At 52.0% G+C, this 71078-nt stretch overlaps 1 long non-coding RNA gene across 1 annotated transcript; it reads left to right on the forward strand.

Annotated features, from left to right (window-relative positions):
* The first annotated feature begins 12374 nt into the window (after positions 1-12374).
* Positions 12375-18549, forward strand: LOC143782927 (uncharacterized). Its single transcript, XR_013217067.1, has 2 exons — positions 12375-13466; positions 13499-18549. It is a non-coding gene; the product is annotated as an uncharacterized LOC143782927 (long non-coding RNA).
* The last annotated feature ends 52529 nt before the right edge of the window (positions 18550-71078 follow it).

Consider the following 71078-nt stretch of genomic DNA (forward strand, 5'->3'; position numbering starts at 1 on the left):
ATATTGTCCAGTCACATAGTATACTGCATATCCCTGTTAAAAAAAAAAAAAGAATTAAAATAAAAAAGTTACATACTCACCTCCTGGAGCGGCCGGTATCTGATGGTTGTTGCACCTCCTAGAGCGGCCGGTACACGATGCTTGTTGCACCTGGAGTGGCCGGTACCCGATGCTTGTTGCGCGCTCCGGTCCCAAGAGTGCATTGCGGTCTCACGAGATGATGACGTAGCGGTGTTGTGAGACAGAAAGAAGGAAGTGCCCTTAGACAATTAGATAGTAGATTACCCCGCTCACCAATTCGGAACCCGAGAGGCCCGGCCCACCAAATCGGACCCCGAGGGGCCCGGCCCACCAAATCGGACCCAGAGTGACCCCGCCCCCTAAATCAGACCCAGAGTGACCCCGCCCACCAAATCGGACCCAGAGTGGCTCCGCCCACCAAATCGGACCCAGAGTGACCCCTTCCACCAAATCAGACCCAGAGTGACCCCTTCCACCAAATCGGACCCAGAGTGACCCCTTCCACCAAATCGGGCCCAGAGTGACCCCGCCCACCAAATCGGACCCAGAGTGACCCCACCCACCAAATCGGACCCTGAGGTTCCCAGCCCACCAAATCAGACCCTGAGGTGCCCAGCCCACCAAATCGGACCGAGTGACCCCACCCACCAAATTGGTCCCTAAGGTGCCCCGCCCACCAAATCGGACCCAGAGTGGCTCCGCCCACCGAATCGGACCCAGAGTGGCCGCGCCCACAGAATCGGACCAAAAGTGACCCCGCCCACCGAATCGGACCTAGATTTACCCCGCCCACAAAATCAGACCCAGATTGACCCAACCCACCAAATCGGACCGCCTGAGGGGCACCCAAGTGTCAAAGTCTTGCAGGGGCAGCCCGGGCACCATTCCAAAGCACTATCTGTAGTTCCTTCAGGAAATACCCATCTAGTATTTTATTATTATAGTGCTTTGGAACAAAGCACTATGCTGTTATTCCATCGTGGTAAACTTTTTATAGTGCTTTGGAACAAAGCACTATACTGTTATTCCACCGTGGTAAACGTCTTCTTATTATAGTGCTTTGGAACAAAGCACTATACTGTTATTCCACCGTGGTAAACTTCTTATTCTTCTTATTATTATTCAGTCCGCACGTAATGCGGCCCGAACCGCTAAACTCACAGACTCCAGTGAGGTGTCATTTCGAAGCCAGCGTTCCTGAGAGGTGTGCTAAGTATTTTTCGTGTCGATCGGATTTGTAGTTTTGGCGCAATTTGCGTTTGAAAAAAGTGTCTCAATGCATTTCAATAGGGAAATTTTCCAATACGTTTATAATGGGCCTGGTTTCTGAGGCAATTTCTAAAAATAACTGCCACCTGGCTGATTACCTCATTGATATGTGCAGTGAGACCCAGTTACTATGCCAACGCCTACGAGCCCACTAGGAAACAGGTTTTGTCAGTTAGATAATATCAGCTCCTCTCTGTTATCAGCCATTCCCCTGTCCTGCTGTCAGTCTATTTCTCTCTGTTATCAGCCATTCCCCGTGCTGCTGTCAGTCTATTTCTCTCTGTTATCAGCCATTCTCCGTCCTGTTGTCAGTCTATTCTCTCTGTTATCAGCCATTCCCCCATCCTGCTGTCAGTCTATTTCTCTCTGTTATCAGCCATTCCCTTATCCTGCTGTCAGTCAGAGTGACCCGGCCCACCAAATCGGACCCAGAGTGACCCGGCCAACCAAATCGGACCCAGAGTGACCCGGCCCACCAAATCGGACCCAGAGTGACCCGGCCCACCAAATCGGACCCAGAGTGACCCAGGCCACCAAATCGGACCCAGAGTGACCCGGCCCACCAAATCGGACCCAGAGTGACCCGGGCCACCAAATCGGACCCAGAGTGACCCGGCCCACCAAATCGGACCCAGAGTGACCCGGCCCACCAAATCGGACCCAGAGTGGCCCGGCCCACCAAATCGGACCCAGAGTGGCCCGGCCCACCAAATCGGACCCAGAGTGACCCGGGCCACCAAATCGGACCCAGAGTGGCCCGGGCCACCAAATCGGACCCAGAGTGGCGCCGCCCGCCAAATCGGACCCAGACTGGCGCCGCCCGCCAAATCGGACCCAGAGTGGCGCCGCCCGCCAAATCGGACCCAGAGTGGGGCCGCCCGCCAAATTGGACCCAGAGTGGCGCCGCCCGCCAAATCGGACCCAGAGTGGGGCCGCCCGCCACATCGGACCCAGAGTGGCACCGCCCGCCAAATCGGACCCAGAGTGGCGTCGCCGGCCACATCGGACCCAGAGCGGCGCCGCCCGCCAAATCGGACCCAGAGCGGCGCCGCCCGCCAAATCGGACCCAGAGCGGCGCCGCCCGCCAAATCGGACCCAGAGCGGCGCCGCCCGCCAAATCGGACCCAGAGCGGCGCCGCCCGCCAAATCGGACCCAGAGTGGCGCCGCCCGCCAAATCGGACCCAGAGTGGCGCCGCCCGCCAAATCGGACCCAGAGTGGCGCCGCCCGCCAAATCGGACCCAGAGTGGCGCCGCCCGCCAAATCGGACCCAGAGTGGCGCCGCCCGCCAAATCGGACCCAGAGTAGCGCCGCCCGCCAAATCGGACCCAGAGTGGCGCCGCCCGCCAAATCGGACCCAGAGTGACCCGGCCCGTCAAATCGGACCCAGAGTGACCCGGCCCGCCAAATCGGACCCAGAGTGACCCGGCCCGCCAAATCGGACCCAGAGTGACCCGGCCCGCCAAATCGGACCCAGAGTGACCCGGCCCGCCAAATCGGACCCAGAGTGGCGCCGCCCGCCAAATCGGACCCAGAGTTGCGCCGCCCGCCAAATCGGACCCAGAGAGGTGCCGCCCGCCAAATCGGACCCAGAGTGGCGCCGCCCGCAAAATCGGACCCAGAGCGGCGCCGCCCGCCAAATCGGACCCAGAGCGGCGCCGCCCGCCAAATCGGACCCAGAGTGGCGCCGCCCGCCAAATCGGACCCAGAGCGGCGCCGCCCGCCAAATCGGACCCAGAGTGGCGCCGCCCGCCAAATCGGACCCAGAGTGGCGCCGCCCGCCAAATCGGACCCAGAGTGGCGCCGCCCGCCAAATCGGACCCAGAGTAGCGCCGCCCGCCAAATCGGACCCAGAGTGGCGCCGCCCGCCAAATCGGACCCAGAGTGACCCGGCCCGTCAAATCGGACCCAGAGTGACCCGGCCCGCCAAATCGGACCCAGAGTGACCCGGCCCGCCAAATCGGACCCAGAGTGACCCGGCCCGCCAAATCGGACCCAGAGTGACCCGGCCCGCCAAATCGGACCCAGAGTGGCGCCGCCCGCCAAATCGGACCCAGAGTTGCGCCGCCCGCCAAATCGGACCCAGAGAGGTGCCGCCCGCCAAATCGGACCCAGAGTGGCGCCGCCCGCAAAATCGGACCCAGAGTGGCGCCGCCCGCCAAATCGGACGCAGAGTGACCCGGGCCACCAAATCGGACCCAGAGTGACCCGGGCCGCCAAATCGGACCCAGAGTGACCCGGGCCGCCAAATCGGACCCAGAGTGGCGCCGCCCGCCAAATCGGACCCAGAGTGGCGCCGCCCGCCAAATCGGACCCAGAGTGGCGCCGCCCGCCAAATCGGACCCAGAGTGGCGCGCCCGCCAAATCGGACCCAGAGTGGCGCCGCCCGCCAAATCGGACCCAGAGTGGCGCCGCCCGCCAAATCGGACCCAGAATGACCCGGGCCGCCAAATCGGACCCAGAGTGGCGCCGCCCGCCAAATCGGACCCAGAGTGGCGCCGCCCGCCAAATCGGACCCAGAGTGGCGCCGCCCACCAAATCGGACCCAGAGTTACCCGGCCCGCCAAATCGGACCCAGAGTGACCCGGCCCGCCAAATCGGACCCAGAGTGACCCGGCCCGCCAAATCGGACCCAGAGTAACCCGGCCCGCCAAATCGGACCCAGAGTGACCCGGCCCGCCAAATCGGACCCAGAGTGACCCGGCCCGCCAAATCGGACCCAGAGTGACCCGGCCCGCCAAATCGGACCCAGAGTGACCCGGCCCGCCAAATCGGACCCAGAGTGACCCGGCCCGCCAAATCGGACCCAGAGTGACCCAGCCCGCCAAATCGGACCCAGAGTGGCGCCGCCCGCCAAGTCGGACCCAGAGTGGCGCCGCCCGCCAAGTCGGACCCAGAGTGGCGCCGCCCGCCAAGTCGGACCCAGAGTGGCGCCGCCCGCCAAGTGGGACCCAGAGTGGCGCCGCCCGCCAAGTCGGACCCAGAGTGGCGCCGCCCGCCAAGTCGGACCCAGAGTGGCGCCGCTCGCCAAGTCAGACCCAGAGTGGCGCCGCCCGTCAAATCGGACCCAGAGTGGCGCCGCCCGTCAAATCGGACCCAGAGTGACCCGGGCCACCAAATCGGACCCAGAGTGACCCGGGCCACCAAATCGGACCCAGAGTGACCCGGGCCACCAAATCGGACCCAGAGTGACCCGGGCCACCAAATCGGACCCAGAGTGACCCGGGCCACCAAATCGGACCCAGAGTGACCCGGGCCACCAAATCGGACCCAGAGTGACCCGGGCCACCAAATCGGACCCAGAGTGACCCGGGCCACCAAATCGGACCCAGAGTGACCCGGGCCACCAAATCGGACCCAGAGTGACCCGGGCCACCAAATCGGCCCCAGAGTGACCCGGGCCACCAAATCGGGCCCAGAGTGACCCGGGCCACCAAATCGGGCCCAGAGTGACCCGGGCCACCAAATCGGGCCCAGAGTGACCCGGGTTGACCAAATCGGGCCCAGAGTGACCCGGCCTACCAAGCCTCAACCCTGAGGGGCTACAACTACCAAACCAGCGCCTGAGGGGCACCCAAGTGTGAAAGTCTTGCAGGGGCAGCCCTGGCACCATTCCAAAGCACTATCTGTAGTTCCTTCAGGAAATACCCATCTAGTTTATTATTATTATTCTTCTCCGCGTTTTCCGCAATTAATGCGGCCCGAACCGCTCGGCGCAGAGACCCCGTTCAGGCGGCGTTTCGAAGGCCTCGGTGGGGACAGGTGTGCTATGACTTTTATAGTCGATCCGATATGTAGATTTTATTTAAATCGCATTTAAAAAAAAAAATTTCCCATAGGAAATAATGGCGAACTTTCCATTACCCCCAGCTTGACCTTCCAAAGATGGCAGCTATGCAAATGTACGGTGTCCATTTTAGGACATGATCATTTATCACAGTCAAACATCAGAATAAAGTCAATATGACACCCTCTCGTCCCGTGTGTGAAAAGTAAGTGCTCCCCCGGCCCCGTGTGTGAAAAGTAAGTGCCCCCCGGCCCCGTGTGTCAAAAGTAAGTGCCCCCCGGCCCCGTGTGTGAAAAGTAAGTGCCCCCCCGGCCCCGTGTGTGAAAAGTAAGTGCCCCCCAGCCCCGTGTGTGAAAAGTAAGTGCCCCCCCGGCCCCGTGTGTGAAAAGTAAGTGCCCCCCCGGCCCCGCCCACCGAATCGGAGGCCGAGGGACCCCGGCCACCGAATCGGAGGCCGAGGGTCCCCGGCCACCGAATCGGAGGCCGAGGGTCCCCGGCCACCGAATCGGAGGCCGAGGGTCCCCGGCCACCGAATCGGAGGCCGAGGGTCCCCGGCCACCGAATCGGAGGCCGAGGGTCCCCGGCCTCCAAATCGGAGGCCGAGGGTCCCCGGGCACCAAATCGGAGGCCGAGGGTCCCCGGCCTCCAAATCGGAGGCCGAGGGTCCCCGGCCTCCAAATCGGAGGCCGAGGGTCCGCGGCCACCAAATCGGAGGCCGAGGGTCCCCGGCCTCCAAATCGGAGGCCGAGGGTCCCCGGCCTCCAAATCGGAGGCCGAGGGTCCCCGGCCTCCAAATCGGAGGCCGAGGGTCCCCGGCCACCAAATCGGAGGCCGTGGGTCCCCGGCCTCCAAATCGGAGGCCGAGGGTCCCCGGCCACCAAATCGGAGGCCGAGGGTCCCCGGCCTCCAAATCGGAGGCCGAGGGTCCCCGGCTTCCAAATCGGAGGCCGAGGGTCCCCGGCCTCCAAATCGGAGGCCGAGGGTCCCCGGCCTCCAAATCGGAGGCCGAGGGTCCCCGGCCACCAAATCGGAGGCCGAGGGTCCCCGGCCACCAAATCGGAGGCCGAGGGTCCCCGGCCTCCAAATCGGAGGCCGAGGGTCCCCGGCCTCCAAATCGGAGGCCGAGGGTCCCCGGCCTCCAAATCGGAGGCTGAGGGTCCCCGGCCACCAAATCGGAGGCCGAGGGTACCCGGCCTCCAAATCGGAGGCCGAGGGTCCCCGGCCACCAAATCGGAGGCCGAGGGTCCCCGGCCTCCAAATCGGAGGCCGAGGGTCCCCGGCCTCCAAATCGGAGGCCGAGGGTCCCCGGCCTCCAAATCGGAGGCCGAGGGTCCCCGGCCTCCAAATCGGAGGCCGATGGTCACCGGCCACCAAATCGGAGGCCGAGGGTCCCCGGCCTCCAAATCGGGGGCCGAGGGTCCCCGGCCTCCAAATCGGAGGCCGAGGGTCCCGGCCACCAAATCGGAGGCCGAGGGTCCCCGGCCTCCAAATCGGAGGCCGAGGGTCCCCGGCCTCCAAATCGGAAGCCGAGGGTCCCCGGCCTCCAAATCGGAGGCCGAGGGTCCCCGGCCTCCAAATCGGAGGCCGAGGGTCCCCGGCCACCAAATCGGAGGCCGAGGTCCCCGGCCTCCAAATCGGAGGCCGAGGGTCCCCGGCCTCCAAATCGGAGGCCGAGGTCCCCGGCCTCCAAATCGGAGGCCGAGGGTCCCCGGCCTCCAAATCGGAGGCCGAGGGTCCCCGGCCTCCAAATCGGAGGCCGAGGGTCCCCGGCCTCCAAATCGGAGGCCGATGGTCCCCGGCCACCAAATCGGAGGCCGAGGGTCCCCGGCCTCCAAATCGGAGCCCGAGGGTCCCCGGCCTCCAAATCGGAGGCCGAGGGTCCCCGGCCTCCAAATCGGAGGCCGAGGGTCCCCGGCCTCCAAATCGGAGGCCGAGGGTCCCCGGCCACCAAATCGGAGGCCGAGGGTCCCCGGCCTCCAAATTGGAGGCCGAGGGTCCCCGGCCACCAAATCGGAGGCCGAGGGTCCCCGGCCTCCAAATCGGAGGCCGAGGGTCCCCGGCCTCCAAATCGGAGGCCGAGGGTCCCCGGCCTCCAAATCGGAGGCCGAGGGTCCCCGGCCTCCAAATCGGAGGCCGAGGGTCCCCGGCCTCCAAATCGGAGGCCGAGGGTCCCCGGCCTCCAAATCGGAGGCCGAGGGTCCCCGGCCTCCAAATCGGAGGCCGAGGGTCCCCGGCCACCAAATCGGAGGCCGAGGGTCCCCGGCCTCCGATTAAAGTGGCTACCGAGGATTCCTAAATGCCAAAATGGCTACCAAGGATTCCTGCATGCCAAAATGGCTACCAAGGGGCCAAAGTTGCTAACAAGGGGCCCCGCACATCAAAGTTTCTACCAAGGGGCCAAAGTTGCTAACAAGGGGCCCCGCACATCAAAGTGGCTACCAAGGGGCCAAATTGGATACCCAGGGGCAGGGCCCTGCATGCCAGACTTGCTCCTGAGGTTCATTGGCAGCTGGCAGTGCTGTTCAAGCACCATGTATTTCCTTCAGGAAATGCCCATCTAGTTATGGTGCTTGAACCTCCTAGGTTCAAGCAACATATTGTAATCCGATTTCTTATATTTATGGTGCTTGAACCTCCTAGGTTCAAGCAACATATTGTAATCCGATTTCTTATATTTTCTTATTATTATTATTATTATGGTGCTTGAACCTCCTAGGTTCAAGCAACATATTGTAATCCGATTTCTTATATTTTATTATTATTATTATTATTATTCTTCTTCTTCTCCGCGTTTTCCGCAATTAATGCGGCCCGAACCGCTCGGCGCAGAGACCCCGTTCAGGCGGCGTTTCGAAGGCCTCGGTGGGGACAGGTGTGCTATGACTTTTATAGTCGATCCGATATGTAGATTTTATTTAAATCGCATTTAAAAAAAAAAATTTCCCATAGGAAATAATGGCGAACTTTCCATTACCCCAAACTTGACCTTCCAAAGATGGCAGCTATGCAAATGTACGGTATCCATTTTAGGACATGATCATTTATCACACGGCCCCGTGTGCAAAAGTAAGTGCGCCCCCGGCCCCGTGTGCAAAAGTAAGTGCGCCCCCGGCCCCGTGTGCAAAAGTAAGTGCGCCCCCGGCCCCGTGTGCAAAAGTAAGTGCGCCCCCGGCCCCGTGTGCAAAAGTAAGTGCGCCCCCGGCCCCGTGTGCAAAAGTAAGTGCGCCCCCGGCCCCGTGTGCAAAAATAAGTGCGCCCCCGGCCCCGTGTGCAAAAGTAAGTGCGCCTCCGGCCCTGGGTGCAAAAGTAAGTGCGCCCCCGGCCCCGTGTGCAAAACTAAGTGCGCCCCCGGCCCCGTGTGCAAAAGTAAGTGCGCCCCCGGCCCCGTGTGCAAAAGTAAGTGCGCCCCCGGCCCCGTGTGCAAAAGTAAGTGCGCCCCCGGCCCCGTGTGCAAAAGTAAGTGCGCCCCCTGCCCCGTGTGCAAAAGTAAGAGCGCCCCTGGCCCCGTGTGCAAAACTAAGTGCGCCCCCGGCCCCGTGTGCAAAAGTAAGTGCGCCCCCGGCCCCGTGTGCAAAAGTAAGTGCGCCCCCGGCCCCGTGTGCAAAAGTAAGTGCGCCCCCGGCCCCGTGTGCAAAAGTAAGTGCGCCCCCTGCCCCGTGTGCAAAAGTAAGAGCGCCCCTGGCCCCGTGTGCAAAAGTAAGTGCGCCCCCGGCCCCGTGTGCAAAAGTAAGTGCGCCCCCGGCCCCGTGTGCAAAAGTAAGTGCGCCCCCGGCCCCGTGTGCAAAACTAAGTGCGCCCCCGGCCCCGTGTGCAAAAGTAAGTGCGCCCCCGGCCCCGTGTGCAAAAGTAAGTGCGCCCCCGGCCCCGTGTGCAAAAGTAAGTGACCCACAACTCTGACCTGTATATAGGAGTCTGTATATAGGGGGATGTCTGTATATAGGAGTGGTGTCTGTATTTAGAGGGATGTCTGTATATAGGAGTGGTGTCTGTATATAGGGGGATGTCTGTATATAGGAGTGGTGTCTGTATATAGGGGATTGTCTGTATATAGGAGTGGTGTCTGTATATAGAGGGATGTCTGTATATAGGAGTGGTGTTTGTATATAGAGGGATGTCTGTATATAGGAGTGATGTCTGTATATAGGGGGATGTCTGTATATAGGAGTGGTGTCTGTATATAGAAGGATGTCTGTATATAAGAGTGGTGTCTGTATATAGAGGGATGTCTATATATAGGAGTGGTGTCTGTATATAGAGGGATGTCTGTATATAGGAGTGGTGTCTGTATATAGAGGGATGTCTGTATATAAGAGTGGTGTCTGTATATAGGGGGATGTCTGTATATAGGAGTGGTGTCTGTATATAGAGGGATATCTGTATAAAGGAGAGATGTCTGTATATAGAGGGATGTCTGTATATAGGAGTGGTGTCTGTACATAGAGGGATGTCTGTATATAGGAGTGGTGTCTGTATATAGAGGGATGTCTGTATATAGGAGTGGTGTCTGTATACAGAGGGATGTCTGTATATAGGAGTGGTGTCTGTATACAGAGGGATGTCTGTATATAAGAGTGGTGTCTGTATATAGGGGGATGTCTGTATATAGGAGTGGTGTCTGTATATAGAGGGATGTCTGTATATAGGAGTGGTGTCTGTATATAGAGGGATGTCTGCATATAGGAGTGGTGTCTGTATATAGGGGGATGTCTGTATATAGGAGTGGTGTCTGTATATAGGGGGATGTCTGTATATAGGAGTGGTGTCTGTATATAGGGGGATGTCTGTATATAGGAGTAGTGTCTGTATATAGGGGGATGTCTGTATATAGGAGTGGTGTCTGTATGTAGGGGGATATCTGTATATAGGAGTGGTGTCTGTATACAGAGGGATGTCTGTATATAAGAGTGGTGTCTGTATATAGGGGGATGTCTGTATATAGGAGTGGTGTCTGTATATAGAGGGATGTCTGTATATAGGAGTGGTGTCTGTATATAGAGGGATGTCTGCATATAGGAGTGGTGTCTGTATATAGGGGGATGTCTGTATATAGGAGTGGTGTCTGTATATAGGGGGATGTCTGTATATAGGAGTGGTGTCTGTATATAGGGGGATGTCTGTATATTGGAGTGGTGTCTGTATATAGAGGGATGTCTATATAGGAGTGGTGTCTGTATATAGAGGGATGTCTGTATATAGGAGTGGTGTCTGTATATAGAGGGATGTCTCTATATAGGAGAGATGTCTGTATATACAGGGATGTCTGTATATAGGAGTGGTGTCTGTATATAGAGGGATGTCTGTATATTGGAGTGGTGTCTGTATATAGAGGGATGTCTATATAGGAGTGGTGTCTGTATACAGAGGGATGTCTGTATATAGGAGTGGTGTCTGTATATAGAGGGATGTCTGTATATAGGAGTGGTGTCTGTATATAGGGGGATGTCTGTATATAGGAGTGGTGTCTGTATATAGGGGGATATCTGTATATAGGAGTGGTGTCTGTATATAGAGGGATGTCTGTATATAGGAGTGGTGTCTGTATACAGAGGGATGTCTGTATATAGGAGTGGTGTCTGTATACAGGGGGATGTCTGTATATAGGAGTGGTGTCTGTATATAGGGGGATGTCTGTATATAGGAGTGGTGTCTGTATATAGAGGGATGTCTCTATGTAGGAGAGATGTCTGTATATACAGGGATGTCTGTATATAGGAGTGGTGTCTGTATATAGAGGGATGTCTGTATATAGGAGTGGTGTCTGTATATAGAGGGATGTCTGTATATAGGAGTGGTGTCTGTATATAGAGGGATGTCTGTATATAGGAGTGGTGTCTGTATACAGGGGGATGTCTGTATATAGGAGTGGTGTCTGTATATAGAGGGATGTCTGTATATAGGAGTGGTGTCTGTATATAGAGGGATGTCTGTATGTAGGAGTGGTGTCTGTATACAGAGGGATGTCTGTATATAGGAGTGGTGTCTGTATATAGGGGGATGTCTGTATATAGGAGTGGTGTCTGTATATAGGGGGATATCTGTATATAGGAGTGGTGTCTGTATATAGAGGGATGTCTGTATATAGAGGGATGTCTGTATATAGGAGTGGTGTCTGTATATAGAGGGATGTCTGTATATAGGAGTGGTGTCTGTATATAGAGGGATGTCTGTATATAGGAGTGGTGTCTGTATATAGAGGGATGTCTGTATATAGGAGTGGTGTCTGTATATAGAGGGATGTCTGTATATAGGAATGGTGTCTGTATATAGGGGGATGTCTGTATATAGGAGTGGTGTCTGTATATAGAGGGATGTCTGTATATAGGAGAGATGTCTGTATATAGAGGGATGTCTGTATATAGGAGTGGTGTCTGTATATAGAGGGATGTCTGTATATAGGAGTGGTGTCTGTATATAGAGGTATGTCTGTATATAGGAGAGATGTCTGTATATAGAGAGATGTCTGTATATAGGAGTTCTGTCTGTATACAGAGGGATGTCTGTATATAGGAGTGGTGTCTCTATATAGGGGGATGTCTGAATATAGGAGATATGTCTGTATATAGAGTGATGTCTGTATATAGGAGTGGTGTCTGTATATAGAGGGATGTCTGTATATAGGAGTGGTGTCTGTATATAGAGGGATGTCTGTATATAGAAGTGGTGTCTGTATACAGAGGGATGTCTGTATATAGGAGTGGTGTCTGTATATAGGGGGATGTCTGTATATAGGAGTGGTGTCTGTATATAGGGGGATGTCTGTATATAGGAGTGGTGTCTGTATATAGAGGGATGTCTGTATATAGGAGTGGTGTCTGTATATAGAGGGATGTCTGTATATAAGAGTGTTGTCTGTATATAGAGGGATGTCTGTTTATAGGAGTGGTGTATGTATATAGAGGGATGTCTGTATATAGGAGTGGTGTCTGTATATAGAGGGATGTCTGTATATAGGAGTGGTGTCTGTATATAGGGGAATGTCTGTATATAGGAGAGATGTCTGTATATAGAGGGATGTCTGTATATAGGAGTGGTGTCTGTATATAGAGGGATGTCTGTATATAGGAGTGGTGTCTGTATATAGGGGGATGTCTGTATATAGTAACCCCCGGATGAGGCACGGAGGGTCGGAAGGAGGGGGGCATGACCGAGCAGGTTGCCAGTGACCAGGTGATTGGGTTTTTGGGAAAAGGCAGGGAGAATGACAAAGAGGGAGGAGGGGAGGAAGTAAAAGGATTGACAAAGGGGGAAATGACATAGGGGAAGTGACCTAGGCATGGGGGGGGGGAAGGGGGGTCAAGGGGATAAAAGGACGCAGGGATTAGCCATAACCCTCTTTTCACTCCCAGGACGGCAGGACAACGAAGCAGGACAACGAAACAGAAGCCTTTGAAGCAAGCAAGAAGACTTCTGGAAAGACAATGGACAGCAAGCAAGATACCACACCTCCCGGAGATTCAAGTGGAAGGACATTACAGAAATCCTCAGAACAACTACTCCCCTCATCATTTCACATGCACATTCCTTCAAACAAACAAAGAAGACAAAGAAGCATGTCTGCTGCTTCAGGGAGTATAATATGGGGGATATAAGTATGGGGGATATAAGTATGGGGGATGCGGGTACATATATACAGTACACAATATACAATATAGTGTCTTCAGGCAGAAACAACATGGAGTTTTCCTGCTTGGGGTGTGTTCACAAATAGCGGCATAGCTTGTAACTGTAAGATAATCCATGACTGCCAATCTGTACCAACTCTGGTGGATTTTGGGGCAGATTTGTGCTTTTATTTGCCTCGCCTGGCACTCCGGTGGTAATGGTGGCCTGGTTCCCCAGTGTCTGTGTTCTGGCAGCCAGAAGATGGCACAGGCCATACTACTCTCACCATGAGAGGTCCAGAGGAGTATACACAACATAAATGATCACACTGGGGATTTGTTATATATATATGTACAGGGTATATATATATAGGATCATTATATCCTGGGAGATCTGTGTCCTCAGGGATCTCTATATGTTACCTGCCTCATGCGTCCCCGTGGCAGGGCTGCAGACACAGGTACATGTATAGTAATATATATAGACAATGATGTTATATTATGTACTGCATGGCTGTTATGCCTTGGATTACTACCTGATTATTCAAAGCAGGATATATATACACATACTGCCATAGGGTATGCATGGGACTGGGGTTATTTATAGATACGGTAGCATGTTGGTGTATGCCGATGAGATATACATATGGAAAATGAGTGCATGGCGAATATATGGGATGCTTCAATATAGTGCATGGCATGTATGTATATGCTGCAATTGAGGCCAGGGGTATATATTGATACCACAGTACAGTGCATGGCGCTTGTATGCATACTTTTACTGGTAAGGTGGCGCTTGTATGCATACTTTTACTGGTAAGGGTGATAGCAGGCGTATCACAAGTGCTAATAGGAAAAATATCCGAAATATGGGTTCTGGATTATATATTTCGATATTAGATGATATATATGCCGCCATTAATTTTATGGGCAAAGGGGTTACATCAATATCACTCTCTATTAATAGCTGCATGCATTAGTGTTATTATATATCATAGACACTGGGTTAATACATGATGGTATATACATATTGCTGTAGGACTCATGGCGGATATATCGATATTACATTATCCAGATATTTCTGGAGCGTACAAGGCCTATTGTGGGACACGGGATGTATGGGTATATATACGTGGGCGTATATACATATAAATATATGAGTGTGGGTTTATGCGGGTATGTATATGTATATATACGTGGGGCGGATCTACAGATATTTTGCATGATTCATTGCTAATATATCAGATAATTCAGTATAGTGTAGGGCATAAAGTCATGTATATACTACAACCATCTTAGCACCATTACTGAAGAGACGCTATTACCTTGTGTCCCAACCGGTACTTCCAGTTTTATGATCCCCATTACACCAGGCTGTATGCTGGGGGAGGGGTGAGGCCCTGAGGGGAATTGCACACACACTCCCAAGGGAAGGGGGAAGCCGGCCCTGTGCTATATGCTTGACGTATGGTCTATATGGAGGCTATCTATCCATGCCAGTTCTGCTGGGAATATATTCGCTTCACCTTTATATGTTGTACCCCTGAGAATAGCTGCACATCAGTGTGGGTGTGAATGTATGTATGTATATATATATATATATATATGTGTATGTATACGGCTGGACCTCGGCATATATTATTATTATTATTGGTTTATATAGCACCATTAATTCCAGGGTGCTGTACATGAGAAGGGGTTACATACAGGATTATAGATACAGTAAACAAATTTACAATGGCAGACTGATACAGAAGGGATAGGACCCTGTCCTTGCGGACTTACATACTGGAAATATTCCTACATTATATAGATAAATATAGCAGTCTCCCTATCTGTCGTACCTCCTGAGCTATAATATATGCAGGTGTCCCCCGGTACGTTTGGCTCTATATATGTATACTTTTACCCCAGACTTATGGCTGGCCCACAGGATATGGGTGGACTTAATAATAATAATAATAATAATAATAATAATAATGAAAAATGGTCTTTGGGTCACGCTGGTATGTCCGCGGCGCGTTGCAGTGGGGACACATTGTCATTGCAGTCCACATTGGGGCGCACAATCTAAATAGTTTATATGGCACTTCCTCTATATGTATAATTGGACCCTGAAAGTATAGGGGATGTACATTATATATCCATACTCCAGAAGCCCAGTATATATGGCCAAGAGGCAGAGCCAAAAGGGTCCGTGTTTAATGGGTATAGCCTCTGCTGCAACCAAGAAGCAGGGCCAAAAAACACACATGCCAGCATTACCGAGGGCAGGCAGAAACCTAAGCAGCACGGTAGCCCAGTGGTTAAGACTGCTGCTTGCAGCATGGGAGATCACGGTTCTAGTCCCACCACGGGAAGTAGCAAATGGAAGTGCAAAAATTTAAGGACATAACACTGCTGGCCATTACTAAGGGCTAGCAGACAAACAACAAGTTTTATTTAACACCCTGGGAAATTAGGCAATTGCTACAATTGCTAGGACAGGAAAAGTCATGAGCGGTGCCTTTATCCTATATGGTTGACCGTAATATAGATGAATTACCGTAAAGTAGGTAATATAGTGGATGAGGAATTAGTCAACGCAGGATGCAGGGGTCTAATGCGTATAGTCTGATGTTATGGACTGTTATACTGACCAAGTCTTGTTTCTTTAAGGCTGTCTTCTGCACAAGTAGTAATCCAGTGCAATAAACTGAAGAGCGGTATACCTAATCGGGGGACCTTCAGTCCGGAGGAGTGGCAAAAGGAAAAAGGGATCATGTGCATTAACACAAAGGACAATAGGCCTATTCCCAGTGCCCTCCAGCCACGGGAAGCAGCTAGGATGAGGGCGGTTTCAGACATTGGGCCCCGGAAGCAGAAGAAACGGGCCTACCCTGCCCTCCCGGACTCTGGAGGGGGGCATCAGGGCTGCCAAGCCACTGATCAATTCATCCTTAGCAAGTAGCGCGTGAACGGCTTATCTTTGCACATGGCAGCTGGGGTAATACTGGTTGGGACAAGGGAGGGAGGACTTAACAGACAGGGATTTTTTATTGATGGGAATTAGGCAGGCCACGGTTGGTAAGTGGTCTACAGCGTAGAAAAAATCAATTAATTTCACGGTTAGTGTTCGGGCTTCAACTGGGGAACAGATCGGACTTAAAAAAGAATTGTTTAGTAAGACAGGCCATTAAGGGTGTCCGGAAAGGAGAAAGCCAGGAAGGATAACAGGCGGCCTGTGCCGTTTGGTTTATTGGAGAACCTGGATTACATTTAGAAGCGGGGTGCATGTCACGTTTTGAGGTGGGCCTGTTTAGCCTGGCATTCACATCAGCATTTTTCGGAGCAATGAGGATAGGGGAACTAGAAGCACCAGACGGAGCGAAGAGGTGGGGGCAATCTAGCTAAAGACATCATGGCTAGGCAGAAATTATTACAGTTATATATCAGAAAAAAAAAAAAAAAAAAAAGGAAAAGGGTGCTATTGGAAAAGGTCAGCGGTTCTATCAGGTGTCCTTGGAAGTGTTTTATGATAGTCTTGGCCGCCAAGCCTCAACGGGATGAACCGCTGCTATGTCACGAGGAGAGGTCCTTCTTGTCCAAGTAGCAATTTATTAAAGTATTCTGGAAATGCCTGGTGGGGACAGGCACGGATCCTGGCAAATACACGGGAAATCCTTTTGGATTGGGGGCGGCAACAGAGGCCGTGGTGGGGGACTGAGCCCGTGACCAACTATGTTTAATGGCCAGGGGAGTGCCAACGGAGTCTTACGTACGACATCAGGTTATGAGGCAGCAATCTGTCCTGGATATGGTGCCCCGCAATAATTTCTTTTTGGTTTGTTACAGGACAAGGCCCGATCGTGATTTGGATTTTAGGACATTCATACGTTTTCTGAGGAGCACAGTGGGCTGACAGACGGACGGGTGGGAGACAGTTGGTTTTTGCAAGAGTAAGGGCAGTGATTAGGTGGCTGGGCAACAAGGGTTTAACATGGGGCCGGGTACTATACAAGTAGCTCGGACGGTGTACCTTTAAGGGACCACAGATATATATTAGTAGTACGTGCAGGGGGTAATGACCTGGGACCCAGCTTGAAAAAATGACTGAGTTCCAACATTAGAAGGGATGTACGTCAGCTGGAATTAGCGTATCCAAGTATGAGGCTAGTGTGGTCTGACATGGTACCTAGAAGGAAATGGGAAGAGGGGCTGGCAATATGTCACGCAGGCTTAGATTCTACGGAAAGAGATTGCTGGTTAGGGGATAGAGTGCATTTGAACACTATAGGGATGGATTTGTGGATTGACGGCTTGTGAGAGGGGATACGGAGGGCCACAGCAGGGCGGTCTGGTGGGGTCTCGAGCACTGAAAGGGGGGTCAGGTGCTCTCGGTGTGGCGCTGGTGGGTCCTCGAAGCAGGCAAAAAAGTTCGGTATGGGGGGGTCTTGCATTGCGGGCCCCCCCTACAGTGGATGGTTACTGGTCTGGTGAGACTTGGGTGATACCTGACGAGGCAAGTCGGGGTCACATTATCATGGGACCCGGAGGGCCACCCGATGTTGGAGGTCGGGTGCGCGGTACCGATGGGTGGGTACCCGACGATGGAAGTCGGGTACAGGTTTAACGGTGTGGAGGCAACCTCTTCCCTCAAGTCATGGTGCTCCCGAGCCGGGAGGAAAACGCGGCGGGAAGTAAGGCTGGGGAAGAGGCAATGCCGACGGTTTAATAACCAGACCAGGATCGGGTTAGCTTCGAGGGCCCCACCAAGTGTTATAATTAATATTAATATTATTATTATGATTAATAATAATAAATTGGCTGCTGTGGCCGTTATTATCCATAAGTACTGGTGTGGCGTGTTTATTCAAGGGGAGAAAAGGGAGAAGGTCACGGAAAGTCAACCTTGCCAAGGTCAAGTAACCCCCGGATGAGGCACGGAGGGTCGGAAGGAGGGGGGCATGACCGAGCAGGTTGCCAGTGACCAGGTGATTGGGTTTTTGGGAAAAGGCAGGGAGAATGACAAAGAGGGAGGAGGGGAGGAAGTAAAAGGATTGACAAAGGGGGAAATGACATAGGGGAAGTGACCTAGGCATGGGGGGGGGGAAGGGGGGTCAAGGGGATAAAAGGACGCAGGGATTAGCCATAACCCTCTTTTCACTCCCAGGACGGCAGGACAACGAAGCCCCACCCACCCATCCCAGAGGAGGAGAAGAACAGCTGAGTCGCAGTAGCCGGACCAACTATTCGAATAATGATATGAAGGATAATTATGCAAACGTGTTTAATTTGGCAGTTACCTCTAAGCCCAGGGGAAGGGCAATCCAACGCCATGGTTCCCTGGAGGTTTCCCCCACAGGGGGTTTTTCCTCTCCTGACTGGTGGCGGATGGCTCTTCGTGAGCCTGAGGTTCTGTTAGAATCAACGAAAAGTGATTTGAGCGCTGGTGGGTCCTCGAAGCAGGCAAAAAAGTTCGGTATGGGGGGGTCTTGCATTGCGGGCCCCCCCTACAGTGGATGGTTACTGGTCTGGTGAGACTTGGGTGATACCTGACGAGGCAAGTCGGGGTCACATTATCATGGGACCCGGAGGGCCACCCGATGTTGGAGGTCGGGTGCGCGGTACCGATGGGTGGGTACCCGACGATGGAAGTCGGGTACAGGTTTAACGGTGTGGAGGCAACCTCTTCCCTCAAGTCATGGTGCTCCCGAGCCGGGAGGAAAACGCGGCGGGAAGTAAGGCTGGGGAAGAGGCAATGCCGACGGTTTAATAACCAGACCAGGATCGGGTTAGCTTCGAGGGCCCCACCAAGTGTTATAATTAATATTAATATTATTATTATGATTAATAATAATAAATTGGCTGCTGTGGCCGTTATTATCCATAAGTACTGGTGTGGCGTGTTTATTCAAGGGGAGAAAAGGGAGAAGGTCACGGAAAGTCAACCTTGCCAAGGTCAAGGAGAGATGTCTGTATATAGAGGGATGTCTGTATATAGGAGTGGTGTCTGTATATAGAGGGATGTCTGTATATAGGAGTGGTGTCTGTATATAGGGGGATGTCTGTATATAGGAGTGGTGTCTGTATATAGAGGGATGTCTGTATATAGGAGTGGTGTCTGTATATAGGGGGATGTCTGTATATAGGAGTGGTGTCTGTATATAGAGGGATGTCTGTATATAGGAGAGATGTCTGTATATAGAGGGATGTCTGTATATAGGAGTGGTGTCTGTATATAGAGGGATGTCTGTAAATAGGAGAGATGTCTGTATATAGAGGGATGTCTGTATATAGGAGTGGTGTCTGTATATAGAGGGATGTCTGTATATAAGAGTGGTGTCTGTATATAGGGGGATGTCTGTATATAGGAGTGGTGTCTGTATATAGAGGGATGTCTGTATATAGGCGAGGTGCCTGCATATAGGAGTGGTGTCTGTATATAGGAGTGGTGTCTGTATACAGAGGGATGTCTGTATATAGGATTGGTGTCTGTATATAGGGGGATGTCTGTATATTGTAGTGCTGTCTGTATATAGGGGTATGTCTGTATAAAGGAGTGGTATCTGTATATAGAGGGATCTCTGTATATGGTAGTGGTGTCTGTATATAGAGGGATGTCTGTATGTAGGAGTTGTGTCTGTATATAGGAGTGGTGTCTGTATATAGGAGTAATGTCTGTATATAAGAGGATGTGGCCAAAGTGGCTACCAAGGATTCCTGCATGCCAAAATGGCTACCAAGGGGCCAATGTTGCTAACAAGGGCCCCCGCACATCAAAGAGGCTACCAAGGGGCCAAATTGGATACCCAGGGGCAGGGCCCTGCATGCCAGACTTGCTCCTGAGGTTCATTGGCAGCTGGCAGCGCTGTTCAAGCACCATGTATTTCCTTCAGGAAATGCCCATCTAGCTATGGTGCTTGAACCTCCTAGGTTCAAGCAACATATTGTAATCCGATTTCTTATATTTTATTATTATTATGGTGCTTGAACCTCCTAGGTTCAAGCAACATATTGTAATCCGATTTCTTATATTTTCTTATTATTATTATTATTATTATTATTCTTCTCCGCGTTTTCCGCAATTAATGCGGCCCGAACCGCTCGGCGCAGAGACCCCGTTCAGGCGGCGTTTCGAAGCCCTCGGTGGGGACAGGTGTGCTATGACTTTTATAGTCGATCCGATATGTAGATTTTATTTAAATCGCATTTAAAAAAAAAAAATTCCCATAGGAAATAATGGCGAACTTTCCATTACCCCAAACTTGACCTTCCAAAGATGGCAGCTATGCAAATGTACGGTATCCATTTTAGGACATGATCATTTATCACACGGCCCCGTGTGCAAAAGTAAGTGCGCCCCGGGCCCGTGTGCAAAAGTAAGTGCGCCCCCGGCCCCGTGTGCAAAAGTAAGTGCGCCCCCGGCCCCGTGTGCAAAAGTAAGTGCGCCCCCGGCCCCGTGTGCAAAAGTAAGTGCGCCCCCGGCCCCGTGTGCAAAAGTAAGTGCGCCCCCGGCCCCGTGTGCAAAAGTAATGGCGCCTCCGGCCCCGTGTGCAAAAGTAATGGCGCCCCCGGCCCCGTGTGCAAAAGTAATGGCGCCCCCGGCCCCGTGTGCAAAAGTAATTGCGCCCCCGGCCCCGTGTGCAAAAGTAATGGCGCCCCCGGCCCCGTGTGCAAAAGTAATTGCGCCCCCGGCCCCGTGTGCAAAAGTAATGGCGCCCCCGGCCCCGTGTGCAAAAGTAATGGCGCCCCCGGCCCCGTGTGCAAAAGTAATGGCGCCCCCGGCCCCGTGTGCAAAAGTAATGGCGCCCCCGGCCCCGTGTGCAAAAGTAATGGCGCCCCCGGCCCCGTGTGCAAAAGTAATGGCGCCCCCGGCCCCGTGTGCAAAAGTAATGGCGCCCCCGGCCCCGTGTGCAAAAGTAATGGCGCCCCCGGCCCCGTGTGCAAAAGTAATGGCGTCCCCGGCCCCGTGTGCAAAAGTAATGGCGCCCCCGGTCCCGTGTGCAAAAGTAATGGCGCCCCCGGCCCCGTGTGCAAAAGTAATGGCGCCCCCGGCCCCGTGTGCAAAAGTAATGGCGGCCCCGTGTGCAAAAGTAATGGCGCCCCCGGCCCCGTGTGCAAAAGTAATGGCGCCCCCGGCCCCGTGTGCAAAAGTAATGGCGCCCCCGGCCCCGTGTGCAAAAGTAAGCGCGCCCCCGGCCCCGTGTGCAAAAGTAAGCGCGCCCCCGGCCCCGTGTGCAAAAGTAAGTGCGCCCCGGTCCCGGGTGTGCAAAAGTAAGTGCTCCCCTGGTGTGTGAAGTGCTGCTGTAAAGCTGGCAGCGCTGTTCAAGCACCATGTATTTCCTTCAGGAAATGCCCATCTAGTTATTATTATTATTCTTCTCCGCGTTTTCCGCAATTAATGCGGCCCGAACCGCTCGGCGCAGAGACCCCGTTCAGGCGGCGTTTCGAAGGCCTCGGTGGGGACAGGTGTGCTATGACTTTTATAGTCGATCCGATATGTAGATTTTATTTAAATCGCATTTAAAAAAAAAAATTTCCCATAGGAAATAATGGCGAACTTTCCATTACCCCCAACTTGACCTTCCAAAGATGGCAGCTATGCAAATGTACGGTGTCCATTTTAGGACATGATCATTTATCAAAGTCAAACATCAGAATAAAGTGACTATGACACCCTCTCGTCCCGTGTGTGAAAAGTAAGTGCCCCCCCGGCCCCGTGTGTGAAAAGTAAGTGCCCCCCCGGCCCCGTGTGTGAAAAGTAAGTGCCCCCCCGGCCCCGTGTGCAAAAGTAAGCGCGCCCCCGGCCCCGTGTGCAAAAGTAAGCGCGCCCCCGGCCCCGTGTGCAAAAGTAATGGCGCCCCCGGCCCCGTGTGCAAAAGTAATGGCGCCCCCGGCCCCGTGTGCAAAAGTAATGGCGCCCCCGGCCCCGTGTGCAAAAGTAATGGCGCCCCCGGTCCCGTGTGCAAAAGTAATGGCGCCCCCGGCCCCGTGTGCAAAAGTAATGGCGCCCCCGGCCCCGTGTGCAAAAGTAATGGCGCCCCCGGCCCCGTGTGCAAAAGTAATGGCGCCCCCGGCCCCGTGTGCAAAAGTAATGGCGCCCCCGGCCCCGTGTGCAAAAGTAATGGCGCCCCCGGCCCCGTGTGCAAAAGTAATGGCGCCCCCGGCCCCGTGTGCAAAAGTAAGCGCGCCCCCGTCCCCGTGTGCAAAAGTAATGGCGCCCCCGTCCCCGTGTGCAAAAGTAATGGCGCCCCCGTCCCCGTGTGCAAAAGTAATGGCGCCCCCGTCCCCGTGTGCAAAAGTAATGGCGCCCCCGTCCCCGTGTGCAAAAGTAATGGCGCCCCCGTCCCCGTGTGCAAAAGTAATGGCGCCCCCGTCCCCGTGTGCAAAAGTAATGGCGCCCCCGGTCCCGTGTGCAAAAGTAATGGCGCCCCCGACCCCGTGTGCAAAAGTAATGGCGCCCCCGTCCCCGTGTGCAAAAGTAATGGCGCCCCCGTCCCCGTGTGCAAAAGTAATGGCGCCCCCGGTCCCGTGTGCAAAAGTAATGGCGCCCCCGACCCCGTGTGCAAAAGTAATGGCGCCCCCGGCCCCGTGTGCAAAAGTAATGGCGCCCCCGGCCCCGTGTGCAAAAGTAATGGCGCCCCCGGCCCCGTGTGCAAAAGTAAGCGCGCCCCCGTCCCCGTGTGCAAAAGTAATGGCGCCCCCGTCCCCGTGTGCAAAAGTAATGGCGCCCCCGTCCCCGTGTGCAAAAGTAATGGCGCCCCCGTCCCCGTGTGCAAAAGTAATGGCGCCCCCGTCCCCGTGTGCAAAAGTAATGGCGCCCCCGGCCCCGTGTGCAAAAGTAATGGCGCCCCCGGCCCCGTGTGCAAAAGTAATGGCGCCCCCGGCCCCGTGTGCAAAAGTAATGGCGCCCCCGGCCCCGTGTGCAAAAGTAATGGCGCCCCCGGCCCCGTGTGCAAAAGTAATGGCGCCCCCGGCCCCGTGTGCAAAAGTAATGGCGCCCCCGGCCCCGTGTGCAAAAGTAAGCGCGCCCCCGTCCCCGTGTGCAAAAGTAAGGGCGCCCCCGTCCCCGTGTGCAAAAGTAAGCGCGCCCCCGTAACCGTGTGCAAAAGTAAGCGCGCCCCCGTCCCCGTGTGCAAAAGTAATGGCGCCCCCGTCCCCGTGTGCAAAAGTAATGGCGCCCCCGTCCCCGTGTGCAAAAGTAATGGCGCCCCCGTCCCCGTGTGCAAAAGTAATGGCGCCCCCGGCCCCGTGTGCAAAAGTAATGGCGCCCCCGGCCCCGTGTGCAAAAGTAATGGCGCCCCCGGCCCCGTGTGCAAAAGTAATGGCGCCCCCGGCCCCGTGTGCAAAAGTAATGGCGCCCCCGGCCCCGTGTGCAAAAGTAATGGCGCCCCCGGCCCCGTGTGCAAAAGTAATGGCGCCCCCGGCCCCGTGTGCAAAAGTAAGCGCGCCCCCGTCCCCGTGTGCAAAAGTAAGGGCGCCCCCGTCCCCGTGTGCAAAAGTAAGCGCGCCCCCGTCCCCGTGTGCAAAAGTAAGCGCGCCCCCATCCCCGTGTGCAAAAGTAATGGCGCCCCCGTCCCCGTGTGCAAAAGTAATGGCGCCCCCGTCCCCGTGTGCAAAAGTAATGGCGCCCCCGTCCCCGTGTGCAAAAGTAATGGCGCCCCCGTCCCCGTGTGCAAAAGTAATGGCGCCCCCGTCCCCGTGTGCAAAAGTAATGGCGCCCCCGGCCCCGTGTGCAAAAGTAATGGCGCCCCCGGCCCCGTGTGCAAAAGTAAGCGCGCCCTTGGCCCCGTGTGCAAAAGTAATGGCGCCCCCGGCCCCGTGTGCAAAAGTAATGGCGCCCCCGGCCCCGTGTGCAAAAGTAATGGCGCCCCCGGCCCCGTGTGCAAAAGTAATGGCGCCCCCGGCCCCGTGTGCAAAAGTAATGGCGCCCCCGGCCCCGTGTGCAAAAGTAATGGCGCCCCCGGCCCCGTGTGCAAAAGTAATGGCGCCCCCGGCCCCGTGTGCAAAAGTAATGGCGCCCCCGGCCCCGTGTGCAAAAGTAAGCGCGCCCCCGGCCCCGTGTGCAAAAGTAAGCGCGCCCCCGGCCCCGTGTGCAAAAGTAAGCGCGCCCCCGGCCCCGTGTGCAAAAGTAAGCGCGCCCCCGGCCCCGTGTGCAAAAGTAAGCGCGCCCCCGGCCCCGTGTGCAAAAGTAAGCGCGCCCCCGGCCCCGAGTGCAAAAGTAAGCGCGCCCCCGTCCCCGTGTGCAAAAGTAATGGCGCCCCCGTCCCCGAGTGCAAAAGTAATTGCGCCCCCGGCCCCGTGTGCAAAAGTAATGGCGCCCCCGGCCCCGTGTGCAAAAGTAATGGCGGCCCCGTGTGCAAAAGTAATGGCGCCCCCGGCCCCGTGTGCAAAAGTAAGCGCGCCCCCGTCCCCGTGTGCAAAAGTAAGCGCGCCCCCGTCCCCGTGTGCAAAAGTAAGCGCGCCCCCGTCCCCGTGTGCAAAAGTAATGGCGCCCCCGTCCCCGTGTGCAAAAGTAATGGCGCCCCCGTCCCCGTGTGCAAAAGTAATGGCGCCCCCGGCCCCGTGTGCAAAAAGCTGGCAGCGCTGTTCAAGCACCATGTATTTCCTTCAGGAAATGCCCATCTAGTTATGGTGCTTGAACCTCCTAGGTTCAAGCAACATATTGTAATCCGATTTCTTATATTTTATTATTATTATTATGGTGCTTGAACCTCCTAGGTTCAAGCAACATATTGTAATCCGATTTCTTATATTTTATTCTTCTTCTTCTCCGCGTTTTCCGCAATTAATGCGGCCCGAACCGCTCGGCGCAGAGACCCCGTTCAGGCGGCGTTTGGAAGGCCTCGGTGGGGACAGGTGTGCTATGACTTTTATAGTCGATCCGATATGCAGATTTTATTTAAATCGCATTTAAAAAAAAAAATTTCCCATAGGAAATAATGGCGAACTTTCCATTACCCCCAACTTGACCTTCCAAAGATGGCAGCTATGCAAATGTACGGTGTCCATTTTAGGACATGATCATTTATCACAGTCAAACATCAGAATAAAGTGAATATGACACCCTCTCGTCCCGTGTGTGAAAAGTAAGTGCCCCCCCGGCCCCGTGTGTGAAAAGTAAGTGCCCCCCCGGCCCCGTGTGTGAAAAGTAAGTGCCCCCCGGCCCCGTGTGTGAAAAGTACGTGCCCCCCCGGCCCCGTGTGTGAAAAGTAAGTGCCCCCCCCCCCCCCGGCCCCGTGTGTGAAAAGTAAGTGCCCCCCCGGCCTCATGTGTGAAAAGTAAGTGCCCCCCCGGTCCCGTGTGTGAAAAGTAAGTGCCCCCCCGGCCTCATGTGTGAAAAGTAAGTGCCCCCCCGGCCCCTTGTGTGAAAAGTAAGTGCCCCCCCGGCCCCGTGTGTGAAAAGTAAGTGCCCCCCCGGCCCCGTGTGTGAAAAGTAAGTGCCCCCCCGGCCCCGTGTGTGAAAAGTAAGTGCCCCCCGGCCCCGTGTATGAAAAGTAAGTGACCCACAACTCTGCCCTGTATATAGGAGTCTGTATATAGGGGGGATGTCTGTATATAGGAGTGGTGTCTGTATTTAGAGGGATGTCTGTATATAGGAGTGGTGTCTGTATATAGAGGGATGTCTGTATATAGGAGTGGTGTCTGTATATAGAGGGATGTCTGTATATAGGAGTGATGTCTGTGTATAGGGGGATGTCTGTATATAGGAGTGGTGTCTGTATATAGGGGGATGTCTGTATATAGGAGTGGTGTCTGTATATAGGGGGATGTCTGTATATAGGAGTGGTGTCTGTATTTAGAGGGATGTCTGTATATAGGAGTGGTGTCTGTATAAAGAGGGATGTCGGTATATAGGAGTGATGTCTGTATATAGAGGGATGTCTGTATATAGGAGTGATGTCTGTATATAGGGGGATGTCTGTATATAGGAGTGGTGTCTGTATATAGGGGGATGTCAGTATATAGGAGTGGTGTCTCTATATAGGGGGATGTCTGAATATAGGAGAGATGTCTGTATATAGAGGGATGTCTGTATATGGGAGTGGTGTCTGTATATAGGGGGATGTCTGTATATAGGAGTGGTGTCTGTATATAGAGGGATTTCTGTATATAGGATTGGTGTCTGTATATAGGGGGATGTCTGAATATAGGAGAGATGTCTGTATATAGAGGGATGTCTGTATATAGGAGTGGTGTCTGTATATAGAGGGATGTCTGTATATAGGAGAGATGTCTGTATATAGAGGGATGTCTGTATATAGGAGTGGTGTCTGTATATAGGGGATGTCTGTATATAGGAGTGGTGTCTGTATATAGAGGGATGTCTGTATATAGGAGTGGTGTCTGTATAAAGAGGGATGTCTGTATATAGGAGTGGTGTCTGTATATAGAGGGATGTCTGTATATAGGAGTGGTGTCTGTATATAGGGGGATGTCTGTATATAGGAGTGGTGTCTGTATATAGAGGGATGTCTGTATATAGGAGAGATGTCTGTATATAGGGGAATGTCTGTATATAGGAGAGATGTCTGTATATAGGGGGATGTTTGTATATAGGAGAGATGTCTGTATATAGGAGTGGTGTCTGTATACAGAGGGATGTCTATATAGGAGTGGTGTCTGTATATAGAGGGATGTCTGTATATAGGAGTGGTGTCTGTATATAGAGGGATGTCTGTATATAGGAGTGGTGTCTGTATATAGAGGGATGTATGTATAAGGGAGTGGTGTCTGTATATAGGGGGATGTCTGTATATAGGAGTGGTGTCTGTATATAGAGGGATGTCTGTATATAGGAGTGGTGTCTGTATATAGGGGGATGTCTGTATATAGGAGTGGTGTCTGTATATAGAAGGATGTCTGTATATAGGAGTGGTGTCTGTATATAGAGGGAAGTCTGTATATAGGAGTGGTGTCTGTATATAGAGGGATGTATATATATAGGAGTGATGTCTGTATATAGGGGGATGTCTGTATATAGGAGTGGTGTCTGTATATAGGGGGATGTCAGTATATAGGAGTGGTGTCTCTATATAGGGGGATGTCTGAATATAGGAGAGATGTCTGTATATAGAGGGATGTCTGTATATAGGAGTGGTGTCTGTATATAGAGGGATGTCTGTATATAGGAGAGATGTCTGTATATAGAGGGATGTCTGTATATAGAAGTGGTGTCTGTATATAGAGGGATGTCTGTATATAGGAGTGGTGTCTGTATATAGAGGGATGTCTGTATATAGGAGTGATGTCTGTATATAGGGGGATGTCTGTATATAGGAGTGGTGTCTGTATATAGGGGGATGTCAGTATATAGGAGTGGTGCCTCTATATAGGGGGATGTCTGAATATAGGAGAGATGTCTGTATATAGAGGGATGTCTGTATATAGGAGTGGTGTCTGTATATAGGGGGATGTCTGTATATAGGAGTGGTGTCTGTATATAGAGGGATTTCTGTATATAGGATTGGTGTCTGTATATAGGGGGATGTCTGTATATAGGAGTGGTGTCTCTATATAGGGGGATGTCTGTATATAGAGGGATGTCTGTATATAGGAGTGGTGTCTGTATATAGGGGGATGTCTGAATATAGGAGAGATGTCTGTATATAGAGGGATGTCTGTATATAGGAGTGGTGTCTGTATATAGGGGATGTCTGTATATAGGAGTGGTGTCTGTATATTGGGGGATGTCTGAATATAGGAGATATGTCTGTATATAGAGGGATGTCTGTATATAGGAGTGGTGTCTGTATATAGAGGGATGTCTGTATATAGGAGTGGTGTCTGTATATAGAGGGATGTCTGTATATAGGAGTGGTGTCTGTATATAGAGGGATGTATGTATATAGGAGTGGTGTCTGTATATAGGGGGATGTCTGTATATAGGAGTGGTGTCTGTATATAGAGGGATGTCTGTATATAGGAGTGGTGTCTGTATATAGAGGGATGTCTGTATATAGGAGTGGTGTCTGTATATAGAGGGATGTCTGTATATAGGAGTGGTGTCTGTATATAGGGGGATGTCTGTATATCGGAGTGGTGTCTGTATATAGAGGGATGTCTGTATATAGGAGAGATGTCTGTATATAGAGGGATGTCTGTATATAGGAGAGATGTCTGTATATAAGAATGGTGTCTGTATATAGAGGGATGTCTGTACATAGGAGAGATGTCTGTATATCGGAGTGGTGTCTGCATATAGAGGGATGTCTGTATATAGGAGAGATGTCTGTATATAAGAATGGTGTCTGTATATAGAGGGATGTCTGTATATAGGAGAGATGTCTGTATATAGAGTGATGTCTGTATATAGGAGTGGTGTCTGTATATAGAGGGATGTCTGTATATAGGAGTGGTGTCTGTATATAGAGGGATGTCTGTATATAGGAGTGGTGTCTGTATATAGAGGCATGTCTGTATATAGAAGTGGTGTCTGTATATAGGGGGATGTCTGTATATAGGAGTGGTGTCTGTATATAGGGGGCTGTCTGTATATAGGAGAGATGTCTGTATAAGGGAGAGATATCTGTATATAGAGGGATGTCTGTATATAGGAGAGATGTCTGTATATAGGAGTGGTGTCTGTATATAGGGGATGTCTGTATATAGGAGTGGTGTCTGTATATAGAAGGATGTCTGTATATTGTAGTGGTGTCTGTATATAGGGGTATGTCTGTATATAGGAGTGGTATCTGTATATAGAGGGATCTCTGTATATGGTAGTGGTGTCTGTATATAGAGGGATGTCTGTATGTAGGAGTTGTGTCTGTATATAGGAGTGGTGTCTGTATATAGGAGTGATGTCTGTATATAAGAGGATGTGGCCAAAGTGGCTACCGAGAGGCTGTGTGCTCCAAAGTGGCTACCAAGGATTCCTGCATGCCAAAATGGCTACCAAGAGGCCAAAGTTGCTAACAAGGGGCCCCGCACATCAAAGTGGCTACCAAGGGGCCAAATTGGATACCCAGGGGCAGGGCCCTGCATGCCAGACTTGCTCCTGAGGTTCATTGGCAGCTGGCAGCGCTGTTCAAGCACCATGTATTTCCTTCAGGAAATGCCCGTCTAGTTATTATTATGGTGCTTGAACCTCCTAGGTTCAAGCAACATATTGTAATCCGATTTCTTATATTTTATTATTATTCTTCTTCTTCTCCGCGTTTTCCGCAATTAATGCGGCCCGAACCGCTCGGCGCAGAGACCCCGTTCAGGCGGCGTTTCGAAGGCCTCGGTGGGGACAGGTGTGCTATGACTTTTATAGTCGATCCGATATGTAGATTTTATTTAAATCGCATTTAAAAAAAAAAATTTCCCATAGGAAATAATGGCGAACTTTCCATTACCCCCAGCTTGACCTTCCAAAGATGGCAGCTATGCAAATGTACGGTGTCCATTTTAGGACATGATCATTTATCACAGTCAAACATCAGAATAAAGTCAATATGACACCCTCTCGTCCCGTGTGTGAAAAGTAAGTGCTCCCCCGGCCCCGTGTGTGAAAAGTAAGTGCCCCCCGGCCCCGTGTGTCAAAAGTAAGTGCCCCCCGACCCCGTGTGTGAAAAGTAAGTGCCCCCCCCCGGCCCCGTGTGTGAAAAGTAAGTGCCCCCCGGCCCTGTGTGTGAAAAGTAAGTGCCCCCCGGCCCCGTGTGTGAAAAGTAAGTGCCCCCCCGGCCCCGTGTGTGAAAAGTAAGTGCCCCCCCGGCCCCGCCCACCGAATCGGAGGCCGAGAGTCCCCGGCCACCGAATCGGAGGCCGAGGGTCCCCGGCCACCGAATCGGAGGCCGAGGGTCCCCGGCCTCCAAATCGGAGGCCGAGGGTCCCCGGGCACCGAATCGGAGGCCGAGGGTCCCCGGCCTCCAAATCGGAGGCCGAGGGTCCCCGGCCTCCAAATCGGAGGCCGAGGGTCCCCGGCCACCAAATCGGAGGCCGAGGGTCCCCGGCCTCCAAATCGGAGGCCGAGGGTCCCCGGCCTCCAAATCGGAGGCCGAGGGTCCCCGGCCTCCAAATCGGAGGCCGAGGGTCCCCGGCCTCCAAATCGGAGGCCGAGGGTCCCCGGCCTCCAAATCGGGGGCCGAGGGTCCCCGGCCTCCAAATCGGAGGCCGAGGGTCCCCGGCCACCAAATCGGAGGCCGAGGGTCCCCGGCCTCCAAATCGGAGGCCGAGGGTCCCCGGCCACCAAATCGGAGGCCGAGGGTCCCCGGCCTCCAAATCGGAGGCCGAGGGTCCCCGGCCTCCAAATCGGAGGCCGAGGGTCCCCGGCCTCCAAATCGGAGGCCGAGGGTCCCCGGCCACCAAATCGGAGGCCGAGGGTCCCCGGCCTCCAAATCGGAGGCCGAGGGTCCCCGGCCTCCAAATCGGAGGCCGAGGGTCCCCGGCCACCAAATCGGAGGCCGAGGGTCCCCGGCCACCAAATCGGAGGCCGAGGGTCCCCGGCCTCCAAATCGGAGGCCGAGGGTCCCCGGCCTCCAAATCGGAGGCCGAGGGTCCCCGGCCACCAAATCGGAGGCCGAGGGTCCCCGGCCTCCAAATCGGAGGCCGAGGGTCCCCGGCCTCCAAATCGGAGGCCGAGGGTCCCCGGCCTCCAAATCGGAGGCCGAGGGTCCCCGGCCACCAAATCGGAGGCCGAGGGTCCCCGGCCTCCAAATCGGAGGCCGAGGGTCCCCGGCCTCCAAATCGGAGGCCGAGGGTCCCCGGCCTCCAAATCGGAGGCCGAGGGTCCCCGGCCTCCAAATCGGAGGCCGAGGGTCCCCGGCCTCCAAATCGGAGGCCGAGGGTCCCCGGCCTCCAAATCGGGGGCCGAGGGTCCCCGGCCTCCAAATCGGAGGCCGAGGGTCCCCGGCCACCAAATCGGAGGCCGAGGGTCCCCGGCCTCCAAATCGGAGGCCGAGGGTCCCCGGCCACCAAATCGGAGGCCGAGGGTCCCCGGCCTCCAAATCGGAGGCCGAGGGTCCCCGGCCTCCAAATCGGAGGCCGAGGGTCCCCGGCCTCCAAATCGGAGGCCGAGGGTCCCCGGCCACCAAATCGGAGGCCGAGGGTCCCCGGCCTCCAAATCGGAGGCCGAGGGTCCCCGGCCTCCAAATCGGAGGCCGAGGGTCCCCGGCCTCCAAATCGGAGGCCGAGGGTCCCCGGCCTCCAAATCGGAGGCCGAGGGTCCCCGGCCTCCAAATCGGAGGCCGAGGGTCCCCGGCCTCCAAATCGGAGGCCGAGGGTCCCCGGCCTCCAAATCGGAGGCCGAGGGTCCCCGGCCACCAAATCGGAGGCCGAGGGTCCCCGGCCTCCAAATCGGAGGCCGAGGGTCCCCGGCCTCCAAATCGGAGGCCGAGGGTCCCCGGCCACCAAATCGGAGGCCGAGGGTCCCCGGCCACCAAATCGGAGGCCGAGGGTCCCCGGCCTCCAAATCGGAGGCCGAGGGTCCCCGGCCACCAAATCGGAGGCCGAGGGTCCCCGGCCACCAAATCGGAGGCCGAGGGTCCCCGGCCTCCAAATCGGAGGCCGAGGGTCCCCGGCCTCCAAATCGGAGGCCGAGGGTCCCCGGCCTCCAAATCGGAGGCGGAGGGTCCCCGGCCACCAAATCGGAGGCCGAGGGTCTCCGGCCTCCAAATCGGAGGCCGAGGGTCCCCGGCCTCCAAATCGGAAGCCGAGGGTCCCCGGCCTCCAAATCGGAGGCCGAGGGTCCCCGGCCTCCAAATCGGAGGCCGAGGGTCCCCGGCCTCCAAATCGGAGGCCGAGGGTCCCCGGCCACCAAATCGGAGGCCGAGGGTCCCCGGCCTCCAAATCGGAGGCCGAGGGTCCCCGGCCACCAAATCGGAGGGGCCCCGCACATCAAAGTGGCTACCAAGGGGCCAAATTGGATACCCAGGGGCAGGGCCCTGCATGCCAGACTTGCTCCTGAGGTTCATTGGCAGCTGGCAGCGCTGTTCAAGCACCATGTATTTCCTTCAGGAAATGCCCATCTAGTTATTATTATTCTTCTTCTTCTCCGCGTTTTCCGCAATTAATGCGGCCCGAACCGCTCGGCGCAGAGACCCCGTTCAGGCGGCGTTTCGAAGGCCTCGGTGGGGACAGGTGTGCTATGACTTTTATAGTCGATCCGATATGTAGATTTTATTTAAATCGCATTTAAAAAAAAAAAAATTCCCATAGGAAATAATGGCGAACTTTCCATTACCCCAAACTTGACCTTCCAAAGATGGCAGCTATGCAAATGTACGGTATCCATTTTAGGACATGATCATTTATCACACGGCCCCGTGTGCAAAAGTAAGTGCGCCCCCGGCCCCGTGTGCAAAAGTAAGTGCGCCCCCGGCCCCGTGTGCAAAAGTAAGTGCGCCCCCGGCCCCGTGTGCAAAAGTAAGTGCGCCCCCGGCCCCGTGTGCAAAAGTAAGTGCGCCCCCGGCCCCGTGTGCAAAAGTAAGTGCGCCCCCGGCCCCGGGTGCAAAAGTAAGTGCGCCCCCGGCCCCGTGTGCAAAAGTAAGTGCGCCCCCGGCCCCGTGTGCAAAAGTAAGTGCGCCCCCGGCCCCGTGTGCAAAAATAAGTGCGCCCCCGGCCCCGTGTGCAAAAGTAAGTGCGCCTCCGGCCCCGGGTGCAAAAGTAAGTGCGCCCCCGGCCCCGTGTGCAAAACTAAGTGCGCCCCCGGCCCCGTGTGCAAAAGTAAGTGCGCCCCCGGCCCCGTGTGCAAAAGTAAGTGCGCCCCCGGCCCCGTGTGCAAAAGTAAGTGCGCCCCCGGCCCCGTGTGCAAAAGTAAGTGCGCCCCCGGCCCCGGGTGCAAAAGTAAGTGCGCCCCCGGCCCCGTGTGCAAAAGTAAGTGCGCCCCCGGCCCCGAGTGCAAAAGTAAGTGCGCCCCCGGCCCCGTGTGCAAAAATAAGTGCGCCCCCGGCCCCGTGTGCAAAAGTAAGTGCGCCCCCGGCCCCGTGTGCAAAAGTAAGTGCGCCCCCGGCCCCGGGTGCAAAAGTAAGTGTGCCCCCGGCCCCGTGTGCAAAAGTAAGTGCGCCCCCGGCCCCGAGTGCAAAAGTAAGTGCGCCCCCGGCCCCGTGTGCAAAAATAAGTGCGCCCCCGGCCCCGTGTGCAAAAGTAAGTGCGCCCCCGGCCCCGTGTGCAAAAGTAAGTGCGCCCCCGGCCCCGTGTGCAAAAGTAAGTGCGCCCCCGGCCCCGTGTGCAAAAGTAAGTGCGCCCCCGGCCCCGTGTGCAAAAGTAAGTGCGCCCCCGGCCCCGTGTGCAAAAGTAAGTGCGCCCCCGGCCCCGTGTGCAAAAGTAAGTGCGCCCCCGGCCCCGTGTGCAAAAGTAAGTGCGCCCCCGGCCCCGTGTGCAAAAGTAAGTGCGACCCCGGCCCCGTGTGCAAAAGTAAGTGCGCCCCCGGCCCCGTGTGCAAAAGTAAGTGCGCCCCCGGCCCCGTGTGCAAAAGTAAGTGCGCCCCCGGCCCCGTGTGCAAAAGTAAGGGCGCCTCCGGCCTCGTGTGCAGAAGTAAGTGCGCCCCCGGCCCCGTGTGCAAAAGTAAGTGCGCCCCCGGCCCCCTGTGCAAAAGTAAGTGCGCCCCCGGACCCGTGTGCAAAAGTAAGTGCGCCCCCGGACCCGTGTGCAAAAGTAAGTGCGCCCCCGGCCCCGTGTGTGAAAAGTAAGTGCCCCCTTGGCCCCGTGTGTGAAAAGTAAGTGCCCCCCGGCCCCGTGTGTGAAAAGTAAGTGCCCCCCGGCCCCGTGTGTGAAAAGTAAGTGCCCCCCGGCCCCGTGTGTGAAAAGTAAGTGACCCACAACTCTGACCTGTATATAGGAGTCTGTATATAGGGGGATGTCTGTATATAGGAGTGGTGTCTGTATTTAGAGGGATGTCTGTATATAGGAGTGGTGTCTGTATATAGGGGGATGTCTGTATATAGGAGTGGTGTCTGTATATAGGGGATTGTCTGTATATAGGAGTGGTGTCTGTATATAGAGGGATGTCTGTATATAGGAGTGGTGTCTGTATATAGAGGGATGTCTGTATATAGGAGTGATGTCTGTATATAGGGGGATGTCTGTATATAGGAGTGGTGTCTGTATATAGAGGGATGTCTGTATATAAGAGTGGTGTCTGTATATAGGGGGATGTCTGTATATAGGAGTGGTGTCTGTATATAGAGGGATATCTGTATAAAGGAGAGATGTCTGTATATAGAGGGATGTCTGTATATAGGAGTGGTGTCTGTATATAGGGGGATGTCTGTATATAGGAGTGGTGTCTGTATATAGAGGGATGTCTGTATATAGGAGTGGTGTCTGTATATAGAGGGATGTCTGCATATAGGAGTGGTGTCTGTATATAGGGGGATGTCTGTATATAGGAGTGGTGTCTGTATATAGGGGGATGTCTGTATATAGGAGTGGTGTCTGTATATAGGGAGATGTCTGTATATAGGAGTAGTGTCTGTATATAGGGGGATGTCTGTATATAGGAGTGGTGTCTGTATATAGGGGGATATCTGTATATAGGAGTGGTGTCTGTATATAGAGGGATGTCTCTATATAGGAGAGATGTCTGTATATACAGGGATGTCTGTATATAGGAGTGGTGTCTGTATATAGAGGGATGTCTGTATATTGGAGTGGTGTCTGTATATAGAGGGATGTCTGTATATAGGAGTGGTGTCTGTATACAGAGGGATGTCTGTATATAGGAGTGGTGTCTGTATATAGAGGGATGTCTGTATATAGGAGTGGTGTCTGTATATAGGGGGATGTCTGTATATAGGAGTGGTGTCTGTATATAGGGGGGATATCTGTATATAGGAGTGGTGTCTGTATATAGAGGGATGTCTGTATATAGGAGTGGTGTCTGTATACAGAGGGATGTCTGTATATAGGAGTGGTGTCTGTATACAGGGGGATGTCTGTATATAGGAGTGGTGTCTGTATATAGGGGGATGTCTGTATATAGGAGTGGTGTCTGTATATAGAGGGATGTCTCTATGTTGGAGAGATGTCTGTATATACAGGGATGTCTGTATATAGGAGTGGTGTCTGTATATAGAGGGATGTCTGTATATAGGAGTGGTGTCTGTATATAGAGGGATGTCTGTATATAGGAGTGGTGTCTGTATATAGAGGGATGTCTGTATATAGGAGTGGTGTCTGTATACAGGGGGATGTCTGTATATAGGAGTGGTGTCTGTATATATAGGGATGTCTGTATATAGGAGTGGTGTCTGTATATAGAGGGATGTCTGTATGTAGGAGTGGTGTCTGTATACAGAGGGATGTCTGTATATAGGAGTGGTGTCTGTATATAGGGGGATGTCTGTATATAGGAGTGGTGTCTGTATATAGGGGGATATCTGTATATAGGAGTGGTGTCTGTATATAGAGGGATGTCTGTATATAGGAGTTGTGTCTGTATATAGAGGGATGTCTGTATATAGGAGTGGTGTCTGTATATAGAGGGATGTCTGTATATAGGAGTGGTGTCTGTATATAGAGGGATGTCTGTATATAGGAGTGGTGTCTGTATATAGAGGGATGTCTGTTTATAGGAGTGGTGTCTGTATATAGAGGGATGTCTGTATATAGGAGTGGTGTCTGTATATAGGGGGATGTCTGTATATAGGAGTGGTGTCTGTATATAGAGGGATGTCTGTATATAGGATTGGTGTCTGTATATAGAGGGATGTCTGTATATAGGAGTGGTGTCTGTATATAGAGGTATGTCTGTATATAGGAGAGATGTCTGTATATAGAGGGATGTCTGTATATAGAGGGATGTCTGTATATAGGAGTTCTGTCTGTATACAGAGGGATGTCTGTATATAGGAGTGGTGTCTCTATATAGGGGGATGTCTGAATATAGGAGATATGTCTGTATATAGAGTGATGTCTGTATATAGGAGTGGTGTCTGTATATAGAGGGATGTCTGTATATAGGAGTGGTGTCTGTATATAGAGGGATGTCTGTATATAGAAGTGGTGTCTGTATACAGAGGGATGTCTGTATATAGGAGTGGTGTCTGTATATAGGGGGATGTCTGTATATAGGAGTGGTGTCTGTATATAGGGGGATGTCTGTATATAGGAGTGGTGTCTGTATATAGAGGGATGTCTGTATATAGGAGTGGTGTCTGTATATAGAGGGATGTCTGTTTATAGGAGTGGTGTATGTATATAGAGGGATGTCTGTATATAGGAGTGGTGTCTGTATATAGGGGGATGTCTGTATATAGGAGTGGTGTCTGTATTTAGAGGGATGTCTGTATATAGGAGTGGTGTCTGTATATAGGGGGATGTCTGTATATAGGAGTGGTGTCTGTATATAGGGGATTGTCTGTATATAGGAGTGGTGTCTGTATATAGAGGGATGTCTGTATATAGGAGTGGTGTCTGTATATAGAGGGATGTCTGTATATAGGAGTGATGTCTGTATATAGGGGGATGTCTGTATATAGGAGTGGTGTCTGTATATAGAGGGATGTCTGTATATAAGAGTGGTGTCTGTATATAGGGGGATGTCTGTATATAGGAGTGGTGTCTGTATATAGAGGGATATCTGTATAAAGGAGAGATGTCTGTATATAGAGGGATGTCTGTATATAGGAGTGGTGTCTGTATATAGGGGGATGTCTGTATATAGGAGTGGTGTCTGTATATAGAGGGATGTCTGTATATAGGAGTGGTGTCTGTATATAGAGGGATGTCTGCATATAGGAGTGGTGTCTGTATATAGGGGGATGTCTGTATATAGGAGTGGTGTCTGTATATAGGGGGATGTCTGTATATAGGAGTGGTGTCTGTATATAGGGAGATGTCTGTATATAGGAGTAGTGTCTGTATATAGGGGGATGTCTGTATATAGGAGTGGTGTCTGTATATAGGGGGATATCTGTATATAGGAGTGGTGTCTGTATATAGAGGGATGTCTCTATATAGGAGAGATGTCTGTATATACAGGGATGTCTGTATATAGGAGTGGTGTCTGTATATAGAGGGATGTCTGTATATTGGAGTGGTGTCTGTATATAGAGGGATGTCTGTATATAGGAGTGGTGTCTGTATACAGAGGGATGTCTGTATATAGGAGTGGTGTCTGTATATAGAGGGATGTCTGTATATAGGAGTGGTGTCTGTATATAGGGGGATGTCTGTATATAGGAGTGGTGTCTGTATATAGGGGGGATATCTGTATATAGGAGTGGTGTCTGTATATAGAGGGATGTCTGTATATAGGAGTGGTGTCTGTATACAGAGGGATGTCTGTATATAGGAGTGGTGTCTGTATACAGGGGGATGTCTGTATATAGGAGTGGTGTCTGTATATAGGGGGATGTCTGTATATAGGAGTGGTGTCTGTATATAGAGGGATGTCTCTATGTTGGAGAGATGTCTGTATATACAGGGATGTCTGTATATAGGAGTGGTGTCTGTATATAGAGGGATGTCTGTATATAGGAGTGGTGTCTGTATATAGAGGGATGTCTGTATATAGGAGTGGTGTCTGTATATAGAGGGATGTCTGTATATAGGAGTGGTGTCTGTATACAGGGGGATGTCTGTATATAGGAGTGGTGTCTGTATATATAGGGATGTCTGTATATAGGAGTGGTGTCTGTATATAGAGGGATGTCTGTATGTAGGAGTGGTGTCTGTATACAGAGGGATGTCTGTATATAGGAGTGGTGTCTGTATATAGGGGGATGTCTGTATATAGGAGTGGTGTCTGTATATAGGGGGATATCTGTATATAGGAGTGGTGTCTGTATATAGAGGGATGTCTGTATATAGGAGTGGTGTCTGTATATAGAGGGATGTCTGTATATAGGAGTGGTGTCTGTATATAGAGGGATGTCTGTATATAGGAGTGGTGTCTGTATATAGAGGGATGTCTGTATATAGGAGTGGTGTCTGTATATAGAGGGATGTCTGTTTATAGGAGTGGTGTCTGTATATAGAGGGATGTCTGTATATAGGAGTGGTGTCTGTATATAGGGGGATGTCTGTATATAGGAGTGGTGTCTGTATATAGAGGGATGTCTGTATATAGGATTGGTGTCTGTATATAGAGGGATGTCTGTATATAGGAGTGGTGTCTGTATATAGAGGTATGTCTGTATATAGGAGAGATGTCTGTATATAGAGGGATGTCTGTATATAGAGGGATGTCTGTATATAGGAGTTCTGTCTGTATACAGAGGGATGTCTGTATATAGGAGTGGTGTCTCTATATAGGGGGATGTCTGAATATAGGAGATATGTCTGTATATAGAGTGATGTCTGTATATAGGAGTGGTGTCTGTATATAGAGGGATGTCTGTATATAGGAGTGGTGTCTGTATATAGAGGGATGTCTGTATATAGAAGTGGTGTCTGTATACAGAGGGATGTCTGTATATAGGAGTGGTGTCTGTATATAGGGGGATGTCTGTATATAGGAGTGGTGTCTGTATATAGGGGGATGTCTGTATATAGGAGTGGTGTCTGTATATAGAGGGATGTCTGTATATAGGAGTGGTGTCTGTATATAGAGGGATGTCTGTTTATAGGAGTGGTGTATGTATATAGAGGGATGTCTGTATATAGGAGTGGTGTCTGTATATAGAGGGATGTCTGTATATAGGAGTGGTGTCTGTATATAGGGGAATGTCTGTATATAGGAGAGATGTCTGTATATAGAGGGATGTCTGTATATTGGGAGTGGTGTCTGTATATAGAGGGATGTCTGTATATAGGAGTGGTGTCTGTATATAGGGGATGTCTGTATATAGGAGAGATGTCTGTATATAGAGGGATGTCTGTATATAGGAGTGGTGTCTGTATATAGAGGGATGTCTGTATATAGGAGTGGTGTCTGTATATAGGGGGATGTCTGTATATAGGAGTGGTGTCTGTATATAGAGGGATGTCTGTATATAGGAGTGGTGTCTGTATATAGGGGGATGTCTGTATATAGGAGTGGTGTCTGTATATAGAGGGATGTCTGTATATAGGAGAGATGTCTGTATATAGAGGGATGTCTGTATATAGGAGTGGTGTCTGTATATAGAGGGATGTCTGTATATAGGAGAGATGTCTGTATATAGAGGGATGTCTGTATATAGGAGTGGTGTCTGTATATAGAGGGATGTCTGTATATAAGAGTGGTGTCTGTATATAGGGGGATGTCTGTATATAGGAGTGGTGTCTGTATATAGAGGGATGTCTGTATATAGGAGAGGTGCCTGCATATAGGAGTGGTGTCTGTATATAGGAGTGGTGTCTGTATACAGAGGGATGTCTGTATATAGGAGTGGTGTCTGTATATAGGAGTAATGTCTGTATATAAGAGGATGTGGCCAAAGTGGCTACCAAGGATTCCTGCATGCCAAAATGGCTACCAAGGGGCCAATGTTGCTAACAAGGGCCCCCGCACATCAAAGTGGCTACCAAGGGGCCAAATTGGATACCCAGGGGCAGGGCACTGCATGCCAGACTTGCTCCTGAGGTTCATTGGCAGCTGGCAGCGCTGTTCAAGCACCATGTATTTCCTTCAGGAAATGCCCATCTAGTTATTATTATTATTCTTCTCCGCGTTTTCCGCAATTAATGCGGCCCGAACCGCTCGGCGCAGAGACCCCGTTCAGGCGGCGTTTCGAAGCCCTCGGTGGGGACAGGTGTGCTATGACTTTTATAGTCGATCCGATATGTAGATTTTATTTAAATCGCATTTAAAAAAAAAAAATTCCCATAGGAAATAATGGCGAACTTTCCATTACCCCAAACTTGACCTTCCAAAGATGGCAGCTATGCAAATGTACGGTATCCATTTTAGGACATGATCATTTATCACACGGCCCCGTGTGCAAAAGTAAGTGCGCCCCGGGCCCGTATGCAAAAGTAATGGCGCCCCCGGCCCCGTGTGCAAAAGTAATGGCGCCCCCGGCCCCGTGTGCAAAAGGAATGGCGCCCCCGGCCCCGTGTGCAAAAGTAATGGCGCCCCCGGCCCCGTGTGCAAAAGTAAGCACGCCCTTGGCCCCGTGTGCAAAAGTAATGGCGCCCCCGGCCCCGTGTGCAAAAGTAATGGCGCCCCCGGCCCCGTGTGCAAAAGTAATGGCGCCCCCGGCCCCGTGTGCAAAAGTAATGGCGCCCCCGGCCCCGTGTGCAAAAGTAATGGCGCCCCCGGCCCCGTGTGCAAAAGTAATGGCGCCCCCGGCCCCGTGTGCAAAAGGAATGGCGCCCCCGGCCCCGTGTGCAAAAGTAATGGCGCCCCCGGCCCCGTGTGCAAAAGTAATGGCGCCCCCGGCCCCGTGTGCAAAAGTAAGCACGCCCTTGGCCCCGTGTGCAAAAGTAATGGCGCCCCCGGCCCCGTGTGCAAAAGTAATGGCGCCCCGGCCCCGTGTGCAAAAGTAATGGCGCCCCCGGCCCCGTGTGCAAAAGTAATGGCGCCCCCGGCCCCGTGTGCAAAAGTAATGGCGCCCCCGGCCCCGTGTGCAAAAGTAAGCACGCCCCCGGCCCCGTGTGCAAAAGTAATGGCGCCCCCGGCCCCGTGTGCAAAAGTAATGGCGCCCCCGGCCCCGTGTGCAAAAGTAATGGCGCCCCCGGCCCCGTGTGCAATAGGAATGGCGCCCCCGGCCCCGTGTGCAAAAGGAATGGCGCCCCCGGCCCCGTGTGCAAAAGTAAGCACGCCCTTGGCCCCGTGTGCAAAAGTAATGGCGCCCCCGGCCCCGTGTGCAAAAGTAATGGCGCCCCCGGCCCCGTGTGCAAAAGTAATGGCGCCCCCGGCCCCGTGTGCAAAAGTAATGGCGCCCCCGGCCCCGTGTGCAAAAGTAATGGCGCCCCCGGCCCCGTGTGCAAAAGTAATGGCGCCTCCGGCCCCGTGTGCAAAAGTAATGGCGCCCCCCGGCCCCGTGTGCAAAAGTAATGGCGCCCCCCGGCCCCGTGTGCAAAAGTAATGGCGCCCCCCGGCCCCGTGTGCAAAAGTAATGGCGCCCCCGGCCCCGTGTGCAAAAGTAATGGCGCCCCCGGCCCCGTGTGCAAAAGTAATGGCGCCCCCGGCCCCGTGTGCAAAAGTAATGGCGCCCCCGGCCCCGTGTGCAAAAGTAATGGCGCCCCCGGCCCCGTGTGCAAAAGTAAGCACGCCCCCGGCCCCGTGTGCAAAAGTAAGCGCGCCCTTGGCCCCGTGTGCAAAAGTAAGCGCGCCCTTGGCCCCGTGTGCAAAAGTAATGGCGCCCCCGGCCCCGTGTGCAAAAGTAAGCGCGCCCCCGGCCCCGTGTGCAAAAGTAAGTGCTCCCCTGGACCCGGGTGTGGAAAAGTAAGTGGCCCCCCTGGTCCGGTGTGTGAAAAGTGCTGCTGTAAAGCTGGCAGCGCTGTTCAAGCACCATGTATTTCCTTCAGGAAATGCCCATCTAGTTATTATTATTCTTCTTCTTCTCCGCGTTTTCCGCAATTAATGCGGCCCGAACCGCTCGGCGCAGAGACCCCGTTCAGGCGGCGTTTCGAAGCCCTCGGTGGGGACAGGTGTGCTATGACTTTTATAGTCGATCCGATATGTAGATTTTATTTAAATCGCATTTAAATAAAAAAATTTCCCATAGGAAATAATGGCGAACTTTCCATTACCCCAAACTTGACCTTCCAAAGATGGCAGCTATGCAAATGTACGGTATCCATTTTAGGACATGATCATTTATCACACGGCCCCGTGTGCAAAAGTAAGTGCGCCACCGGCCCCGTGTGCAAAAGTAAGTGCGCCCCCGGCCCCGTGTGCAAAAGTAAGTGCGCCCCCGGCCCCGTGTGCAAAAGTAAGTGCGCCCCCGGCCCCGGGTGCAAAAGTAAGTGTGCCCCCGGCCCCGTGTGCAAAAGTAAGTGCGCCCCCGGCCCCGTGTGCAAAAGTAAGTGCGCCCCCGGCCCCGTGTGCAAAAATAAGTGCGCCCCCGGCCCCGTGTGCAAAAGTAAGTGCGCCTCCGGCCCTGGGTGCAAAAGTAAGTGCGCCCCCGGCCCCGTGTGCAAAAGTAAGTGCGCCCCCGGCCCCGTGTGCAAAAGTAAGTGCGCCCCCGGCCCCGTGTGCAAAAGTAAGTGCGCCCCCGGCCCCGTGTGCAAAAGTAAGTGCGCCCCCGGCCCCGTGTGCAAAAGTAAGTGCGCCCCCGGCCCCGTGTGCAAAAGTAAGTGCGCCCCCGGCCCCGTGTGCAAAAGTAAGTGCGCCCCCGGCCCCGTGTGCAAAAGTAAGTGCGCCCCCGGCCCCGTGTGCAAAAGTAAGTGCCCCCCGGCCCCGTGTGTGAAAAGTAAGTGCCCCCCCGGCCCCGTGTGTGAAAAGTAAGTGACCCACAACTCTGACCTGTATATAGGAGTCTGTATATAGGGGGATGTCTGTATATAGGAGTGGTGTCTGTATTTAGAGGGATGTCTGTATATAGGAGTGGTGTCTGTATATAGGGGGATGTCTGTATATAGGAGTGGTGTCTGTATATAGGGGATTGTCTGTATATAGGAGTGGTGTCTGTATATAGAGGGATGTCTGTATATAGGAGTGGTGTCTGTATATAGAGGGATGTCTGTATATAGGAGTGATGTCTGTATACAGGGGGATGTCTGTATATAGGAGTGGTGTCTGTATATAGAGGGATGTCTGTATATAAGAGTGGTGTCTGTATATAGAGGGATGTCTATATATAGGAGTGGTGTCTGTATATAGAGGGATGTCTGTATATAGGAGTGGTGTCTGTATATAGAGGGATGTCTGTATATAAGAGTGGTGTCTGTATATAGGGGGATGTCTGTATATAGGAGTGGTGTCTGTATATAGAGGGATATCTGTATAAAGGAGAGATGTCTGTATATAGAGGGATGTCTGTATATAGGAGTGGTGTCTGTACATAGAGGGATGTCTGTATATAGGAGTGGTGTCTGTATATAGAGGGATGTCTGTATATAGGAGTGGTGTCTGTATACAGAGGGATGTCTGTATATAGGAGTGGTGTCTGTATACAGAGGGATGTCTGTATATAAGAGTGGTGTCTGTATATAGGGGGATGTCTGTATATAGGAGTGGTGTCTGTATATAGAGGGATGTCTGTATATAGGAGTGGTGTCTGTATATAGAGGGATGTCTGCATATAGGAGTGGTGTCTGTATATAGGGGGATGTCTGTATATAGGAGTGGTGTCTGTATATAGGGGGATGTCTGTATATAGGAGTGGTGTCTTTATATAGGGGGATGTCTGTATATAGGAGTAGTGTCTGTATATAGGGGGATGTCTGTATATAGGAGTGGTGTCTGTATATAGGGGGATATCTGTATATAGGAGTGGTGTCTGTATATAGAGGGATGTCTCTATATAGGAGAGATGTCTGTATATACAGGGATGTCTGTATATAGGAGTGGTGTCTGTATATAGAGGGATGTCTGTATATTGGAGTGGTGTCTGTATATAGAGGGATGTCTGCATATAGGAGTGGTGTCTGTATATAGGGAGATGTCTGTATATAGGAGTGGTGTCTGTATATAGGGGGATGTCTGTATATAGGAGTGGTGTCTGTATATAGGGGGATGTCTGTATATAGGAGTAGTGTCTGTATATAGGGGGATGTCTGTATATAGGAGTGGTGTCTGTATATAGGGGGATATCTGTATATAGGAGTGGTGTCTGTATATAGAGGGATGTCTCTATATAGGAGAGATGTCTGTATATACAGGGATGTCTGTATATAGGAGTGGTGTCTGTATATAGAGGGATGTCTGTATATAGGAGTGGTGTCTGTATATAGAGGGATGTCTGTATATAGGAGTGGTGTCTGTATATAGAGGGATGTCTGTATATAGGAGTGGTGTCTGTATACAGGGGGATGTCTGTATATAGGAGTGGTGTCTGTATATAGAGGGATGTCTGTATATAGGAGTGGTGTCTGTATATAGAGGGATGTCTGTATGTAGGAGTAGTGTCTGTATACAGAGGGATGTCTGTATATAGGAGTGGTGTCTGTATATAGGGGGATGTCTGTATATAGGAGTGGTGTCTGTATATAGGGGGATATCTGTATATAGGAGTGGTGTCTGTATATAGAGGGATGTCTGTATATAGGAGTGGTGTCTGTATATAGAGGGATGTCTGTATATAGGAGTGGTGTCTGTATATAGAGGGATGTCTGTATATAGGAGTGGTGTCTGTATATAGAGGGATGTCTGTATATAGGAGTGGTGTCTGTATATAGAGGGATGTCTGTTTATAGGAGTGGTGTCTGTATATAGAGGGATGTCTGTATATAGGAGTGGTGTCTGTATATAGGGGGATGTCTGTATATAGGAGTGGTGTCTGTATATAGAGGGATGTCTGTATATAGGAGTGGTGTCTGTATATAGAGGGATGTCTGTATATAGGAGTGGTGTCTGTATATAGAGGGATGTCTGTATATAGGAGTGGTGTCTGTATATAGAGGTATGTCTGTATATAGGAGAGATGTCTGTATATAGAGGGATGTCTGTATATAGGAGTTCTGTCTGTATACAGAGGGATGTCTGTATATAGGAGTGGTGTCTCTATATAGGGGGATGTCTGAATATAGGAGATATGTCTGTATATAGAGTGATGTCTGTATATCTGTATATAGGAGTGGTGTCTGTATATAGAGGGATGTCTGTATATAGGAGTGGTGTCTGTATATAGAGGGATGTCTGTATATAGAAGTGGTGTCTGTATACAGAGGGATGTCTGTATATAGGAGTGGTGTCTGTATATAGGGGGATGTCTGTATATAGGAGTGGTGTCTGTATATAGGGGGATGTCTGTATATAGGAGTGGTGTCTGTATATAGAGGGATGTCTGTATATAGGAGTGGTGTCTGTATATAGAGGGATGTCTGTTTATAGGAGTGGTGTATGTATATAGAGGGATGTCTGTATATAGGAGTGGTGTCTGTATATAGAGGGATGTCTGTATATAGGAGTGGTGTCTGTATATAGGGGAATGTCTGTATATAGGAGAGATGTCTGTATATAGAGGGATGTCTGTATATAGGAGTGGTGTCTGTATATAGAGGGATGTCTGTATATAGGAGTGGTGTCTGTATATAGGGGGATGTCTGTATATAGGAGAGATGTCTGTATATAGAGGGATGTCTGTATATAGGAGTGGTGTCTGTATATAGAGGGATGTCTGTATATAGGAGTGGTGTCTGTATATAGGGGGATGTCTGTATATAGGAGTGGTGTCTGTATATAGAGGGATGTCTGTATATAGGAGTGGTGTCTGTATATAGGGGGATGTCTGTATATAGGAGTGGTGTCTGTATATAGAGGGATGTCTGTATATAGGAGTGATGTCTGTATATAGAGGGATGTCTGTATATAGGAGTGGTGTCTGTATATAGAGGGATGTCTGTATATAGGAGAGATGTCTGTATATAGAGGGATGTCTGTATATAGGAGTGGTGTCTGTATATAGAGGGATGTCTGTATATAAGAGTGGTGTCTGTATATAGGGGGATGTCTGTATATAGGAGTGGTGTCTGTATATAGAGGGATGTCTGTATATAGGAGAGGTGCCTGCATATAGGAGTGGTGTCTGTATATAGGAGTGGTGTCTGTATACAGAGGGATGTCTGTATATAGGAGTGGTGTCTGTTTATAGGAGTAATGTCTGTATATTAGAGGATGTGGCCAAAGTGGCTACCAAGGATTCCTGCATGCCAAAATGGCTACCAAGGGGCCAATGTTGCTAACAAGGGCCCCCGGACATCAAAGTGGCTACCAAGGGGCCAAATTGGATACCCAGGGGCAGGGCCCTGCATGCCAGACTTGCTCCTGAGGTTCATTGGCAGCTGGCAGCGCTGTTCAAGCACCATGTATTTCCTTCAGGAAATGCCCATCTAGTTTCTTATTATTATTATTATTATGGTGCTTGAACCCTCCTAGGTTCAAGCAACATATTGTAATCCGATTTCTTATATTTTATTATTATTATGGTGCTTGAACCCTCCTAGGTTCAAGCAACATATTGTAATCCGATTTCTTATATTTTATTCTTCTTCTTCTCCGCGTTTTCCGCAATTAATGCGGCCCGAACCGCTCGGCGCAGAGACCCCGTTCAGGCGGCGTTTCGAAGGCCTCGGTGGGGACAGGTGTGCTATGACTTTTATAGTCGATCCGATATGTAGATTTTATTTAAATCGCATTTAAAAAAAAAAAATTCCCATAGGAAATAATGGCGAACTTTCCATTACCCCGAACTTGACCTTCCAAAGATGGCAGCTATGCAAATGTACGGTGTCCATTTTAGGACATGATCATTTATCAAAGTCAAACATCAGAATAAAGTGACTATGACACCCTCTCGTCCCGTGTGTGAAAAGTAAGTGCCCCCCCGGCCCCGTGTGTGAAAAGTAAGTGCCCCCCGGCCCCGTGTGTCAAAAGTAAGTGCCCCCCGGCCCCGTGTGTGAAAAGTAAGTGCCCCCCGGCCCCGTGTGTCAAAAGTAAGTGCCCTCCCGGCCCCGTGTGCAAAAGTAAGTGCGCCCCCGGCCCCGTGTGCAAAAGTAAGTGCGCCCCCGGCCCCGTGTGCAAAAGTAAGTGCGCCCCCGGCCCCGTGTGCAAAAGTAAGTGCGCCCCCGGCCCCGTGTGCAAAAGTAAGTGCCCCCCGGCCCCGTGTGTGAAAAGTAAGTGCCCTCCCGGCCCCATGTGCAAAAGTAAGTGCGCCCCCGGCCCGTGTACAAAAGTAAGTGCGCCCCCGGCCCCGTGTGTGAAAAGTAAGTGCCCCCCGGCCCCGTGTGTGAAAAGTAAGTGCCCCCCGGCCCCGTGTGTCAAAAGTAAGTGCCCTCCCGGCCCCGTGTGCAAAAGTAAGTGCGCCCCCGGCCCCGTGTGCAAAAGTAAGTGCGCCCCCGGCCCCGTGTGCAAAAGTAAGTGCGCCCCCGGCCCCGTGTGCAAAAGTAAGTGCGCCCCCGGCCCCGTGTGCAAAAGTAAGTGCCCCCCGGCCCCGTGTGTGAAAAGTAAGTGCCCTCCCGGCCCCATGTGCAAAAGTAAGTGCGCCCCCGGCTCCGTGTGCAAAAGTAAGTGCGCCCCCGGCCCCGTGTGCAAAAGTAAGTGCGCCCCCGGCCCCGTGTGCAAAAGTAAGTGCGCCCCCGGCCCCATGTGCAAAAGTAAGTGCGCCCCCGGCCCCGTGTGCAAAAGTAAGTGCGCCCCCAGCCCCGTGTGCAAAAGTAAGTGCGCCCCCGGCCCCGTGTGCAAAAGTAAGTGCGCCCCCGGCCCCGTGTGCAAAAGTAAGAGCGCCCCCGGCCCCGTGTGCAAAAGTAAGTGCGCCCCCGGCCCCGTGTGCAAAAGTAAGTGCGCCCCCGGCCCCGTGTGCAAAAGTAAGTGCGCCCCCGGCCCCGTGTGCAAAAGTAAGTGCGCCCCCGGCCCCGTGTGCAAAAGTAAGTGCGCCCCCGGCCCCGTGTGCAAAAGTAAGTGCGCCCCCGGCCCCGTGTGCAAAAGTAAGTGCGCCCCCGGCCCCGTGTGCAAAAGTAAGTGCGCCCCCGGCCCCGTGTGCAACAGTAAGTGCGCCCCCGGCCCCGTGTGCAAAAGTAAGTGCGCCCCCGGCCCCGTGTGTGAAAAGTAAGTGCCCCCCGGCCCCGTGTGTGAAAAGTAAGTGCCCCCCGGCCCCGTGTGTGAAAAGTAAGTGCCCCCCGGCCCCGTGTGTGAAAAGTAAGTTCCGCCCCGTGTGTGAAAAGTAAGTGCCCCCCGGCCCCGTGTGTGAAAAGTAAGTGCCCCCCCGGCCCCGTGTGTGAAAAGTAAGTGACCCACAACTCTGACCTGTATATAGGAGTCTGTATATAGGGGGATGTCTGTATATAGGAGTGGTGTCTGTATTTAGAGGGATGTCTGTATATAGGAGTGGTGTCTGTATATAGGGGAATGTCTGCATATAGGAGTGGTGTCTGTATATAGGGGATTGTCTGTATATAGGAGTGGTGTCTGTATATAGAGGGATGTCGGTATATAGGAGTGGTGTCTGTATATAGAGGGATGTCTGTATATAGGAGTGATGTCTGCATATAGGGGCATGTCTGTATATAGGAGTGGTGTCTGTATATAGAGGGATGTCTGTATATAGGAGTGGTGTCTGTATATAGAGGGATGTCTGTATATAAGAGTGGTGTCTGTATATAGGGGGATGTCTGTATATAGGAGTGGTGTCTGTATATAGAGGGATATCTGTATAAAGCAGAGATGTCTGTATATAGAGGGATGTCTGTATATAGGAGTGGTGTCTGTAAATAGAGGGATGTCTGTATATAGGAGAGATGTCTGTATATAGAGGGATGTCTGTATATAGGAGTGGTGTCTGTATATAGAGGGATGTCTGTATAAAGGAGTGGTGTCTGTATACAGAGGGATGTCTGTATATAGGAATGGTGTCTGTATATAGAGGGATGTCTGTATATAGGAGTGGTGTCTGTATATAGGGGGATGTCTGTATATAGGAGTGGTGTCTGTATACAGAGGGATGTCTGTATATAGGAGTGGTGTCTGTATATAGGGGGATGTCTGTATATAGGAGTGGTGTCTGTATACAGAGGGATGTCTGTATATAGGAGTGGTGTCTGTATATAGGGGGATGTCTGTATATAGGAGTGGTGTCTGTATATAGGAGGATGTCTGTATATAGGAGTGGTGTCTGTATACAGAGGGATGTCTGTATATAGGAGTGGTGTCTGTATATAGGGGGATGTCTGTATATAGGAGTGGTGTATGTATATAGGAGGATGTCTGTATATAGGAGTGGTGTCTGTATATAGAGGGATGTCTGTATATAGGAGTGGTGTCTGTAAATAGAGGGATGTCTGTATATAGGAGAGATGTCTGTATATAGAGGGATGTCTGTATATAGGAGTGGTGTCTGTATATAGAGGGATGTCTGTATAAAGGAGTGGTGTCTGTATACAGAGGGATGTCTGTATATAGGAATGGTGTCTGTATATAGAGGGATGTCTGTATATAGGAGTGGTGTCTGTATACAGGGGGATGTCTGTATATAGGAGTGGTGTCTGTATACAGAGGGATGTCTGTATATAGGAGTGGTGTCTGTATATAGGGGGATGTCTGTATATAAGAGTGGTGTCTGTATACAGAGGGATGTCTGTATATAGGAGTGGTGTCTGTATATAGGGGGATGTCTGTATATAGGAGTGGTGTCTGTATATAGGAGGATGTCTGTATATAGGAGTGGTGTCTGTATACAGAGGGATGTCTGTATATAGGAGTGGTGTCTGTATACAGGGGGATGTCTGTATATAGGAGTGGTGTCTGTATATAGGAGGATGTCCGTATATAGGAGTGGTGTCTGTATATAGAGGGATGTCTGTATATAGGAGTGGTGTCTGTATATAGGGGGATGTCTGAATATAGGAGAGGTGTCTGTATATATAGGGATGTCTGTGTATAGGAGTGGTGTCTGTATATAGGGGGATATCTGTATATAGGAGTGGTGTCTGTATATAGGGGGATTTCTGTATATAGGAGTGGTGTCTGTATATAGAGGGATGTCTGTATATATGAGTGGTGTCTGTATATAGAGGGATGTCTGTATATAGGAGTGGTGTCTGTATATAGAGGGATGTCTGTATATAGGAGTGGTGTCTGTATATAGGGGGATGTCTGTATATAGGAGTGGTGTCTGTATATAGGGGGATGTCTGCATATAGGAGTGGTGTCTGTATATAGAGGGATGTCTGTATATAGGAGAGATGTCTGTATATAGAGGGATGTCTGTATATAGGAGTGGTGTCTGTATATAGAGGGATGTCTGTATATAGGAGTGGTGTCTGTATATAGGGGGATGTCTGAATATAGGAGAGATGTCTGTATATATAGGGATATCTGTGTATAGGAGTGGTGTCTGTATATAGGGGGATGTCTGTATATAGGAGTGGTGTCTGTATATATGGGGATGTCTGTATATAGGAGTGGTGTCTGTATATAGGGGGATGTCTGTATATAGGAGTGGTGTCTGTATATAGAGGGATGTCTGTATATAGGAGTGGTGTCTGTATATAGAGGGATGTCTGTATATAGGAGTGGTGTCTGTATATAGAGGGATGTCTGTATATAGGAGTGGTGTCTGTATATAGGGGGATGTCTGTATATAGGAGTGGTGTCTGTATATAGTGGAATGTCTGTATATAGGAGTGGTGTCTGTATATAGGGGGATGTCTGTATATAGGAGTGGTGTCTGTATATAGCGGGATGTCTGTATATAGGAGTGGTGTCTGTATATAGAGGTATGTCTGTATATATGAGTGGTGTCTGTATATAGAGGGATGTCTGTATATAGGAGTGATGTCTGTATATAGGGGGATGTCTGTATATAGGAGTGGTGTCTCTATACAGGGGGATGTCTGAATATAGGAGATATGTCTGTATAAAGAGGGATGTCTGTATATAGGAGTGGTGTCTGTATATAGAGGGATGTCTGTATATAGGAGTGGTGTCTGTATATAGGGGGATGTCTCTATATAGGAGAGATGTCTGTATATAGAGGGATGTCTATACATAGGAGTGGTGTCTGTATATAGAGGGATGTCTGTATATAGCAGTGGTGTCTGTATATAGAGGGATGTCTGCATAAAGGAGTGGTGTCTGTATACAGAGGGATGTCTGTATATAGGAGTGGTGTCTGTATATAGAGGGATGTCTGTTTATAGGAGTGGTGTCTGTATATAGGGGGATGTCTGTATATAGGAGTGGTGTCTGTATATAGAGGGAAGTCTGTATATAGGAGTGGTGTCTGTATATAGAGGGATGTCTGTATATAGGAGTGGTGTCTGTATACAGAGGGATGTCTGTATATAGGAGTGGTGTCTGTATATAGGGGGATGTCTGTATATAGGAGTGGTGTCTGTATATAGGGGGATGTCTGTTTATAGGAGTGGTGTCTGTATATAGAGGGATGTCTGTATATAGGAGAGATGTCTGTATATAGAGGGATGTCTGTATATAGGAGTGGTGTCTGTATATAGAGGGATGTCTGTATATAGGAGTGGTGTCTGTATATAGGGGGATGTCTGAATATAGGAGATATGTCTGTATATATAGTGATGTCTGTATATAGGAGTGGTGTCTGTATATAAGGGGATGTCTGTATATAGGAGTGGTTTCTGTATATAGGAGGATTTCTGTATATAGCAGTGGTGTCTGTATATAGAGGGATGTCTGTATTTAGGAGAGATGTCTGTATATAGAGGGATGTCTGTATATAGGAGTGGTGTCTGTATATAGAATGTTGTCTGTATATAGGAGTGGTGTCTGTATATAGGGGGATGTCTCTATATAGGAGAGATGTCTGTATATAGAGGGATGTCTATATATAGGAGTGGTGTCTGTATATAGAGGGATGTCTGTTTATAGGAGTGGTGTCTGTATATAGGGGGATGTCTGTATATAGGAGTGGTGTCTGTATATAGAGGGAAGTCTGAATATAGGAGTGGTGTCTGTATATAGAGGGATGTCTGTATATAGGAGTGGTGTCTGTATACAGAGGGATGTCTGTATATAGGAGTGGTGTCTGTATATTGGGGGAATGTCTGTATATAGGAGTGGTGTCTGTATATAGGGGGATGTCTGTTTATAGGAGTGGTGTCTGTATATAGAGGGATGTCTGTATATTGGAGAGATGTCTGTATATAGAGGGATGTCTGTATATAGGAGTGGTGTCTGTATATAGAGGGATGTCTGTATATAGGAGTGGTGTCTGTATATAGGGGGATGTCTGAATATAGGAGTTATGTCTGTATATATAGGGATGTCTGTATATAGGAGTGGTGTCTGTATATAAGGGGATGTCTGTATATAGGAGTGGTTTCTGTATATAGGAGGATTTCTGTATATAGCAGTGGTGTCTGTATATAGAGGGATGTCTGTATTTAGGAGAGATGTCTGTATATAGAGGGATGTCTGTATATAAGAGTGGTGTCTGTATATAGAGAGATGTCTGTATATAGGAGAGATGTCTGTATATAGAGGGATGTCTGTATATAGGAGTGGTGTCTGTATATAGAGGGGTGTCTGTATAAAGGAGTGGTGTCTGTATACAGAGGGATGTCTGTATATAGGAATGGTGTCTGTATATAGAGGGATGTCTGTATATAGGAGTGGTGTCTGTATATAGGGGGATGTCTGTATATAGGAGTGGTGTCTGTATATAGAGGGAAGTCTGTATATAGGAGTGGTGTCTGTATATAGAGGGATGTCTGTATATAGGAGAGATGTCTGTATATAGAGGGATGTCTGTATATAGGAGTGGTGTCTGTATATAGAGGGATGTCTGTATATAGGAGTGGTGTCTGTATATAGGGGGATTTCTGTATATAGGAGTGGTGTCTGTATATAGAGGGATGTCTGTATATAGGAGTGGTGTCTGTATATAGAGGGATGTCTGTATATAGGAGTGGTGCCTGTATATAGAGGGATGTCTGTATATAGGAGTGGTGTCTGTATATAGGGGGATGTCTGTATATAGGAGTGGTGTCTGTATATAGGGGGATGTCTGTATATAGGAGTGGTGTCTGTATATAGAGGGATGTCTGTATATAGGAGAGATGTCTGTATATAGAGGGATGTCTGTATATAGGAGTGGTGTCTGTATATAGTGGGATGTCTGTATATAGGAGTGGTGTCTGTATATAGGGGGATGTCTGAATATAGGAGAGATGTCTGTATATATAGGGATGTCTGTGTATAGGAGTGGTGTCTGTATATAGGGGTATGTCTGTATATAGGAGTGGTGTCTGTATATAGGGGGATGTCTGTATATAGGAGTGGTGTCTGTATATAGAGGGATGTCTGTATATAGGAGTGGTGTCTGTATATAGAGGGATGTCTGTATATAGGAGTGGTGTCTGTATATAGAGGGATGTCTGTATATAGGAGTGTTGTCTGTATATAGAGGGATGTCTGTTTATAGGAGTGGTGTCTCTATATAGGGGGATGTCTGAATATAGGAGTGGTGTCTGTATATAGAGGGATGTCTGTATATAGGAGTGGTGTCTGTATACAGAGGGATGTCTGTATATAAGAGTGGTGTCTTTATATAGGGGATGTCTGTATATAGGAGTGGTGTCTGTATATAGAGGGATGTCTGTATATAGGAGTGGTGTCTGTATATAGAGGGATGTCTGTACATAGGAGTGGTGTCTGTATATAGAGGGATGTCTGTGTATAGGAGTGGTGTCTGTATATAGAGGGATGTCTGTATATAGGAGTGGTGTCTGTATATAGGGGATGTCTGTATATAGGAGTGGTGTCTGTATATAGAGGGATGTCTGTATATAGGAGTGGTGTCTGTATAAAGAGGGATGTCTGTATATAGGAGTGCTGTCTGTATAAAAAGGGATGTCTGTATATAGGAGTGGTGTCTGTATATAGAGGGATGTCTGTATATAGGAGAGGTGTCTGTATATAGAGGGATATCTGTATATAGGAGAGGTGCCTGCATATAAGAGTGGTGTCTGTATATAGGAGTGGTGTCTGTATATAGAGGGATGTCTTTATATAGAAGTGGTGTCTGTATATAGGGGGATGTCTGTATAAGGGAGAGATGTCTGTATATAGAGGGATGTCTGTATATAGGAGAGATGTCTGTATATAGGAGTGGTGTCTGTATATAGGGGGATGTCTGTATACAGTGGGATGTCTGTATATAGGAGTGGTGTCTGTATATAGAAGGATGTCTTCTATATTGTAGTGGTGTCTGTATATAGAGGGATGTCTGTATATAGGAGTGGTATCTGAATATAGAGGGATCTCTGTATATGGTAGTGGTGTCTGTATATAGAGGGATGTCTGTATGTAGGAGTTGTGTCTGTATATAGGAGTGGTGTCTGTATAGAGGAGTGATGTCTGTATATAAGAGGATGTGGCCAAAGTGGCTACCGAGAGACTGTGTGCTCCAAAGTGGCTACCAAGGATTCCTGCATGCCAAAATGGCTACCAAGGGGCCAAAGTTGCTAACAAGGGGCCCCGCACATCAAAGTGGCTACCAAGGCGCCAAATTGGATTCCCAGGGGCAGGGCCCTGCATGCCAGACTTGCTCCTGAGGTTCATTGGCAGCTGGCAGCGCTGTTCAAGCACCATGTATTTCCTTCAGGAAATGCCCATCTAGTTATTATTATTATTATTATTCTTCTTCTTCTCCGCGTTTTCCGCAATTAATGCGGCCCGAACCGCTCGGCGCAGAGACCCCGTTCAGGCGGCGTTTCGAAGCCCTCGGTGGGGACAGGTGTGCTATGACTTTTATAGTCGATCCGATATGTAGATTTTATTTAAATCGCATTTAAAAAAAAAAATTTCCCATAGGAAATAATGGCGAACTTTCCATTACCCCAAACTTGACCTTCCAAAGATGGCAGCTATGCAAATGTACGGTATCCATTTTAGGACATGATCATTTTATCACACGGCCCCGTGTGCAAAAGTAAGTGCGCCCCCGGCCCCGTGTGCAAAAGTAAGTGCGCCCCCGGCCCCGTGTGCAAAAGTAAGTGCGCCCCCGGCCCCGTGTGCAAAAGTAAGTGCGCCCCCGGCCCCGTGTGCAAAAGTAAGTGCGCCCCCGGCCCCGTGTGCAAAAGTAAGTGCGCCCCCGGCCCCGTGTGCAAAAGTAAGTGCGCCCCCGGCCCCGTGTGCAAAAGTAAGTGCGCCCCCGGCCCCGTGTGCAAAAGTAAGTGCGCCCCCGGCCCCGTGTGCAAAAGTAAGTGCGCCCCCGGCCCCGTGTGCAAAAGTAAGTGCGCCCCCGGCCCCGTGTGCAAAAGTAATGGCGCCCCCGGCCCCGTGTGCAAAAGTAATGGCGCCCCCGGGCCCGTGTGCAAAAGTAATGGCGCCCCCGGTCCCGTGTGCAAAAGTAATGGCGCCCCCGGTCCCGTGTGCAAAAGTAATGGCGCCCCCGGTCCCGTGTGCAAAAATAATGGCGCCCCCGGTCCCGTGTGCAAAAGTAATGGCGCCCCCGGCCCCGTGTGCAAAAGTAATGGCGCCCCCGGCCCCGTGTGCAAAAGTAATGGCGCCCCCGGCCCCGTGTGCAAAAGTAATGGCGCCCCCGGCCCCGTGTGCAAAAGTAATGGCGCCCCCGGCCCCGTGTGCAAAAGTAATGGCGCCCCCGGCCCCGTGTGCAAAAGTAATGGCGCCCCCGGCCCCGTGTGCAAAAGTAATGGCGCCCCCGGCCCCGTGTGCAAAAGTAATGGCGCCCCCGGCCCCGTGTGCAAAAGTAATGGCGCCCCCGGCCCCGTGTGCAAAAGTAATGGCGCCCCCGGCCCCGTGTGCAAAAGTAATGGCGCCCCCGGCCCCGTGTGCAAAAGTAATGGCGCCCCCGGCCCCGTGTGCAAAAGTAATGGCGCCCCCGGCCCCGTGTGCAAAAGTAATGGCGCCCCCGGCCCCGTGTGCAAAAGTAATGGCGCCCCGGCCCCGTGTGCAAAAGTAAGCGCGCCCCCGGCCCCGTGTGCAAAAGTAATGGCGCCCCGGCCCCGTGTGCAAAAGTAAGCGCGCCCCCGGCCCCGTGTGCAAAAGTAAGCGCGCCCTTGGCCCCGTGTGCAAAAGTAATGGCGCCCCCGGCCCGTGTGCAAAAGTAATGGCGCCCCCGGCCCCGTGTGCAAAAGTAATGGCGCCCCGGCCCCGTGTGCAAAAGTAAGCGCGCCCCCGGCCCCGTGTGCAAAAGTAAGCACGCCCTTGGCCCCGTGTGCAAAAGTAATGGCGCCCCCGGCCCCGTGTGCAAAAGTAAGCACGCCCCCGTCCCCGTGTGCAAAAGTAATGGCGCCCCCGGCCCCGTGTGCAAAAGTAATGGCGCCCCCGGCCCCGTGTGCAAAAGTAATGGCGCCCCCGGCCCCGTGTGCAAAAGTAATGGCGCCCCCGGCCCCGTGTGCAAAAGTAATGGCGCCCCCGGCCCCGTGTGCAAAAGTAATGGTGCCCCCGGCCCCGTGTGCAAAAGTAATGGCGCCCCCGGCCCCGTGTGCAAAAGTAATGGCGCCCCCGGCCCCGTGTGCAAAAGTAATGGCGCCCCCGGCCCCGTGTGCAAAAGTAATGGCGCCCCCGGCCCCGTGTGCAAAAGTAATGGCGCCCCCGGCCCCGTGTGCAAAAGTAATGGCGCCCCCGGCCCCGTGTGCAAAAGTAAGCGCGTCCCCGGCTCCGTGTGCAAAAGTAAGCGCGCCCCCGGCCCCGTGTGCAAAAGTAAGCGCGCCCCCGGCCCCGTGTGCAAAAGTAAGCGCGCCCCCGGCCCCGTGTGCAAAAGTAAGCACGCCCCCGGCCCCGTGTGCAAAAGTAAGCGCGCCCCCGGCCCCGTGTGCAAAAGTAAGCGCGCCCCCGGCCCCGTGTGCAAAAGTAAGCGCGCCCCCGGCCCCGTGTGCAAAAGTAAGCGCGCCCCCGGCCCCGTGTGCAAAAGTAAGCGCGCCCCCGGCCCCGTGTGCAAAAGTAAGCGCGCCCCCGGCTCCGTGTGCAAAAGTAAGCGCGCCCCCGGCCCCGTGTGCAAAAGTAATGGCGCCCCCGGCCCCGTGTGCAAAAGTAATGGCGCACCCGGCCCCGTGTGCAAAAGTAATGGCGCCCCCGGCCCCGTGTGCAAAAGTAATGGCGCCCCCGGCCCCGTGTGCAAAAGTAATGGCGCCCCCGGCCCCGTGTGCAAAAGTAATGGCGCCCCCGGCCCCGTGTGCAAAAGTAATGGCGCCCCCGGCCCCGTGTGCAAAAGTAATGGCGCCCCCGGCCCCGTGTGCAAAAGTAATGGCGCCCCCGGCCCCGTGTGCAAAAGTAATGGCGCCCCCGGCCCCGTGTGCAAAAGTAATGGCGCCCCGGCCCCGTGTGCAAAAGTAAGCGCGCCCCCGGCCCCGTGTGCAAAAGTAATGGCGCCCCGGCCCCGTGTGCAAAAGTAAGCGCGCCCCCGGCCCCGTGTGCAAAAGTAAGCGCGCCCTTGGCCCCGTGTGCAAAAGTAATGGCGCCCCCGGCCCGTGTGCAAAAGTAATGGCGCCCCCGGCCCCGTGTGCAAAAGTAATGGCGCCCCGGCCCCGTGTGCAAAAGTAAGCGCGCCCCCGGCCCCGTGTGCAAAAGTAAGCACGCCCTTGGCCCCGTGTGCAAAAGTAATGGCGCCCCCGGCCCCGTGTGCAAAAGTAAGCACGCCCCCGTCCCCGTGTGCAAAAGTAATGGCGCCCCCGTCCCCGTGTGCAAAAGTAATGGCGCCCCCGGCCCCGTGTGCAAAAGTAATGGCGCCCCCGGCCCCGTGTGCAAAAGTAATGGCGCCCCCGGCCCCGTGTGCAAAAGTAATGGCGCCCCCGGCCCCAAGTGCAAAAGTAATGGTGCCCCCGGCCCCGTGTGCAAAAGTAATGGCGCCCCCGGCCCCGTGTGCAAAAGTAATGGCGCCCCCGGCCCCGTGTGCAAAAGTAATGGCGCCCCCGGCCCCGTGTGCAAAAGTAATGGCGCCCCCGGCCCCGTGTGCAAAAGTAATGGCGCCCCCGGCCCCGTGTGCAAAAGTAATGGCGCCCCCGGCCCCGTGTGCAAAAGTAAGCGCGTCCCCGGCTCCGTGTGCAAAAGTAAGCGCGCCCCCGGCCCCGTGTGCAAAAGTAAGCGCGCCCCCGGCCCCGTGTGCAAAAGTAAGCGCGCCCCCGGCCCCGTGTGCAAAAGTAAGCGCGCCCCCGGCCCCGTGTGCAAAAGTAAGCGCGCCCCCGGCCCCGTGTGCAAAAGTAAGCGCGCCCCCGGCCCCGTGTGCAAAAGTAAGCGCGCCCCCGGCCCCGTGTGCAAAAGTAAGCGCGCCCCCGGCCCCGTGTGCAAAAGTAAGCGCGCCCCCGGCCCCGTGTGCAAAAGTAAGCGCGCCCCCGGCCCCGTGTGCAAAAGTAAGCGCGCCCCCGGCCCCGTGTGCAAAAGTAAGCGCGCCCCCGGCCCCGTGTGCAAAAGTAAGCGCGCCCCCGGCCCCGTGTGCAAAAGTAAGCGCGCCCCCGGCCCCGTGTGCAAAAGTAAGCGCGCCCCCGGCCCCGTGTGCAAAAGTAAGCGCGCCCCCGGCCCCGTGTGCAAAAGTAAGCGCGCCCCCGTCCCCGTGTGCAAAAGTAATGGCGCCCCCGGCCTCGTGTGCAAAAGTAATGGCGCCCCCGGCCCCGTGTGCAAAAGTAATGGCGCCCCCGGCCCCGTGTGCAAAAATAATGGCGCCCCCGGCCCCGTGTGCAAAAATAATGGCGCCCCCGGCCCCGTGTGCAAAAATAATGGCGCCCCCGGCCCCGTGTGCAAAAGTAATGGCGCCCTTGGCCCCGTGTACAAAAGTAAGCGCGCCCCCGGCCCCGTGTGCAAAAGTAAGCGCGCCCCCGGCCCCGTGTGCAAAAGTAAGCGCGCCCCGGTCCCGGGTGTGCAAAAGTAAGTGCTCCCCTGGACCCAGGTGTGGAAAAGTAAGTGGCCCCCCTGGTCCGGTGTGTGAAAAGTGCTGCTGTAAAGCTGGCAGCGCTGTTCAAGCACCATGTATTTCCTTCAGGAAATGCCCATCTAGTTATGGTGCTTGAACCCTCCTAGGTTCAAGCAACATATTGTAATCCGATTTCTTATATTTTATTCTTCTTCTTCTCCGCGTTTTCCGCAATTAATGCGGCCCGAACCGCTCGGCGCAGAGACCCCGTTCAGGCGGCGTTTCGAAGGCCTCGGTGGGGACAGGTGTGCTATGACTTTTATAGTCGATCCGATATGTAGATTTTATTTAAATCGCATTTAAAAAAAAAAATTTCCCATAGGAAATAATGGCGAACTTTCCATTACCCCGAACTTGACCTTCCAAAGATGGCAGCTATGCAAATGTACGGTGTCCATTTTAGGACATGATCATTTATCAAAGTGAAACATCAGAATAAAGTGACTATGACACCCTCTCGTCCCGTGGGTGAAAAGTAAGTGCCCCCCCGGCCCCGTGTGTGAAAAGTAAGTGCCCCCCGGCCCCGTGTGTGAAAAGTAAGTGCCCCCCCGGCCCCGTGTGTCAAAAGTAAGTGCCCCCCGGCCCCGTGTGTGAAAAGTAAGTGCCCTCCCGGCCCCGTGTGCAAAAGTAAGTGTGCCCCCGGCCCCGTGTGCAAAAGTAAGTGCGCCCCCGGCCCCGTGTGCAAAACTAAGTGCGCCCCCGGCCCCGTGTGCAAAAGTAAGTGCGCCCCCGGCCCCGTGTGCAAAAGTAAGTGCGCCCCCGGCCCCGTGTGCAAAAGTAAGTGCGCCCCCGGCCCCGTGTGCAAAAGTAAGTGTGCCCCCGGCCCCGTGTGCAAAAGTAAGAGCGCCCCCGGCCCCGTGTGCAAAAGTAAGTGCGCCCCCGGCCCCGTGTGCAAAAGTAAGTGCGCCCCCGGCCCCGTGTGCAAAAGTAAGTGTGCCCCCGGCCCCGTGTGCAAAAGTAAGTGCGCCCCCGGCCCCGTGTGCAAAAGTAAGTGCGCTCCCGGCCCCGTGTGCAAAAGTAAGTGCGCCCCCGGCCCCGTGTGCAAAAGTAAGTGCGCCCCCGGCCCCGTGTGCAAAAGTAAGTGCGCCCCCGGCCCCGTGTGCAAAAGTAAGTGCGCCCCCGGCCCCGTGTGCAAAAGTAAGTGCGCCCCCGGCCCCGTGTGCAAAAGTAAGTGCGCCCCCGGACCCGTGTGTGAAAAGTAAGTGCCCCCCGGCCCCGTGTGTGAAAAGTAAGTGCCCCCCGGCCCCGTGTGTGAAAAGTAAGTGCCCACCGGCCCCGTGTGTGAAAAGTAAGTGCCCCCCGGCCCCGTGTGTGAAAAGTAAGTGCCCCCCTGCCACATGTGTGAAAAGTAAGTGCCCCCCGGCCCCGTGTGTGAAAAGTAAGTGCCCCCCCGGCCCCGTGTGTGAAAAGTAAGTGACCCACAACTCTGACCTGTATATAGGAGTCTGTATATAGGGGGATGTCTGTATATAAGAGTGGTGTCTGTATTTAGAGGGATGTCTGTATATAGGAGTGGTGTCTGTATATAGGGGAATGTCTGTATATAGGAGTGGTGTCTGTATATAGGGGATTGTCTGTATATAGGAGTGGTGTCTGTATATAGAGGGATGTCTGTATATAGGAGTGGTGTCTGTATATAGAGGGATGTCTGTATATAAGAGTGGTGACTGTATATAGGGGGATGTCTGTATATAGGAGTGGTGTCTGTATATAGAGGGATATCTGTATAAAGGAGAGATGTCTGTATATAGAGGGATGTCTGTATATAGGAGTGGTGTCTGTAAATAGAGGGATGTCTGTATATAGGAGAGATGTCTGTATATAGAGGGATGTCTGTATATAGGAGTGGTGTCTGTATATAGAGGGATGTCTGTATAAAGGAGTGGTGTCTGTATACAGAGGGATGTCTGTATATAGAGGGATGTCTGTATATAGGAGTGGTGTCTGTATATAGGGGGATGTCTGTATATAGGAGTGGTGTCTGTATACAGAGGGATGTCTGTATATAGGAGTGGTGTCTGTATATAGGGGGATGTCTGTATATAGGAGTGGTGTCTGTATACAGAGGGATGTCTGTATATAGGAGTGGTGTCTGTATATAGGGGGATGTCTGTATATAGGAGTGGTGTCTGTATATAGGAGGATGTCTGTATATAGGAGTGGTGTCTGTATATAGAGGGATGTCTGTATATAGGAGATATGTCTGTATATAGAGGGATGTCTGTATATAGGAGTGGTGTCTGTATATAGAGGGATGTCTGTATATAGGAGTGGTGTCTGTATATAGGGGGATGTCTGAATATAGGAGAGATGTCTGTATATATAGGGATGTCTGTGTATAGGAGTGGTGTCTGTATATAGGGGGATATCTGTATATAGGAGTGGTGTCTGTATATAGGGGGATTTCTGTATATAGGAGTGGTGTCTGTATATAGAGGGATGTCTGTATATAGGAGTGGTGTCTGTATATAGAGGGATGTCTGTATATAGGAGTGGTGTCTGTATATAGAGGGATGTCTGTATATAGGAGTGGTGTCTGTATATAGGGGGATGTCTGTATATAGGAGTGGTGTCTGTATATAGGGGGATGTCTGCATATAGGAGTGGTGTCTGTATATAGAGGGATGTCTGTATATAGGAGAGATGTCTGTATATAGAGGGATGTCTGTATATAGGAGTGGTGTCTGTATATAGAGGGATGTCTGTATATAGGAGTGGTGTCTCTATATAGAGGGATGTCTGAATATAGGAGAGATGTCTGTATATAAAGGGATATCTGTGTATAGGAGTGGTGTCTGTACATAGGGGGATGTCTGTATATAGGAGTGGTGTCTGTATATATGGGGATGTCTGTATATAGGAGTGGTGTCTGTATATAGGGGGATGTCTGTATATAGGAGTGGTGTCTGTATATAGAGGGATGTCTGTATATAGGAGTGGTGTCTGTATATAGAGGGATGTCTGTATATAGGAGTGGTGTCTGTATATAGAGGGATGTCTGTATATAGGAGTGGTGTCTCTATATAGGGGATGTCTATATATAGGAGTGGTGTCTGTATATAGAGGGATGTCTGTATATAGGAGTGGTGTCTGTATATAGAGGGATGTCTGTATATAAGAGTGGTGTCTGTATATAGCGGGATGTCTGTATATAGGAGTGATGTCTGTATATAGGGGGATGTCTGTATATAGGAGTGGTGTCTCTATACAGGGGGATGTCTGAATATAGGAGATATGTCTGTATAAAGAGGGATGTCTGTATATAGGAGTGGTGTCTGTATATAGAGGGATGTCTGTATATAGGAGTGGTGTCTGTATACAGAGGGATGTCTGTATATAGGAGAGGTGTCTGTATACAGAGGGATGTCTGTATATAAGAGTGGTGTTTGTATATAGAGGGATGTCTGTATATAGGAGTGGTGTCTGTATTTAGAGGGATGTCTGTATATAGGATTGGTGTCTGTATATAGAGTGATGTCTGTATATAGGAGTGGTGTCTGTATATAGAGGGAAGTCTGTATATAGGAGTGGTGTCTGTATATAGAGGGATGTCTGTATATAGGAGTGGTGTCTGTATACAGAGGGATGTCTGTATATAGGAGTGGTGTCTGTATATAGGGGGATGTCTGTATATAGGAGTGGTGTCTGTATATAGGGGGATGTCTGTTTATAGGAGTGGTGTCTGTATATAGAGGGATGTCTGTATATAGGAGAGATGTCTGTATATAGAGGGATGTCTGTATATAGGAGTGGTGTCTGTATACAGAGGGATGTCTGTATATAGGAGTGGTGTCTGTATATAGGGGGATGTCTGTATATAGGAGTGGTGTCTGTATATAGGGGGATGTCTGTTTATAGGAGTGGTGTCTGTATATAGAGGGATGTCTGTATATAGGAGAGATGTCTGTATATAGAGGGATGTCTGTATATAGGAGTGGTGTCTGTATATAGAGGGATGTCTGTATATAGGAGTGGTGTCTGTATATAGGGGGATGTCTGAATATAGGAGATATGTCTGTATATATAGGGATGTCTGTATATAGGAGTGGTGTCTGTATATAAGGGGATGTCTGTATATGGGAGTGGTTTCTGTATATAGGAGGATTTCTGTATATAGCAGTGGTGTCTGTATATAGAGGGATGTCTGTATTTAGGAGAGATGTCTGTATATAGAGGGATGTCTGTATATAAGAGTGGTGTCTGTTTATAGAGAGATGTCTGTATATAGGAGAGATGTCTGTATATAGAGGGATGTCTGTATATAGGAGTGGTGTCTGTATATAGAGGGATGTCTGTATAAAGGAGAGGTGTCTGTATACAGAGGGATGTCTGTATATAGGAATGGTGTCTGTATATAGAGGGATGTCTGTATATAGGAGTGGTGTGTGTATATAGGGGGATGTCTGTATATAGGAGTGGTGTCTGTATATAGAGGGAAGTCTGTATATAGGAGTGGTGTCTGTATATAGAGGGATGTCTGTATATAGGAGTGGTGTCTGTATACAGAGGGATGTCTGTATATAGGAGTGGTGTCTGTATATAGGGGGATGTCTGTATATAGGAGTGGTGTCTGTATACAGAGGGATGTCTGTATATAGGAGTGGTGTCTATATATAGAGTGTTGTCTGTATATAGGAGTGGTGTCTGTATATAGGGGGATGTCTCTATATAAGAGAGATGTCTGTATATAGAGGGATGTCTATATATAGGAGTGGTGTCTGTATATAGAGGGATGTCTGTATATAGCAGTGGTGTCTGTATATAGAGGGATGTCTGCATAAAGGAGTGGTGTCTGTATACAGAGGGATGTCTGTTTATAGGAGTGGTGTCTGTATATAGGGGGATGTCTGTATATAGGAGTGGTGTCTGTATATAGAGGGAAGTCTGTATATAGGAGTGGTGTCTGTATATAGAGGGATGTCTGTATATAGGAGTGGTGTCTGTATACAGAGGGATGTCTGTATGTAGGAGTGGTGTCTGTATATAGGGGGATGTCTGTATATAGGAGTGGTGTCTGTATATAGGGGGATGTCTGTTTATAGGAGTGGTGTCTGTATATAGAGGGATGTCTGTATATAGGAGAGATGTCTGTATATAGAGGGATGTCTGTATATAGGAGTGGTGTCTGTATATAGAGGGATGTCTGTATATAGGAGTGGTGTCTGTATATAGGGGGATGTCTGAATATAGGAGATATGTCTGTATATATAGGGATGTCTGTATATAGGAGTGGTGTCTGTATATAAGGGGATGTCTGTATATAGGAGTGGTTTCTGTATATAGGAGGATTTCTGTATATAGCAGTCGTGTCTGTATATAGAGGGATGTCTGTATTTAGGAGAGATGTCTGTATATAGAGGGATGTCTGTATATAAGAGTGGTGTCTGTATATAGAGAGATGTCTGTATATAGGAGAGATGTCTGTGTATAGAGGGATGTCTGTATATAGGAGTGGTGTCTGTATATAGAGGGATGTCTGTATAAAGGAGTGGTGTCTGTATACAGAGGGATGTCTGTATATAGGAATGGTGTCTGTATATAGAGGGATGTCTGTATATAGGAGTGGTGTCTGTATATAGGGGGATGTCTGTATATAGGAGTGGTGTCTGTATATAGAGGGAAGTCTGTATATAGGAGTGGTGTCTGTATATAGAGGGATGTCTGTATATAGGAGTGGTGTCTGTATACAGAGGGATGTCTGTATATAGGAGTGGTGTCTGTATATAGGGGGATGTCTGTATATAGGCATGGTGTCTGTATACAGAGGGATGTCTGTATATAGGAGTGGTGTCTGTATATAGGGGGATGTCTGTATATAGGAGTGGTGTCTGTATATAGGGGGATGTTTGTATATAGGAGTGGTGTCTGTATATAGAGGGATGTCTGTATATAGGAGAGATGTCTGTATATAGAGGGATGTCTGTATATAGGAGTGGTGTCTGTATATAGAGGGATGTCTGTATATAGGAGTTGTGTCTGTATATAGGGGGATGTCTTAATATAGGAGAGATGTCTGTATATATAGGGATATCTGTGTATAGGAGTGGTGTCTGTATATAGGGGGATATCTGTATATAGGAGTGGTGTCTGTATATAGGGGGATTTCTGTATATAGGAGTGGTGTCTGTATATAGAGGGATGTCTGTACATAGGAGCGGTGTCTGTATATAGAGGGATGTCTGTATATAGGAGTGGTGCCTGTATACAGAGGGATGTCTGTATATTGGAGTGGTGTGTGTATATAGGGGAATGTCTGTATATAGGAGTGGTGTCTGTATATAGGGGGATGTCTGTATATAGGAGTGGTGTCTGTATATAGAGGGATGTCTGTATATAGGAGAGATGTCTGTATATAGAGGGATGTCTGTATATAGGAGTGGTGTCTGTATATAGTGGGATGTCTGTATATAGGAGTGGTGTCTGTATATAGGGGGATGTCTGAATATAGGAGAGATGTCTGTATATATAGGGATGTCTGTGTATAGGAGTGGTGTCTTTATATAGGGGTATGTCTGTATATAGGAGTGGTGTCTGTATATAGGGGGATGTCTGTATATAGGAGTGGTGTCTGTATATAGAGGGATGTCTGTATATAGCAGTGGTGTCTGTATATAGAGGGATGTCTGTATATAGGAGTGGTGTCTGTATATAGAGGGATGTCTGTATATAGGAGTGTTGTCTTTATATATAGGGATGTCTGTTTATAGGAGTGGTGTCTCTATATAGGGGGATGTCTGAATATAGGAGATATGTCTGTATATAGAGGGATGTCTGTATATAGGAGTGGTGTCTGTATATAGAGGGATGTCTGTATATAGGAGTGGTGTCTGTATACAGAGGGATGTCTGTATATAAGAGTGGTGTCTTTATATAGGGGATGTCTGTATATAGGAGTGGTGTCTGTATATAGAGGGATGTCTGTATATAGGAGTGGTGTCTGTATATAGAGGGATGTCTGTACATAGGAGTGGTGTCTGTATAAAGAGGGATGTCTGTGTATAGGAGTGGTGTCTGTATATAGAGGGATGTCTGTATATAGGAGTGGTGTCTGTATATAGGGGATGTCTGTATATAGGAGTGGTGTCTGTATATAGAGGGATGTCTGTATATAGGAGTGGTGTCTGTATAAAGAGGGATGTCTGTATATAGGAGTGCTGTCTGTATAAAAAGGGATGTCTGTATATAGGAGTGGTGTCTGTATATAGAGGGATGTCTGTATATAGGAGAGGTGTCTGTATATAGAGGGATATCTGTATATAGGAGAGGTGCCTGCATATAAGAGTGGTGTCTGTATATAGGAGTGGTGTCTGTATATAGAGGGATGTCTTTATATAGAAGTGGTGTCTGTATATAGGGGGATGTCTGTATAAGGGAGAGATGTCTGTATATAGAGGGATGTCTGTATATAGGAGAGATGTCTGTATATAGGAGTGGTGTCTGTATATAGGGGGATGTCTGTATATAGTGGGATGTCTGTATATAGGAGTGGTGTCTGTATATAGAAGGATGTCTTCTATATTGTAGTGGTGTCTGTATATAGAGGGATGTCTGTATATAGGAGTGGTATCTGAATATAGAGGGATCTCTGTATATGGTAGTGGTGTCTGTATATAGAGGGATGTCTGTATGTAGGAGTTGTGTCTGTATATAGGAGTGGTGACTGTATAGAGGAGTGATGTCTGTATATAAGAGGATGTGGCCAAAGTGGCTACCGAGAGACTGTGTGCTCCAAAGTGGCTACCAAGGATTCCTGCATGCCAAAATGGCTACCAAGGGGCCAAAGTTGCTAACAAGGGGCCCAGCACATCAAAGTGGCTACCAAGGGGCCAAATTGGATTCCCAGGGGCAGGGCCCTGCATGCCAGACTTGCTCCTGAGGTTCATTGGCAGCTGGCAGCGCTGTTCAAGCACCATGTATTTCCTTCAGGAAATGCCCATCTAGTTATTATTATTATTCTTCTCCGCGTTTTCCGCAATTAATGCGGCCCGAACCGCTCGGCGCAGAGACCCCGTTCAGGCGGCGTTTCGAAGCCCTCGGTGGGGACAGGTGTGCTATGACTTTTATAGTCGATCCGATATGTAGATTTTATTTAAATCGCATTTAAAAAAAAAAAATTCCCATAGGAAATAATGGCGAACTTTCCATTACCCCAAACTTGACCTTCCAAAGATGGCAGCTATGCAAATGTACGGTATCCATTTTAGGACATGATCATTTATCACACGGCCCCGTGTGCAAAAGTAAGTGCGCCCCGGGCCCGTGTGCAAAAGTAAGTGCGCCCCCGGCCCCGTGTGCAAAAGTAAGTGCGCCCCCGGCCCCGTGTGCAAAAGTAAGTGCGCCCCCGGCCCCGTGTGCAAAAGTAAGTGCGCCCCCGGCCCCGTGTGCAAAAGTAAGTGCGCCCCCGGCCCCGTGTGCAAAAGTAAGTGCGCCCCCGGCCCCGTGTGCAAAAGTAATGGCGCCCCCGGCCCCGTGTGCAAAAGTAATGGCGCCCCCGGCCCCGTGTGCAAAAGTAATGGCGCCCCCGGCCCCGTGTGCAAAAGTAATGGCGCCCCCGGCCCCGTGTGCAAAAGTAATGGCGCCCCCGGCCCCGTGTGCAAAAGTAATGGCGCCCCCGGCCCCGTGTGCAAAAGTAATGGCGCCCCCGGCCCCGTGTGCAAAAGTAATGGCGCCCCCGGCCCCGTGTGCAAAAGTAATGGCGCCCCCGGCCCCGTGTGCAAAAGTAATGGCGCCCCCACCCCCGTGTGCAAAAGTAATGGCGCCCCCGGCCCCGTGTGCAAAAGTAATGGCGCCCCCGGCCCCGTGTGCAAAAGTAATGGCGCCCCCGGCCCCGTGTGCAAAAGTAATGGCGCCTCCGGCCCCGTGTGCAAAAGTAATGGCGCCCCCGGCCCCGTGTGCAAAAGTAATGGCGCCCCCGGCCCCGTGTGCAAAAGTAATTGCGCCCCCGGCCCCGTGTGCAAAAGTAAGTGCGCCCCCGGCCCCGTGTGCAAAAGTAATGGCGCCCCCGGCCCCGTGTGCAAAAGTAATGGCGCCCCCGGTCCCGTGTGCAAAAGTAATGGCGCCCCCGGCCCCGTGTGCAAAAGTAATGGCGCCCCCGGCCCCGTGTGCAAAAGTAATGGCGCCCCCGGCCCCGTGTGCAAAAGTAATGGCGCCCCCGGCCCCGTGTGCAAAAGTAATGGCGCCCCCGGCCCCGTGTGCAAAAGTAATGGCGCCCCCGGCCCCGTGTGCAAAAGTAATGGCGCCCCCGGCCCCGTGTGCAAAAGTAATGGCGCCCCCGGCCCCGTGTGCAAAAGTAATGGCGCCCCCGGCCCCGTGTGCAAAAGTAATGGCGCCCCCGGCCCCGTGTGCAAAAGTAATGGCGCCCCCGGCCCCGTGTGCAAAAGTAATGGCGCCCCCGGCCCCGTGTGCAAAAGTAATGGCGCCCCCGGCCCCGTGTGCAAAAGTAAGTGCGCCCCCGGCCCCGTGTGCAAAAGTAATGGCGCCCCCGGCCCCGTGTGCAAAAGTAATGGCGCCCCCGGCCCCGTGTGCAAAAGTAATGGCGCCCCCGGTCCCGTGTGCAAAAGTAATGGCGCCCCCGGTCCCGTGTGCAAAAGTAATGGCGCCCCCGGCCCCGTGTGCAAAAGTAATGGCGCCCCCGGCCCCGTGTGCAAAAGTAATGGCGCCCCCGGCCCCGTGTGCAAAAGTAATGGCGCCCCCGGCCCCGTGTGCAAAAGTAATGGCGCCCCCGGCCCCGTGTGCAAAAGTAATGGCGCCCCCGGCCCCGTGTGCAAAAGTAATGGCGCCCCCGGCCCCGTGTGCAAAAGTAAGCGCGCCCCCGTCCCCGTGTGCAAAAGTAATGGCGCCCCCGGCCCCGTGTGCAAAAGTAATGGCGCCCCCGGCCCCGTGTGCAAAAGTAAGTGCGCCCCCGTCCCCGTGTGCAAAAGTAATGGCGCCCCCGTCCCCGTGTGCAAAAGTAATGGCGCCCCCGGCCCCGTGTGCAAAAGTAATGGCGCCCCCGGCCCCGTGTGCAAAAGTAATGGCGCCCCCGGCCCCGTGTGCAAAAGTAATGGCGCCCCCGGCCCCATGTGCAAAAGTAATGGCGCCCCCGGCCCCGTGTGCAAAAGTAATGGCGCCCCCGGCCCCGTGTGCAAAAGTAATGGCGCCCCCGGCCCCGTGTGCAAAAGTAATGGCGCCCCCGGCCCCGTGTGCAAAAGTAAGCGCGCCCTTGGCCCCGTGTGCAAAAGTAAGCGCGCCCCCGGCCCCGTGTGCAAAAGTAAGCGCGCCCCCGGCCCCGTGTGCAAAAGTAAGCGCGCCCCCGGCCCCGTGTGCAAAAGTAAGCGCGCCCCCAGCCCCGTGTGCAAAAGTAAGCGCGCCCCCAGCCCCGTGTGCAAAAGTAATGGCGCCACCGGCCCCGTGTGCAAAAGTAATGGCGCCTCCGGCCCCGTGTGCAAAAGTAATGGCGCCCCCTGCCCCGTGTGCAAGAGTAAGCGCGCCCCCGGCCTCGTGTGCAAAAGTAAGCGCGCCCCCGGCCCCGTGTGCAAAAGTAATGGCGCCCCCGGCCCCGTGTGCAAAAGTAAGCGCGCCCCCGTCCCCGTGTGCAAAAGTAATGGCGCCCCCGGCCCCGTGTGGAAATGTAAGCGCGCCCCCGGCCCCGTGTGCAAAAGTAATGGCGCCCCCGGCCCCGTGTGCAAAAGTAATGGCGCCCCCGGCCCCGTGTGCAAAAGTAATGGCGCCCCCGGCCCCGTGTGCAAAAGTAATGGCGCCCCCGGCCCCGTGTGCAAAAGTAATGGCGCCCCCGGCCCCGTGTGCAAAAGTAATGGCGCCCCCGGCCCCGTGTGCAAAAGTAAAGGCGCCCCCGGCCCCGTGTGCAAAAGTAATGGCGCCCCCGGCCCCGTGTGCAAAAGTAATGGCGCCCCCGGCCCCGTGTGCAAAAGTAATGGCGCCCCCGGCCCCGTGTGCAAAAGTAATGGCGCCCCCGGCCCCGTGTGCAAAAGTAATGGCGCCCCCGGCCCCGTGTGCAAAAGTAATGGCGCCCCCGGCCCCGTGTGCAAAAGTAAGTGCGCCCCCGGCCCCGTGTGCAAAAGTAATGGCGCCCCCGGCCCCGTGTGCAAAAGTAATGGCGCCCCCCGGCCCCGTGTGCAAAAGTAAGCACGCCCCCGGCCCCGTGTGCAAAAGTAAGCACGCCCCCGGCCCTGTGTGCAAAAGTAATGGCGCCCTTGGCCCCGTGTGCAAAAGTAAGCGCGCCCCCGGCCCCGTGTGCAAAAGTAAGCGCGCCCCCGGCCCCGTGTGCAAAAGTAAGCGCGCCCCCGGCCCCGTGTGCAAAAGTAAGTGCGCCCCGGTCCCGGGTGTGCAAAAGTAAGTGCTCCCCTGGTGTGTGAAGTGCTGCTGTAAAGCTGGCAGCGCTGTTCAAGCACCATGTATTTCCTTCAGGAAATGCCCATCTAGTTATTATTCTTCTTCTTCTCCGCGTTTTCCGCAATTAATGCGGCCCGAACCGCTCGGCGCAGAGACCCCGTTCAGGCGGCGTTTCGAAGGCCTCGGTGGGGACAGGTGTGCTATGACTTTTATAGTCGATCCGATATGTAGATTTTATTTAAATCGCATTTAAAAAAAAAAAATTCCCATAGGAAATAATGGCGAACTTTCCATTACCCCCAGCTTGACCTTCCAAAGATGGCAGCTATGCAAATGTACGGTGTCCATTTTAGGACATGATCATTTATCACAGTCAAACATCAGAATAAAGTCAATATGACACCCTCTCGTCCCGTGTGTGAAAAGTAAGTGCTCCCCCGGCCCCGTGTGTGAAAAGTAAGTGCCCCCCGGCCCCGTGTGCAAAAGTAAGCGCGCCCCCGGCCCCGTGTGCAAAAGTAAGCGCGCCCCCAGCCCCGTGTGCAAAAGTAAGCGCGCCCCCAGCCCCGTGTGCAAAAGTAATGGCGCCACCGGCCCCGTGTGCAAAAGTAATGGCGCCTCCGGCCCCGTGTGCAAAAGTAATGGCGCCCCCGGCCCCGTGTGCAAAAGTAAGCGCGCCCCCGGCCTCGTGTGCAAAAGTAAGCGCGCCCCCGGCCCCGTGTGCAAAAGTAATGGCGCCCCCGGCCCCGTGTGCAAAAGTAAGCGCGCCCCCGTCCCCGTGTGCAAAAGTAATGGCGCCCCCGGCCCCGTGTGGAAATGTAAGCGCGCCCCCGGCCCCGTGTGCAAAAGTAATGGCGCCCCCGGCCCCGTGTGCAAAAGTAATGGCGCCCCCGGCCCCGTGTGCAAAAGTAATGGCGCCCCCGGCCCCGTGTGCAAAAGTAATGGCGCCCCCGGCCCCGTGTGCAAAAGTAATGGCGCCCCCGGCCCCGTGTGCAAAAGTAATGGCGCCCCCGGCCCCGTGTGCAAAAGTAAAGGCGCCCCCGGCCCCGTGTGCAAAAGTAATGGCGCCCCCGGCCCCGTGTGCAAAAGTAATGGCGCCCCCGGCCCCGTGTGCAAAAGTAATGGCGCCCCCGGCCCCGTGTGCAAAAGTAATGGCGCCCCCGGCCCCGTGTGCAAAAGTAATGGCGCCCCCGGCCCCGTGTGCAAAAGTAAGTGCGCCCCCGGCCCCGTGTGCAAAAGTAATGGCGCCCCCGGCCCCGTGTGCAAAAGTAATGGCGCCCCCCGGCCCCGTGTGCAAAAGTAAGCACGCCCCCGGCCCCGTGTGCAAAAGTAAGCACGCCCCCGGCCCTGTGTGCAAAAGTAATGGCGCCCTTGGCCCCGTGTGCAAAAGTAAGCGCGCCCCCGGCCCCGTGTGCAAAAGTAAGCGCGCCCCCGGCCCCGTGTGCAAAAGTAAGCGCGCCCCCGGCCCCGTGTGCAAAAGTAAGTGCGCCCCGGTCCCGGGTGTGCAAAAGTAAGTGCTCCCCTGGTGTGTGAAGTGCTGCTGTAAAGCTGGCAGCGCTGTTCAAGCACCATGTATTTCCTTCAGGAAATGCCCATCTAGTTATTATTCTTCTTCTTCTCCGCGTTTTCCGCAATTAATGCGGCCCGAACCGCTCGGCGCAGAGACCCCGTTCAGGCGGCGTTTCGAAGGCCTCGGTGGGGACAGGTGTGCTATGACTTTTATAGTCGATCCGATATGTAGATTTTATTTAAATCGCATTTAAAAAAAAAAAATTCCCATAGGAAATAATGG

Source organism: Ranitomeya variabilis, chromosome 6 (genome assembly GCF_051348905.1).
Source record: "Ranitomeya variabilis isolate aRanVar5 chromosome 6, aRanVar5.hap1, whole genome shotgun sequence".
Lineage (NCBI taxonomy): Eukaryota > Metazoa > Chordata > Amphibia > Anura > Dendrobatidae > Ranitomeya > Ranitomeya variabilis.